The sequence below is a fragment of the Culex quinquefasciatus genome, chromosome 2, assembly GCF_015732765.1.
Source record: "Culex quinquefasciatus strain JHB chromosome 2, VPISU_Cqui_1.0_pri_paternal, whole genome shotgun sequence".
Lineage (NCBI taxonomy): Eukaryota > Metazoa > Arthropoda > Insecta > Diptera > Culicidae > Culex > Culex quinquefasciatus.
The window spans coordinates 45,632,027-45,704,115 of record NC_051862.1 but is presented as its reverse complement, the minus strand read 5'-3'; the positions used below and the strand labels follow the sequence as shown (position 1 = coordinate 45,704,115).

Genomic DNA, 72,089 nt, shown 5'->3' with positions numbered 1-72,089 from the left:
AATCGGGCGTCTAATTTTACATAAAAGTCCGTTTGACACCAAATTTCTATCTCATCACCGTTTCAGGCTGCAAATTATTGAAAAACACCTCTTTTTCGCATGTTCAAAAATGGAAGGGGTCGTACCGCCCCTCCGTCACGAGATATCAAAAAAACGGACCTCGGATTCGTGATCAGAGTCAAAAGTTACCCCTTAGGACAAAGTTTCACGCAAATCGAAGAGGGGTCGGGGCAACTTTTTCCGATTTCGTGTGAGTTAGTAGAGAATTACCCATAGAAAAAACCGTCAGTTTTTGATTTTTGTATTTTTTTAAGAGCAACATTTTTAAATCGGCCTTGATCATGCACACGGTATATGTCTTAAGAGTCTTAATTTCGTAGGTTATGATAAAACATTTTCAGAAAAAATGGTACGCGGAAAAATTTAATTCTTGAAATACGTTTCATTTTATTTCGATTTTTGATATTATTGCGGAGATTAAAAAAAACATACCTTTTGATAAAATTTAGAATAGGACAGAATCTGATACCACAATTTTTTTTTTGTAAAAATAATAAATTATTGTGAAAATATTTATTTATTCATGTTTCAGCGTTTTAAAAATATGTCACTGTATGAAAAATTCTATTTTCAAGAATCGTGAAAATTTCCAGCAAAATTTCTTTTATTGACTTTGTTGAGTCCGATCAACTGATTGCTGATAAACAGACTGTTTAAGTTAATTTTTTTTTGTTTTTTTTTTCTCTATTTCATCTGAAAATTCATCAATTTCAACTCACAATAACTTGGAAGCAATTGATTCGGTTTTCAATGTTTTAAATTGAAACAATTGTGAAATATTATGTTCCTCTTAAAAAAATAGTTCAATATTTTAAAATCTAGCCTAATATTTGAATATGTCCAACAACTTTTTCAACCAACTAAAATTCAAAATTGATTCTAAAATGTAGATTTTTTTTATAGAAACGTGGTGAAAACTTCACAAAAGTTTTTTTACCAATGAAAATAAAAAGAATCAGGTAACGCGAGTTGAAAATTTGGACTAAGATTAGATGAAATCTAAAAAAATATTTATTTGCAAGCTTTATTGCACATTTAAAAAATCATGGTAATTTTAAATCTGGGAAAGAAAAAAAAATTACCTCTGAAAATGTGTAATTTTTCTTTTCTGTACATTTCTGGTGTAGTGCCACTTTTTCAGTCTAAATTGAGGTAAAATTACATCATTATGGAGGTTATATTCAACCTTCCCAATAAACACTATTTTTTAATGTGTGGCATAAACAAAAATATTTAAAAAAATAAATTACAAGTAACATGTAATTCACGCCACTTCAGTTGTTTCGCAATCAAAAGTTTCTAAAATATCGAAATATTGATTGGATGGATTGAGATTGAGATTGAGATTTCCAAAAAAGTGTTTTCATGGTTAATGAATAGTCCAAAAAAATATATTCAAAATGACCTTTTTGACATAGGCAGGGTAACCAGACATGAGCAGGAAAAAATTGGCAAGCCGATTTTCTTAACCTTCTGGGGGAATTGAGTTTGAAATTGGTGTATTTTTACTTTTATAGCTTCACAAAATTAATTTTATTGATTAATTTAACTTGGTCTGGAATAAATAAAGGATTTATTTATTTTTTTTATTAGAGAAAGTGAAACTTGAATGCTTCTAAAACCACAAATAACTTGTTTGAAGTTATCGTATTGATATGCTACAATGTTGGATTTAAAGTTTTTCAAACATTTGAGTACTTTTCATGCAGACACTAATCAAATTTATAAGGGATTTTTCGAAAGGTTATTTTCGTTCAACAACATATCTCAACATTACCCAGCATACAAATAGACAAGAATTGTTTTACTAACAAGATTTTTTCAGAAAGTTTCCTTAAGATGTCCTGAACACAATCGTTGCAACAAATATAAGTTTTCTTAAACAAAATGTGAGAAATTGCTAAAACCTTAAAAAAAAACATTATGACCCACTGACGGTACTGTAGCAATATTCAAACAATGACCAACAAGCATAAACTTCTTTTAATTTCCACACAAATTTTGTTCCAGCAGCACTTTACATTCACTCTGATTGCACACAGTCAGAATTGCCGTTTTGGTTTTGAAATTATTGCTTGCAAAATCTCGAACAAATTTCTCGCTATAAATAAGTTAAGTGTTCCACTCTTCTTGTCCCACCCAACATTCCCATGCAAAACCTTCACCCAAAGCTCGTTTCCGATACATGGCATAAATCCTGTGAAATTTATTCATCCGCAAAAGTGCTTATGCTCTGTACTGTCCGAACGACTTGCTGCCTGCTTTCCTGCGGCCTGCCAGCAGTCTCTAAAACGTACATGGAGAAATTAAACAAAGTACTTGTACAGAATGTCTGTCCCTTGTAGCATGACTTGGCCGGTGAAGGTCTTTGAAAGTCTCCGGAAGGCTCAAAACCGGAATGCAATTCCTTCCGGTTGCTCCCTCATACCTCCTTGGAATTTGTCCGGTGAAAATCGATCGAGAGCTTGGAAATTGCTAATTTTTGGTTGGCGAATAAATTTTATTGATAGAACACTTAAAGTGGGGAAGCCTTTGGTGTGAATATTTCAAAATTGAAATCCTATCGAACACCGGGAGCTGCTCTATTTATGGCCTTCCGGCCTGTGTGCTACGAGCATGGGGGAGGGGGGTACGTACAACAATGTGTTGGCCTTTGGGAGCCGAGCCATGTGCCAGGCTGGAATCTTTTAATAAATATTCCAAAGTTCTTCGTACGTTCGACGGTTCGATTGCTCTCCAAAGAGCCAAGTCACAGCCCAGTGAAGTCACACACACATCAATAGGGACCGACATTTTAAGCTCCCAGTGTCTCGGAGCAAGGAGCCTTTCGTAATTTTCGTTCATTTTCGCCTCATGTCTGGAAAATTGGGTGGAAAGTGGAAGGGCTCCACACAGTGATTGTGCATCGACTTGGTTGCTTTTTGCTTGCTCCATCGAGCGTGTCGGAGGGATCCGGTTTTAAATACCAGGCCACCTTTTCTGCCATAGTTGGGTGGGTGGGGGTGGGATCCTTCCCGGATGGAATGGGGATGCTTGTCCCGGGAAAAATCTGGGAAGCACTTTTGGGAGCACCTCGTGTGGGTGTGTAAGTTTTGCCGAACAAGTGCTTGGCAAATAGCAGGGATATCTCACTATTTGGGCAAGTAATGGATTTTCTACATGTGAAAGCTTGGAAAACTTTACTGAGAGTGTGTAATATGGAGTCTTATTATGCAAAAAATAAATGCAAAATTCGTTTCCGTGTTTTAAAAGTTATATTAGATTCTAACAGTTCAATTTCGTCATGAATTAGAATTAGGAAAACAAAGTTCAAAATACCTTTTCCGATAAATTTTAAAATTTACTAACATGACCTTTCCTCGCCTATTTTCAAACTTGTGATAAACAGACATTGTAAAACAGAAAGAACTTCAGTGCTAGACGGTTATCGCTACTCCGGTGGCGATGTAAGGCAAGAGAAGTAGTGATTTTTAGCCAGAACTGCAACTCGCAGCTAAATGGTAGCACTAACTGCAAGCTATGCAAGTTTGCCTCTTTTCAATGACATAATACTGTTGAGTAAAGAGAAATCATCTGAATTTTCTTCATCGATTCGCACACTTGAGCACAATCAAATCATTCCGGCTAACTTGGCGTTACTTGAAAGCTGAATTAAGAATTAGATAATTCAATTTTGATAAGACTTCAAACAAATAATAAAACTAAAAATAAAAAAAATCAAAATATAAAACCAGTCACGGTTTCAACATATTAATGAAAAAAAAAATTATAAAATGAAAAAAAAAATACACTTCATCCAAAATATCTAAGTATTGATGACTTTTTTTTAGCAAAAGAAATGTTTGCAGTGGAATATCATGAAAGTTCAAAATATGATTAAGCGATCCCAAACATGCTTAATATGATTACAAATGCAGAAAATGCATTTTTGACTATTTTCAGTTTATTAGATAAGATTTCAGATTAGATTTTATTTCCACCCGAAATTTAAAGTTTTTATGATATTTTTTGAGCCCTTATTTTTCAACAAAAAAAATGAAGGGTGTACGCAATAAGCTTTGAAAAATATTTGCATTGGTATAAATAATAAAAAATATATTTTAAAATAACCAAACACCTTGTTTTAATTAACAAATGTTAGACTGGATTCTATTATTCCGAAATATTTTTTATAAAAGTCATTCGTCATTCGGAACAAAGATGAGAGCAATTTGGGCAAAACTAAAAATATCTCTTTTTCTTAATAGGGTAATTCTCTACCAACTCACACGAAATCGGGAAAAGTTGCCCCGACCCCTCTTCGATTTGCGTGAAACTTTGTTCTAAGGGGTAACTTTTGTCCCTGATCACGAATCCGAGGTCCGTTTTCTGATTTCTCGTGACGGAGGGGCGGTACGACCCCTTCCATTTTTGAACATGCGAAAAAAGAGGTGTTTTTCAATAATTTGCAACCTGAAACGGTGATGAGATAGAAATTTGGTGTCAAAGGGACTTTTATGTAAAATTAGACGCCCGATTTGATGGCGTACTCAGAATTCCGAAAAAACGTACTTTAAAAAAGTTTTAAAAATTCTTCCATTTTCCGATACTCGACTGTAAAAATTTTTGGAACATGTCATTTTATGGGAAATTTAATGTACTTTTCGAATCTACATTGACTCAGAAGGGTCATTTTTTCATTTAGAACAAAATTTTTCATTTTAAAATTTCGTGTTTTTTCTAACTTTGCATGGTTATTTTTTAGAGTGTCACAATGTTCTACAAAATTGTACAGCAGACAATTACAAAAATTTGTAAATGTAGACATAAGGGGTTTGCTTATAAACATCACGAGTTATCTCGATTTTACGAAAAAAAGTTTTTAAAAAGTTGGTCATCGTTGATCATGGCCGTTCATGGAAACCCGCGACGACGAAACAAACGACGAAACGGACGACGAAACAAAGAGATACGCAAAAAGTAACTTTTTCAAAACTTTTTTCCGTAAAATCGCGATAACTCGTGATGTTTATAAACAAATCCCTTATATTTGTATATCAATTTTTTTGTTATTGTCTGCTCTACATCTTTGTAGAAAATTGTTACACTCTAAAAAATAACCCTGCAAAGTTAGAAAAAACACGAAATTTTAAAATGAAAATTTTTGTTCTAAATGAAAAAACCCCTTCTGAGTCAATGTAGATTCGAAAAGTACATTCAATTTTCCATAAAATGACATGTTCCAAAATTTTTTACAGTCGAGAAACGGAAAATGGGAGAATTTTTAAAACTTTTTTAATGTTTTTTCGATGAAAAATACGTTTTTTCGGAATTCTGAGTACGCCATCAAATCGGGCGTCTAATTTTACATGAAAGTCTCTTTGACACCAAATTTCTATCTCATCACCGTTTCAGGCTGCAAATTGTTGAAAAACATCTCTTTTTTCGCATGTTCAAAAATGGAAGGGGTCGTACCGCCCCTCCGTCACGAGATATCAAAAACGGACCTCGGATTCGTGATCAGGGACAAAAGTTACCCCATAGGACAAAGTTTCACGCAAATCGAAGAGGGGTCGGGGCAACTTTTCCCGATTTCGTGTGAGTTGGTAGAGAATTACCCAATATTTTTTTTTATTATTTGCCTGGCCATTTCTCGGTGTTGTGCCTATTCTGAAATTTTCTGAAAAGATGGCATTTTATGTCATTTTATTTAAAATAAAAACTATGATTTTCACTGAAATCAACTTTAAGCAAAAAACCTTACTTAATCCACCTTTAGGTGGTTGGTGCCTTCCTCTCATTTATAGAGTAATTCAAACCCCCCTAAAGTGTCCACATTGTTTATGGATCTCCGCTAACGTGATCGAGGTCCTAATAAAAATAAGTGATGAGTAAAACAAAACAGACTACCTACAGACTTTTTGTCAAGATTATACAGACATCGCCTTTGAGGAAAATGGCATCCCTCTACACGGCTTTTTCGAGACGATCAGACCCGACCATTTGAGGTTATGTAAATTCAGACCTTTTTTAAACTGCTTGTAAGTTTTGATAGGTAAGCCAGATCCTGAAAATTCTTAATCCACAAGAAAGGTCATATCATAAGCTTTCTAAAAATATATAATATGACAGGTTTTCATGCAAAAACCACCCTTTTTTGCAAATTGTGAAATTTATATGGAGCAGTTTTTTAAGCATAACTTTTGAAATCTTATAAATTTCAATAGGGGCTTATGGGACCCCAAGACGAATCGAATGAGGCCAATACGGTCAAAATCGGCTCAGTCAGTGACGAGTTATTCCAGTGACATTGATTCGGTACACATTTCTACATACAGCCTACACAGAAAAAAATATGTGAATTTACTCGACACGGAAAAACTGAATCATATGTAAACTCAGTTGATGTAAACTTGAGATTCGATGTAAACGGTTGAATCACTCGTAAAATCATCATTTTACGTATAATTTGTTGCAAATTTACATCAAATTGCATTTGAATTTAAATGTTTAATGACGTGCAAAAGTGTTACATCATAAATGATGTAACAATCAGAAATATTTTTTTGTGTGTAACACATAGACATTTGCTCAGCTGGTGAATCTGAGTCGATATGTATAAATGACGGTAGGTCTAGGAGGTCTAATTAAAAAGTTCATTTTTCGAGTTATTTTATAGCCTTTTCTCAGTAAGGCGAGGAAGACAAAATAAGTTAAAAAATGTGCAATTTTTTTCTGCGCATATTTTTTTTGCAGCGTAGTCTTCATTTGTACTTACAATTTTTTTGAAGTCTATAAATCGTCCAGATTTTAGAATGTTTACATACACAGAAAAAAAATTAATTTTGGAATGTTGAAAATTTGGTAGGTTGAATATTACCTCTTTTTTTGAGTTATATTCATCAAAAACTGATGAAAATTCATCGTTTTCTGGGGTTAAATTAATCATTTTTTTGTGACACAAAATCTGTCACCATTTCCTGATAAATATTACCATTTTTTTTGTGTACCGTAAACCAGGGTTGCATGAATATTATTTAAACTATTTTTTTGATTTTAACTCTGGAGTTTTTTTTTGAAAAGGTCCAATAAACCAAATTTCCAGTTTTTGCTTTTTGGGTGTTTTTGAAACCGCCTTGAGTCAGGGGTATTAAAAAACACCCAAAAAGCAAAAACTGAAAATTTTGTTTATTGGACCTTTTCAAAAAAAACTTCAGAACTGTGCAATACTTTGGTTTTACGTCAAATGTACTTTTTCTTAGGTTATAGTTTAGGAAAAAAGGCAATGTTTTTATTCTAATCTAATCTAATCTAATCGAACACAAGCGCAGCCAGTCCGAAGAAAGCATCCGGGAAGAACTTATGGTTAGATTACGCCTCAAGTTCTTTCTTGTCATTATTAATGATTGCAGTACTTTCGAGAACCCCCGAAATGTATTACACTCACTAAAGCGGCCCGGCCTACTGCGTTGCATTAACCGCAAGAGACAGATTCTATGAACGGAACCCACATTTCATGGAATCATCAGGGGAAGAAGAAGAAGAAGTGAGGACATACCGTACCAACCACTTCGAGTTATTTATAGAATATGGTGTGTAGTGTGTGTAGGGGAATCGTTGGGAAGGGATTGTTGTATTATATAGTAAATGACCTTGTGACATTATTTCACCACTACGGATTAATTCACTAAAAGGGTGTCAACCCCTCGGTGGTCGAGTGGCTAGAGCATCTGACCACCAATCCAAAGGTGTGAGTACGAATCCCACCTGATTCCATGCGTTTTTTTGTTCATATTCAAAGTTCAATTATAGTCGAATAATTTCAAGGAGACCGGTCGGGAATCGAACCCGGAACCTTCCGCTTATGAGGCGGGAGCCGTAGCCATTAAGCCACGGGTCGGTCGAAAAAAGGCAATGTTTTTATTTAGGTAACTTAGTTCTTAGCTTTTAAACAAAATACCCATATTTTTAGGAAAAGTGGTAAAATGAAAGTTGCCTAAACATCGTTAAAACAAGTTTTGTTTATAAAAAAATCGATTTGTATTGAATTTTAAACTTGTTCTGAAAACGGATCAACAGTTTTCACATTATTTTTAATAGCTTAAACTTTTATTAGGGTAATACTTCAATGTAGTTGTGCAATGAAAAGTTGTTTTATTTTGTTCACTTGACAATATTGTTACACATTTTGTTAAGAAATCTGGAAAACTGATAGTATTAGTTTGAAAATTTGTAAGTGTCGTTCAACTATTGACATTGAAGAAGCAGTTGAGAACGTTGCAACAAACCCCCATCAAAATATGTCAAATCTAAAGTGTTGGATTAAGTGAAAAAATTGCACAATTTTCAAACTCAAATAAAAAAGTTTTCCATCCTGATTTCGATTCGATTCGACCTAAGCTTGTAGGGGGGAAAAATAAATAAAACGCTTTTTATTGAAATTGCATTGTATTTCTTTTGTTCCAATTCAAAGGACTCTAACAAAACTTAAAAAAAAAACACATGACGTATTCGAACTATTATCCAGTTACACAGCGATTTCACGCCAAAAACGCGAATCAAATTCAAATCTTTTCCAATTTTTCTTAAATTTAGGCAGGGAGTTATTTGGCCAAAATAACTGGGCCCTTATTTTTTGTTTGGTAATTATCAGGCTGGTCTTTGTCGTGTTAGAGTGGTTAAAAAATGGGCGTTTTTTTAGATCAATTCCAGCTTGCTGAGTTGCAATAAGTGATGCAAACAAAAGTTGGACAAAAGAAATAAATAGAAGTTTAATTATTTGATAAAACAAAAGTTAATATTTTTAAACAGGATTTAGAATGTGATTTACTGAAAAAAAATAAAGATCAAATTTGGTATATTGATCGATTTGTTAAAATTGATCAATAATGTGAAATGTGAAATATGTTATTGGATTAAAGCCCAAAAATCTACGAATACAGCATGAATCGAAAAAAAAAGCTGTCCGATCGGGCTCAAAATTGGCTTTCCCGAAATAATGAGACTCTTATTTCTTTTTAGTTTGGCCCTTAGGGTGACCTGCGCCATGACTCCGCGATTTTGGAGGTCTCTGGACAAAAGAGCCTTTGTTTGAAAATATTTTTAACGGGGTCCTCGAACAATTTTACTCGAACATTTACCAAAATTGTGAAGTTTTGCAAATGTACAATATTTTATTAAAATATAATTTCTCTTCCCCTGTTCACAGGGCACCGAAAGCCTGGACGGATTCGCCCCCAACATCACCAAGTCGTACAAGCTGCCCAAGAGCTGCAGCTTCCGCAACAAAAACAGCGGCGGCAAACACGGCGGCCCCAACCTGGCCAACGTGTACTTCCAGAACAGCCGGAACCGGTACGTGACCGAGTCGGAATCGAGCGTCGGTCAGTCCGGCCTGAGCGACTCCGATCTCGATCCGGACCAGCTGGACGGGGGGCTGGACAACAACGTGATAGAAGGTGCTGCGCGGAGCAAAGTGTCGCGCAGCTCGGCCACGGAATCGATGGGCCTGGCCCGCGGGAGTTCACTGCTGGTGGCCACCGGCGGTCTGCCGGTCCAGATGGTGGCGTACTTGCTGTTTATCATCTTCCTGAACTCGTTCCGGATAGCGACGGTGGCGGAGGTGTAGGGCGGGGGTGGACTTGAGGGGGTGGTCGGTTGAGGAGGTTTCCAAAGTTCTTTTCTTTTTTTTTGTCGCAACTTTTCTACCCTTTTCTTAGGTTTTTTCAGCTTTTTTGCTGAGGAAAGAGTCCAAGACGCGCCCCGGTTGGCGAAGAGGGTAGAAAAGTTTAGAACCATTTATTGCGCATTTTGCACTTTACTAGAGTCTTGCGCAATTATTTTCATCACAGTATTTTTTCATCACAGTGATTTTTCTTCACAGTGATGACGATGATATCCGTTGCTATGGCAGGCTGTTTATTTATTTATTTTTGGAAGTTCAGAAAGCTCGTCCAGCCCAGAGAAAGTGTGTTCCCACTTGTTCCGACTGTGGAATCGCGGTCTTTGGTGCCGGGATGCAGTGGTGTTGCGCCGGCATCTTGGCTTGCGGTGAATCTTTGGAGTCAAATAACGGCTGATGGCTGTTGCTGCTTCGAGCAGGATTCCGTCGAGCGGGTGTTGCTGGGCTTCCGCGCGGCTTGGCGTCTTCTCTCAGTGACGGTATCGGCCAACCCAGCTCCTAGCTGATCTGGTTAAACCGAGCGAGGAACCTCCTCGACGATGATGGCGCGTTCCGCGCCAGAGGTGAAGATGGTCCACGCCAGAGATGAAGATGGTCCGCCAGAGGTGGAGATGTATGGTGGACGTTTTGATGCAGGCAATGGCCCTATGCACTCACAAGCCTGGACCGACTAAAAACCGTGGGTTGCCGAGGTCCTGCGGATTATTGACTTCCGCCGGGGCACTTCCTTTCCGGGATGCAGAGCGTGACCAGTACGAAAACGGGACTGACACTGGGACACTTGACTAACCACACAGACGCCTGAATGGCAAAAGATTCCGATCTTTGCAATCGGTGATAAAATTCCACTTCTCCCTTCTAATCTTTTCCGGAAGGAAACTCCACCATTTTCAATCCAACCCATTTTTGATGCAGTTTCGACGCAGCGCTGTCGAGCCTGTCTTAATTGCAGTGGTACGCAAATACCTTCGCTGCTAGTGTAGTGTGTAGTATTGTAGGTTGAGGAATTATGTTAAAAGTAAAGGTTCGTTCAAGAACTGTGACCAACGGTTACAAGATTGCCGATATAATTATGGCCTCGAGCTTATTAGAAAAAATAACCCGTAAAAAAAACCCAAAAGTGTCAACTACAAGAATCGATCCGAGAACCTTTAACAGACCATCTCAAGACTTAACTGCCACGGCCACCACAGCTTGGTGACTAGATTGGGGTCAGAAGTCGATGCATTGCACTTGTTTTGTTTAGATGGTGTGATAGTAATTCAGTTTGCCAACTGTGATGAAAATAATCCCGCAGCACTCTACTGAGGTGCAAAGTGCGCAAAGTTGACAGTTCTCAGTCCTGCAAAGCAGTGTGATGAAAAAATCTAGGCCTAGCACGATTGACACAAAACTCTAGAAATTGCTGCAAGGCGCAATAACAATAAGTAGGCAACAAATTGCACACTGACTGTGGAGACTGGCAACAACATAAAAGCTCGGAAGAAAAGTTCTGATGAAGCTTTTCGTTTTTTTATTCTGTTCACGGAAAATAAAAGAAGGGAAATGGCCATCATACCCACCCCCCCTACGAAGAGACGGAAGATCGAAATCGTGTAAATAGCAAAAGAAACCCGAAATGGTGGAAGGTGCGAAGTGGAAAGTGGAAACTTATTTTTAAAATGAAGAAAATTTTCCCCTGAAACTTTCCCATTTTGTTGGCTGTTTTTTATTGTGTTTTGTAGAAACGATTTTCACCGAGAAAAAAAAAGAAATCAAGCAAAACAAAAAAGCTAGAGAGTCCATAACCTTACCGGGAAGTTACACCCAAAAAGAAAAAAAAATCAAAAATAAAGGCAGAAAAAAAAAATCATAAAATCGCGTCTGGACTGCAACTTTAAAATGAAGATACTTTTGTAACGGCTCGAAAGTTTTAGGTCGGGTCCGGTACTCGTCGTCGTTGTCGTCGTCCGGAAGTAAAGTGTTCTGTAAATAGTCCGTAATTGTCAACCCCTGGAAGGAAAGGGGGCAAAAAAACAGAGGTAAAACTGAAGAAGCTGTTTGTAAATAGTGTTTTTGTACCGCCCGTTTGCAGAGCCTGGAAGCTGCACTGGTAATTTTTAGGTGTTGAAATCAGAGGAAAACGGGAGTGAAGTTCTACGAAAACTGCTTTTTTTTCATTTTCTGAGCATTTGTAAGCTACATTATTATTATTTTTGCAATTTGACAATTATTTCTGTTTTAATGCCATTTTTTACTCTTTGTTTAGATTTTGGAAAAATAAACATATTCATTTAATATTATTCGAATATTTTAAACACTTTTTTCAGATTGCATTTTGAGGTTATCGATATTTACTGAAGATTTAAATTTCAAATTTTAGTTCATGTATTTGAAAAATATTTATAAACAAATATTAAAGTATTCAGTTTTGATTCTAAAAAACAACCAATATTCTCGATGAAATGAAGAATTCTTTTTGGGTTTTTTTTGTTATTTATTTTTGTTGCAAGTGTTTTCTCTATTGCCAATAATCAAATATTTTCGCATAAATTAAGCAATAAGGCTGGTACAAATTTTATATGAAGTTTTTGTCTCCCCCCATTCAAAATTGGCCCGAAATATCAAAGAGCAAAAATAGTTTTTTTTTTCAAAAAATCAAAATTTCAATGAAAATTGAACTGCAATCAGCTGAATTTAATTTAAAATGCATCATTTGATTTTTTGAAAATTTTCTATGTTTATTTTCGCAAAATGTTCTGATTTTGCAAAAAATTTTGTTTTCGTCATATCATACTTTTTTTTTGACATCTAATGATTGCAAAACAACTGAACTAGTGAAAAATGCATTTTTAAATACTGTTTTATGCAAATGTTGAAACTTTGACTTGTTATTGCAATATTTATATTTTTTTAAGCCTCCCCCCCCTCGACCACGGCCAGAGCCGTGGGACAAAAACTTTGAAAAATATTTGCATCAGCCTAGAGAGCTGAAAATAGAAAATAATGCCCACATTTAAAAGAAAATTACAAGAAATACATGCAAATGATTTAGTAATTTCCTTGATTTTCTTTTTTGAAATATTTTTTTATGTTTGCATTTTTGATAAAATTTGAAACAATTTTAATTTCATAAAAGTTTAAGCACTTTTACAGATTATATAATTACAAAAATTAAGGTAAAATTTTATTTGAAACATACACAATTTGAATGTTTGTATGAAGCGTGCAAATTTTGCTTCGTTTGATACCCATATTGCAAATTTAGAAAATTTGAGTTTTTTCAAAAAATACGGTATTTTGTGAAAAATATCGTATTTAAAAAAATCAATTAAAAAGTAAATAAGCTTTTAAAATTTTGCTTCGTTTGATCTCTGAATTGAAAATTTTAAATACTTTAGTGTTTTCGAAAAATAGGTATTTTGTGAAAATTTTGGGATTAAAACTTAAATAAAGCAAAAAGCATACAAAATTTCGCTCCGTTTGATACTCACATTGAAAATTTTAAAAATATAAGTATTTGAGTAAAATTCGGTATACTGTGAAAAATTTTGTATGTAAAAAAAATCTTACAATGTGTTAAAGCAAATAACATTTCGCTTTGTTTGAAACTTGTATTACGAATAATAAAAACTTAATTATTTAAAAAAATCGTTACTTTGTGAAAATTAAAGTATTTAAAAAAAACTTAATAAAGTAAAAATTATTAAGAAATTTCGCTTCGTTTTTGCAAATTTTTAAAATTTGAGTATTTTCAAAAAGTCTGATATTTTATTAAAATTTTTGTATTTTTCATAAGAACTAAAAAAAGCATACAAAATTTCGCTTCGTTTGACACCAATTATGCAAATATGAGTATGGTCATCAGGGGTGAGATTGGGTCATACAAAAATGCTGAAATTTGTATGACCCAATTTCACCCCAGATCCAATGTCACCCCTGATGACGGTACTTTCCAAAAAACGATATTTTTAGATTTTTTTTTGAGTTTTTATACTTTGAAACTTACTACATTTTCAGACAAAAATATTCTTAGAAAAGAACGATAGAATTATCGAAGTAACGCTATCGATAGATTATCGTTATCGTCCTGACGATAACCATTACCGTTAACGTTAGAGGATAATATTATCGATGATTATTTCGATCGATCGAAATATCGATCGATCGATTATCGATTTGCCACCTTGTTTTACAGGCATTCATCACCTATAAACAATTTAATTTCAAACGTGATATTTGCTTATGTAAGCTATTGTGATTTCAATTCAAAGAAAGTGGCAAAAATACACAAATCTGTTGAGTTTATAATTTAATAACAATTATTTATTTTGTTTGAGCTGCAAAAAAATAGTATTCCTTTGAATTTCATGCTTTCATTATTGCTGTGTTTGTTGAATTCTTCAAATTTTTAAGAAGTTAAATTGATTTAATTGATTAAATTAAATATTTATTTTTTGGCACTTAATTGTTACATAATTTCACAAAAAAGAAATCAGTAAAATAATTCAAAAAAAGCAGTTTTCGCAGAAATTCAAGCCCCAACTAGACTAAGCTAGCGAACCGTACCGTACTTCTAGTCAGTAAAGTGTCAGAAACGAGATAAGCTAAACTGAAATAAAAAGAAAAAAAACTCCTATTTTTGTTATAGCGGCGCAAGTCTACCACTGTACAGCTTGTTTTTGCTCTCTATATATTTTTGAAAGAACGAACAAAAAAGAAAAAAAAAGGCTAAGAGTTTTCCCTTAAACTTTTTCGCCGGCATCCCACGTTGGACGCCATAGGTTTCCACACGTTTTTTAAGCGCTTTGTTCAAGTTTTTGCTTTTCTAGCCAGGGATAGATCAGAGTTAAGAGAGGGGAAAGAAAATTGAACCACCCAACTTTTTCCGCCAAGAATTCGAGGAAGCGCGCTCGAATCAGCGGCGCTCGGTGTCTTTTGGAATCTCGAACCGTTACTGTCACGTTCCCCTCGTAGTTTTCACGGACAAATACAGAAAAAAAAGAAGGAAAAAAACGAATATCTTGTAACCAATATGTTTCCTGGGCCCGCATGCCGTTACCTTAAGCGAGAGACAATCATAAGAGGAAGAATAAAATCACCACAGCAAAAACACAGTCAATAGGAAAAATCGCGGGAAAACTAGAGTGAGAGAAAAAAAAAATCTGCAATTTATGAAGAAAATGAGAAAACTTTACTGGTTTGGATCGGGAGCAGGAAAAACTGAGAACTGTGTCAGCACTTTTCAGCAGCGGGGTCTCCCCACGCTATGAGCTATCGAAAGTGTTGGGGTGACTCCAGCACAATATCGAGGTGCAGGAAGATACCTTCATAATTTGTTCGGTCTTTTGTCCGGAAGGGCATTGAAAGTATATCTTCTGCGAGAAAGAAATTGTTTGTGAGTTATTTGCACGACGAAATAGACAATTTCGCCCTTTTTTGTTTTATTTAGGATTGAAGAAGGCAAATGGAAAACTTCGAGTGATGTATCACTTTTGGGGAAAGGAAATGGAAAGAGGAACATGGCTTTTGGAAATAGAGAATACTTTGCAAATGTTCTACAGCCATTTGAAAATTTATGAAAAAATAAAAGCAGAATGGTGCTTTGAATTATTTTAACATTGAGTTAGTCCGTTGCTAATATTTTTCAAAGTTTATGTCGCCTTAAACCCCCCCAATCGGTTTGGTTCGAAAAATCAGGGGTTCGAAAAATCAGGGGCAAAAAAAATATCAAAAAACTTCAAAATTTCAAAGAAAATAATGTCTATCCAACGGAAAACAATTTACAAATGCAATTCCCTGCGTTTGAAATCATATTTAGCATGCCTGGAATAAAAAATTGCTTTCAATTTTTGTGCAATTCCAATGTACAGCACCGTAAAAAGTTTTTTTTCGGCGATTTTTTTTTCAATACTAAGATATTTTGAAAACTCATGATTGCAAAACAACTAGGAAGGTGTAAAATGCAATTTAAAACACTTTTTTTTATTCAAATTTTGAGACCATGGCTTGTTATTAAAATTTTTATTTTTTTTTTTATTTTTTTAGTCAGAGTATCAAAATGTAAAAAAAATCAATACTACCGTAAACCTGGGTGGCATTGATAGCATTTCAATCAATACTTTTGGAATATTTTCCAACTGTTTAGGTTTTTCTCACGATTATTATTTTTGAACATGTACTGGGATAGGCCACACAAGGTCCATGCACTATCTTTGAAAAAAAGTTTTTTCAATAGAAAATTTTTATTTTGAAATCCGGGGTGACTATCAAAGTCATAGTTTTTCTTGTTAACATCAGATTTAAAGTGTTCAAATTTTATTTCTACGTCAAATTAATCATCGCTAAGGTTGGAAATAAAGTTTTAAAAAAAATCATTTTTTTATTAAGTTATATAAGTTTATAAGCTTTTTAACAGAACACATATAAATTTTAGGTATAATCGTTTAAAAATCTAAATTTTGCCTGAAATTCGTAGAAATTATTTTTTTAATAAAATTATCAATTCATATTGCATTTTCAACTGAATTCGAAGCAAGAATCAAAAGTTTTCAAACTTTATATGAAATTTGTTCTACTGAAAATGCCTGTAAATTCAAAGATTTTTTATAACTATAACTATCAATTTGCCTTTAATTCTTTTGAATGCATTTTGAATTTAGAGAAGTTCTCCCAAGAATGGGCAATTTTATTGCAAATTAAATAAATGTATTATTGATTTCAATAAAACTTTGTGTGTGCCTATTTTATGACCACAGAAAAAATAACTTCAAAGACATTGAAGAAAAAATCAACGGTTGCTGAGAGACAGCCTCTGACAGAAAATAAAAAAAGTTCGTTTTTCGAAATAAAAACCATAATTTTTCATCAAATTTATATTTAAAAAGGACCTTAAACACATTATGTCATTTTTAATAAACATTTAGTTCAGTTTTTGGCCACTTTAAAAATAATATGATTTTCGAATAAAAAAAAATGATGATATTTTTTTCTGAGATATTTAATGCAATTATTACATCTTTTTCTTAGACCCAAATTGATTCGAAAACCGTTCTCAAGATACAAAATTTGAATTATTTTAAAAGCCATTTTTGTAAAGACAGCTGCCAAACATTTGCCATGAAAAAATAAGTGTGAAGCTTAACTTTCAAATTGCTGAAGCAAAAAGAATATTAAAATGCTGAAGACAAAATCTCAGTTATGCTTCTGCTGAAAATTGACACAATTAAGCTAAGTTCATGTTTTTCTTTTTGCCCTCAACATGAATTTTAGTTGATGGATCTGGTTTTGGATGAAAAATAGAAGGAAACTAAATTTCAAATTAAAAGAAACCGGAAAATAATGATAAAATTATCAACAAAATGTTTCTTGTCTTTTTTAATATCTGAAAGTGCCTCATTATATTAAAAATAAATGTTGCTGAATTATTTACAATTCATTGCACAAGATTTTTAAAATAAATATTTGGTGAAGCTTGGGATGAGAATGGGGAAAATATTTTGAAAAATATTTTTTCTTCAAAAACGCTCAAAAATTGCTGACACAATTTCAAAGACTTCAAAAAGAATCAATAAACCAGTAATATCACACCAAACCAAAAGACACCGAGCGGCTTGAAACACCCACAAACCCAAATCAATTCTGAAATAAAAGGGGTGAAGAGAGCTAGGTATTTCCCAGGAATCTCCACCAACAGTCATAAAACAAATGCCGGAAGTAAGTGAAAGCGCAAAAAATCACCCCAAATTGTCGAGGGGTTGGCCAGCGAATAATAACATCAACAAAAAAACAAAACAATTCCTTAAACAACTGGCTTCGATTAACTGGGGTTTGTGACGGCAGGAAAAGGGGGTTTTTCGATTGGACTTGACCTGATGAGAGTTGATGGAAAAAGGGGGAGGAAGCAGAGCAAAAGAGAAAAAAAAACACCTACAGAACTATAAAGTTTATTTTATATGTATTTTCTATATGGAAAGGAAAACGAGAAACACGAAACTATCGTAAAATCATAAAAAAGAAGAAGAGGAAAAACTCACAAAAAGGAGTAAAGAAATATATGCAAATGTGATATCGTAAATTAATCTAAATAAATGAATGAGAAACTAAGTGGATGTAAATACGTTTATAGTGAACTATTGTGTAGAAAACGTGAAAAAATCAAGATAAACATGAGTCATAGGTTTTCACTACAAGAGAAAACGATACAACTGATGAGCAACAAGAAATCCTTAAATCGGTTTTTAAGGGTTAGAATTCAGCAGTTGAAATCATGCAAAAAGCTTAAATTAAACGCTAACAATCGTCCATATTGCTTTGTCTCTATTTTGGTTGCTCGCGCAAAAATGATATGGGTAATTCTCTACCAACTCACACAGCAGTTGCCCCGACCCCTCTTCGATTTGCGTGAAACTTTGTCCTAAGGGGTAACTTTTGTCCCTGATCACGAATCCGTGGTCCGTTTTTTGATATCTCGTGACGGAGGGGCGGTACGACCCCTTCCATTTTTGAACATGTGAAAAAAGAGGTGTTTTTCAATAATTTGCAGCCTGAAACGGTGATGAGATAGAAGTTTGGTGTCAAAGGGACTTTTGTGTAAAATTAGACGCCCGATTTGATGGCGTACTCAGAATTCCAAATAAACGTATTTTTCATCGAAAAAAACACTAAAAAAGTTTTAAAAATTCTCCCATTTTCCGTTACTCAACTGTAACAATTTTTGGAACATGTCATTTTATGGGAAATTTAATGTACTTTTCGAATCTACATTGTCCCAGAAGGGTCATTTTTTCATTTAGAACAAAATTTTTCATTTTAAAATTTCGTGTTTTTTCTAACTTTGCAGGGTTATTTTTTAGAGTGTAACAATGTTCTACAAAGTTGTAGAGCAGACAATTACAAAAATTTTGATATATAGACATAAGGGTTTGCTTATAAACATCACGAGTTATCGCGATTTTACGAAAAAAGTTTTGAAAAAGTTGGTCGTCATCGATCATGGCCATTCATGGTCACCCGCGACAGACACGGACGACGAAACAAAGAGAAACGCAAAAGTAACTTTTTCAAAACTTTTTTCGTAAAATCGCGATAACTCGTGATGTTTATAAGCAAACCCTTATGTCTATATATCAAAATTTTTGTATTGTCTGCTCTACAACTTTGTAGAACATTGTTACACTCTAAAAATAACCCTGCAAAGTTAGAAAAACACGAAATTTTAAAATGAAAAATTTTGTTCTAAATGAAAAATGACCCTTCTGGGACAATGTAGATTTAAAAGTACATTAAATTTCCCATAAAATGACATGTTCCAAAAATTTTACAGTCGAGTAACGGAAAATGGGAGAATTTTAAAACTTTTAGTGTTTTTTCGATGAAAAACGTTTATTCGGAATTCTGAGTACGCCATCAAATCGGGCGTCTAATTTTACATAAAAGTCCCGACACCAAATTTCTATCTCATCACCGTATCAGGCTGCAAATTGTTGAAAAACACCTCTTTTTCGCATGTTCAAAAATGGAAGGGTCCGCCCTCCGTCACGAGATATCAAAAAACGGACCTCGGATTCGTGATCAGGGACAAAAGTTACCCCTTAAGACAAAGTTTCACGCAAATCGAAGAGGGGTCGGGGCAACTTTTCCCGATTTCGTGTGAGTTGGTAGAGAATTACCCATATACGATTTATTTTTCCAAAAATGGTCCCAAAAACCACTCACAGTCAATGGTGCTTTCGTAGAAGTCATTTTTGCACGGGAAACCCGAGTCTCTTGATAAGTTCTCCACAAAATCCTACCTCTTCTAGTGTCTCACACACACAAAAAAAGAACACTCCTAGCTAGGTGCAGAAGAAAACTAAATTTTCCCATCCAGCGTAAGCTCTGTACAATTCCCCTCCTCTCAAAATAATGAAGACGCAAAAAAAAGTTTAAACAAGAACAGAAAAAACGGTAAATCCCCGCGAAGCACAGAATATGCAAAAGAATAAATTTAACAAAAATAGCTAGAGAAGAAAAGCCACTACTAACACTACTACATCCACCATAGCACAATAAAAAGCGGTAAAATATTAGATGAAAAGAACCAAAACATACAGAGAGAGACACACATACGCAGAGCAAAAAACGCAAAGCAAAATAACGAACATGAAAAAAATCAAACAAAACAAAAAACGCTAAATAAAACTAAAACAAGCAGAATCCTTTCACGACAACCGGTTAAAATCCACAGCTTTTGTGTTCCGATTTTTCCCCGGGTTGCGCGGCGAGCCCTTTGTTTGAAAATATAAAAACTGAGGAAAATTTCATTTGAATTTTCACCCAGAGCCAGCGCACTGAAAATTAAATTATATTCAAATGAGTATTCAAACCCAAACACATATTCACACTGACACCCACACCACCCCTAATAAAAAAAAATGCTGCTAGAAATGACGAAAAAACGATTCCATTCTGTGTGAGAGCACGAGAGGACAAACTGGATAAATTCAAATCAGACTAGAAACGCTAAAAAAAAGTCGCTAGAGGAGTTAAGACATTTCCTGGAATGAAAAAAAAAAACAAGCAAAGTAAACAACCAAAAAAAGCACAATTTAGTAAACTTTGAGTTCTTTCCGTACGTTTCAAACCCACCCACACAATTAGCAGTAGCGTAAAACCAGCAGCAATCAAGCAAAAAGAAAAACGTCGTGAAGATTAGAGAAAAAATGTTTTGTCCAGCGAAAAAAAAAAACCGTTAAAAGAAATCAACAGTAGCGAAAAATTTAAAACGAAAAAAAAAGTCCAAAAATAAACACAATGTCGTGAGACGGGCAGATCCACCCGAAAAAAAGCATAGCAAGTAAACAAAACAAAAAAAAAAACAAGAATCAGTAGCAGTTTGTGAGCACATTAGAGCTCCCCCTGGATTAGTGAGGAAGAAATGAAGACGCTGGGTAGATGGTTGTAGAAAAACAAGTAACATAGCACATGAGAGTGAATGCGAATGTGAGGGATGCGATTTTTAAAACATGAGGGTAAGCTAAGGGTTATGAAGAGCGGTGCGAAATGGGAATACGTGTGAAGATGAGCGGAAGAGCGAGAACTACATTAGAGTAAAAAAAAACCAAAAAAGTATATAGTTACTGTAAAACATGAAAAAAACGATGTAAAACTCAAACATTGAATGAAAACAAGTGGAAAAAGCAATACGAAAGTGAAATAAATTTAGATATCAAAATAAAACTGAAAATGTTGGTTTGATTGTAAGATATCCGAAAATTTTAGTTGAAGTGAAAAATGGGGAGGCAAGATCCCCTTTTATATGATTCGCGCAAATTTCTCTCAATTCCATTTAAAAAATATGCGTGATGCTTTGCCTACCAAGAACAATGGATTAATAGTAGTTTATGCAACAAGTTCCAAAAATAGGATTTTTTCAGCACGAATCGTACATTTATCCAACGAGGTTCACCGAGTTGGATAAATACGAAGAGTGCTGAAAAAATCAAGTTTTGCAACGAGTTCCAAACAACATTTTTTGTAATTCTGAAAAACACCCATTGAGTGAAATTGTAAGTTAAATTTTCATGTATTCTGTCAATAAATCAATTAAATCAAAAAAAAAAAATGTTGAAAAGTTTTGCTTTTCAAAATGAGTGCTGAAAAGTTCAACTTTTAAGCCAAAGTTGAACTTTTCAGCATTTATTTTGAAAAGTGTTGCTATTCGATTCTGTTATTTTTGGTACAGAAAAGTAGGCTATTTCGTCGTTCAAGAATGACAGGAAAAGTAAGTAGTTTCACGACGAAATTGCAAAAAGTATTTTGTGGAATTCTTGCAAATGTAAGTAACAAAAAGTTTCAGGAGTTCTGCAAGAGCTCTTCAAGATAGCTACAGCATAGATATTTGGACCGCGGCAGGATAAAACTCTCTAGAAGAACACTTCCAAACTCTACAAGACGTTTTGAAGGGATTTTTTTCCTGCCGCGGTTCAAATTGCTATGCTGTAGCCATCTGAAGAGCTCATGACATATTTTGCTATTTGATATCGAGACATATGTTGTATGAAAATAAGTTCAAATATTGAAATTATATAAAGGGACTTATTTTAGGAATGCTCAAAAAGGCTGTTCTTTCAGAACCAGAATATTGAAAAAATATGTAGGTTTTATTTGAGTAAATAAATTAAGTAGTTATTAAAATGGAAACAATCTTCCAAAAATCAAGGGGTTTCCAGTTCAAGAATAACTGACCAGTCTGAAAATTCAAACCAGGAATACTCAGTTATATGCGACGGATTACTTTAAATTTCTCAGAATTACTTGGAATTACCAAAAATAACAACAAATCAAGCATCCCGTATCGGGATTATAAAGTTTAAGCTAAAAGAATTTTCTTGGAATAAAGCACATATTTTTAAATGTCTTTGTAAGGCCCTCGATGATGTCATTAACTTTTTAAGAAATTACTGTTAAATTGCTTTATATTTATATAATCGCTTAGAAAACGTATCAATTTAATGTGCTACTCAAGATCTTTCTTCTGCGGATAATTTTCGTCTGAAAAACTATTTTGGAGCTATAATGTAGTATCAAACACATTCCATATGACAAAGATATGTACGCGATGGAGTTTAGTGCTGAGCCCGTGGATTTTATGCTAAATTTTTTGAGCTTAAAATTTCAGGTTTCACGGGGATATTCATATCAGATGTACTCATTTTGCAAAATTTTCAAGGTACTCAGAACAAATCATAAAACTAAAAAACTAAAAATTTGAAAGCCTTTTTCGGGTACTGCTTAAAAACTGGAAATGAAATTTTTATTACACGGAATTCAGTTGGCAATCTTTCATTACAATGTTTATTTATAGTCATTTTAAAAAGGTTTTAATTTACAAAATTTATCATTTACTTGTGTGTTTTTAACGTTTTTATTTGACGTCCTAGCCAAATGGTATCTTTTGTAGAGTTGCTTACTTGACAAGGCCTATCTTTTTAAGCTATTAACATACAGAAAGACGACCTTAAATGGTGTCAACCAAATTCTTACTATGTTGGATGAGAAATTTTAATGAAAGTTTGTCTGAAATGCCAAATTTCTAGCTCTTGAACTAATCGAGATAAACGCCATTTTTTGCAAAAATGGTATAAAAGCACCTTTTTTGGCGATAACCCAAGAGGTTAGCATTTTAGAATGCCGTTGGCCATTTAATAATGCCTGATAAAAACGCAAAAGTAAACGATATTGAATGTATATAGCTTACAATCGATTACACTTTTTTTAGTTTTGAACTAAAGAAATCTCAGTCTTTCATTTTCAGGACATTTTTCAATGGGATGAAACAAAAACATTTAATGTAATTTGCATTGGCAAAAGTTCTCTTCGCATTTTGACAAAATTGTTATTTTTAAGCACAACGTGCACAATTGCTGAATTTCCCAATTTTTACACTGAAATCGTGAAAAATTCACTAGCGCTATTTTATTTATTAGCCCTATTTTATTTATTTGTTGATATTTTTTCAATAATTGATAGTTGTTACTTTTTCATATATTTTTGAAAAATTTGCAGACTAAAAAACAAAAATGATCATTTTGGATTACATTTCAGTTTTAATGTTAAGTAAAAAAAAGCTGAATATGTATTTTTCCATTGTTTCACCCTAGTGCTTTGCCAGATTTTATCAAAAAGATAAACCAGTAAATAATAGAATTTCTAAGGGATTACTTCAATGTCATGTTCAGATTACATGTCACCATTTTCAAGATGTGAAAAAATCTTTTAAATTTTAATGAAAACACATTTACATTTAGCTAATATTTTTTTAATCAAATGCCTATAACAATAAAATCAATAATATCGAAATAAATCTGCCATTTTGTGTTTTCTATAAATTAAAATTTACAAAAAAGTAAAAAGAATAACAGAAATAAAAAAACAATTTAGTCAATTTCGCCTACAAGCTCATTTGATCTTAAAATTTGGCCCGGCCTCCAAAAACTTAGAGCACCCCTGTTCTAAACCATTCCTTACGTAGGGGAAATATGCCCATTTTAAGCCTAATAAGCGGTCATGTTTGATGATGCTGGATAATCTGGATTGTTCCTTGAAATTCACTAAAACCAAGTACACCAACGAGTAGAGCAACTTTTTGTGAACATTTCTGTTTATTTTCACTTTTATTAAAGGTTATGCTATTCCTTTCATAAGCAGTAAAAAAAAATATTTCAAAAATGCATTCTAATCAGTCGAGTGCATTGGGCCACGCCTATTTTTCTATTTTCAGCTTATATCTTTTTTTCTTCCAGCGCTCTTTTGGGTCTCCTTAGTGCTGCCAAAATTGATGAAATTTTAAGCGAACACTCACGAAAAGTAGCATTTATAGCGACAGTTTCCTGGCAGCACTTGCTCACTCCAACAGGCGCTGCACCAGCATGTTGGTGGCGTTGGTGGCCACCCTTTGTTCTTTATTTGCCTTCGCTCCTCGCTCGGTTTTCTTCAGCCTTCGATTAGAATTGGTATTCAAAATTGAAACGTCAATAGACTTAGCGCGTTTGTTTTTTTGTTGGTGCTTGCTAATTATTTACATGTTTTGGGATTATTTTTCAAATGAGTGACTAACTAATGGGCAAAAGAACATGTTGCCGATAGTTGGAAGCAATTTTATATCTTAAGCGCTTTGAAATCGTTAGCGCAAGTGTAAAGATATTGATGGCGACTTTCGTTAAGCAGTTAACCTCTCATCTTGCGTGTGGATGTGTGTGCCACCAAAATGATGAGAAATGGTCTCGCAAAATAGAAATTATGATCAAAAGTTCATTAAATTTGATCTTTTTGGCCAGTAAATGGCATAAATTTGCGTGCTTACTCGAGGCGGTGCTGTTGCTGGTAAGTTTATAGCCTAAATAGTATTTTTGGAGCTTAAATCGAGCTTGATGCTCGACTCTCCATATGACGAAGATAGGTGTTTGATAAGAAAGGGTATATTTGCCCTATTTTAATTGTACTCTTCATTTGCGCAAACCTATCAAAGTCACCCTTGGCTATCAAAGTCACCCCATTTAACGGTAATTCTGGATTAGTCTGATACGAAGCTAGATAACCCATTGTGAAAAACTATATAAACTATATGAAAAAATCAGGGTTGTTCCAGTGACTCAAAAAATATTATGATAATGTCACCCAATGCACAGTTTAAGACAACCTCAGTAAAATTCAGAGGAACTATAAAATTAGTTTCAATTTGTAACAGTTATCAAGATTATAAACCATTTTTTTTCAACATTCTGAACACTTTATTAATTTTAATCTGACACTGTGCACATTAAGTTTCAGTCTATTTCACACAACTTTTTTTTTAAATGTATAAACACTGACGAGTGCCGCGACCGTGGTGTAGGGGTAAGCGTGATTGCCTTTCACCCAGTCGGCCTGGGTTCGATCCCAGAAGGTCCCGGTGGCAAATTTTGAGACGAGATTTGTCTGATCACGCCTTCCGTCGGACGGGAAGTAAATGTTGGCCCGGGATTAACCTAAAAAAAAAGGTTAGGTCGTTAGCTCAGTCCAGGTGTAGGAGTCGTCTCCCTGGGTCCTGTCCTGATGGAGTCGCTGGTAGACAGTTGGACTCACAATCCAAAGGTTGTCAGTTCGAATCCCTGGGTGGATGGAAACTAAGGTGTAAAAAGAGGTTTGCAATTGCCTCAACAATCAAGCCTTCGGACACCTAAATTCGAGTTGGAATCTCGCAATCGAGAACGCCAAGGCAATGCTGTAGAGCGAATAATTTGAAACACTGACGAGATTTAGGCTAGGGTTCAAGTCTTTCTTCTCTCCGTTACACTGAAACAAAAATAATACGAACGAAATTCCTATATTCTAGGAATGTTGCCTCCTTTTCTTATTTAGTAATTCTAAAAACCCAATTACTAAACAAGGAAAGGAGGCAAAATTCCTGGGGTAAAGGATTTTAGTGCTATTATTTTTTTCAGTGAATATATCTCTAAATGTCATGTTTCTTATATTGTTGAGCTATTTTTAAAGTTTTTGCTACGCAAAGTGTCAAAAATTGATATACTTCAGCATTTCAAGTTAAAAAAGAAGCTTTATTACTATGACCAGCACTGTTCACCACCAAACACTAACCAAACCTTACGTAACATCCACTCCGCTTTAAGCCCAGATTAATTAGAAGCCGCTCGCGTCAAAAGATTACCGTGTTAGGGCAAAACCAACTCCCAGCTGCTGCTGTTACTATGCCTAAGCCCTTCTTTAGAGCCTGCTAATCCGAAGAGTTCGTGATCCCTTTTCGCGCACAATTCGCTCCAACCATAACCATTATCCCCAGGTTGGCGGAGGAGAACCATAAAATTCGTCCAGGAAAACACTTCAAGAGGTGCGCCGAATGAGAGCTGTTGAGGCTTTCTTGAGCGGTAGACACAGTAGCGCCAACTCCGAGTGCAATGCCAGCCGGTGAGTTAGGAAACCCCTTTAAGGGTTGAAACAAACAGCAGCAGCAGTACCTGGTAGGTGAGTTTAAGCCGCCGATATTTGCACATTTCACAAACTACCGGTATCGGCAATAGCTCAAGTAGTAGCAGTTACTTATAATTCCACGGTGGTCCTCGGTGTACGAAGCGTGAACAAAATGTCGTAATCCAAGAAAAACCTTCGGGGATGTTCGTCAATGGAGTATCCGTTGCAAACCATGCGGCAACCTAAGGCCGATGTAAAGCTTGGTTTGTAACAACCGTTATTAACGGGTGCAGTCGTTTGTTTAGTAGGAAATTTTATGGCAGAAAATTGATGTGATTAGGAATTGAGTAATCACATGGCACGAAAACGATGGAATGCTGCGTCAGTGAGAATTACATTTATAAAATATGTGTAGCTTTTAGAAATCTTGTGTTTTTTTAGAAATTTGAAGTATCCTGTATTTTTGATGGATATTTGAGCTTGAGTAGTGTTCAAAATTTCCGCAATGTTTTATATTTAATTGACTGACTGAGTCTTTTCTATCGATTGAAGTTCCCACAGCCCTTTTTCCCAGGAAAAGTAGGATTGGAAGACAGTTCCCTTCCCTCTAGCCAAAGCAAGCAATTTTCATTTCAAGTGGAAAAAGGTCACCCATCTTTCTATCAGTTAGTGATCGTCATTCGTCCAGTACCAGCCGCAAACCAGCAGCACTCAGAGTCAGTCAGTATCCCTTCTGGTAGCGAAGTAAACTAATTTAAATTTTCAATTAAAACTTTATCAATCAACTTCCTTCCAGAACTCCAGTCCGATTGCGAGCAGCAGTAAACCCTTGCCCATTCCCATTGTCAAAGCACAGCTTTCTGGAGCCCGCGTACGACCACAACAAACGACGAACCCCCTTTCTCCTTGCGATGGAGGGGAAACCAAACCAGAAGGAAAATTTATTCTGACCTTCTTTTTCCTGCTGGAGATCCTCCTCCATTTTCCCCGAAAGGCACTCCGACTTTGACCCTTGTGCATCGACGAAGCCGTGGTCAGAAGTGGTACTGATTTCGAAATCAATTGAAATTCTAATAAATTTTCACTCCCCGGGAATTGCACCGAGGCCCCTCCTGGTGGTATATATCATTGTCGGGAAAGTTTTGCACCCGGGTATAGAGCCTGGCCCTGCACACCGCACAAGTCGTAGAGTATAAATTATTCAGTTTGATGCACCTCGGGCTCGCTCCCGGTCGCTCCCGTCGTACAGACAGCAGCCGGACAGACATTGTTTGAACCCCGTGCAAGTTTGGGGTGAAACGGCTTATTTTCGTCCCACTGACCAATTTTCATCCCATCGAAAGGTTATCGGAGAGCCGAAAATGCGGTTTTCTCAGATTTTTTTTTTTTGAAATTTAAATTACTCAAATTGAGTTTGAATGTGCAAAAATTAAAGTTTCTCAAATAGGTCCAAAATAGGAACATTTCCAGGCTTGCGATCGGCCGAAAGTGTATAATTTTCCTTTCAGCGATTCGCTCACATAAGTGATAGATAGAGAAGGTGGGTCTCGGTGACGATGGCCACTGGTGGTCGATGGGTTGTGTTGTTTTGTTATGGATTTTATGCAACGAAGGGTAAGTTTTTATGCAAAATGAGGTTAAACTGCTTTGGAAGTCGGCGAGCAGGTTAAGTGACTAGATATCTGTGCAAAAGATCAAGTACGTCATTTGCTGGAGATGATTCAGAAGCAAAGTTTGGGGAGAATTCTAAAATTTTAATCAGTTGGGAATTGATTTTAAAATATTTTCTCATTTTGAATTTTTCTGGTGAAGCCGTCAATAATTCTCAAAGAAAATTGAGCATCACTCTCAAATGCTCTTTATTCATTAAAATTTTACGAATGTCTGCACCTAAATGAATCAGTTTATGCCGGTTGTACCCATCTAAAATGCACTGAAGGATGCATTGATCTAAATCAGCGGTTCTTTTTCTTGGCCAGGTAGGGGAAATATGCTAATTTTAAGCCTAATAAGTGGGCAGGTTTAAATGATGCTGGATAATCTAGATTGTTCATTGAAATTCACTAAAACCAAATACACCAACGATTAGAGCAACTTTTTGTGAACATTTCTGTTTATTTTCACTTTTATTAAAAGTTATGCTTTTCCATTTGCAAGCATTTAAAAAAAATATTTCAAAAATGCATTCTAATCAGTCGAGTGCATTGGGCCACGCCCATTTGTCTATTTTCAGCTTAGTTCTTTTTTTCTTCCAGCGCTCTTTTGGGTCTGTTTAGTGCTGCCAAAATTGATGAAATTTTAAGCGAACACTCACGAAAAGTAGCATTTACAGCGAAAGTTTCCTGGCAGCACTTGCTCACTCCAACAGGCGCTGCACCAGCATGTTGGTGGTGTTGGTGGCCACCCTTTGTTCTTTATTTGCCTTCGCTCCTCGCTCGGTTCGCTTCAGCCTTCGATTGGAATGGGTATTCAAAATTGAAACGTCAAACAACTTGGTGCGTTTGTTTTTTTGATGGTGCTTGCTCATTATTTACATGTTTTGGGATTATTTTTCAAGTGAGTGACTAACTGATGGGCAAAAGAACATGTTGCCGGTATTTGGAAGCAATTTTATATCTTAAGCGCTTTGAAATCGTTAGCGCAAGTGAAAAGATATTGATGGCGGCTTTCGTTAAGCAGTTAACCTCTGATCTTGCGTGTGGATGTGTGTGCCACCAAAATGATGAGAAATGGTCTCGCAAAATAGAAATTATGATCAAAAGTGCATTAATTTTGATCTTTTTGGCCAGTAATTGGCATAAATTTGCGTGCTTACTTGAGGCGGTGCTGTTGCTGGTATGTTTATAGCCCAAATAGTATTTTTGGAGCTTTAATCGAGCATCAAACTCTCCATATGACAAAAATAGGTGTTTGATTAGGAAGGGTATATTTCCCTACTCCTTTTCGTTTTACTCAAGCTGCTGAAACCTCTGAGCACAGACTGTACTGCCCATGTTCACATAAATGTCTTATATGCAAAAACAGCAAACTGAGAAAATCGCAAGGCAAGTTTGCTTCACACTTAAGGCTACGAGTTAAATTTTCGCTAAAAAACTGAATTTCCTCTTGATTTCTAGAACGAAGTACTGGATGTTGTAGGCTCTTTTGAAAGTGCACAAAAATTTGAACCAAACTGCATCAATTGCTCAAAAAAGATGTAATTGCGAATGGGACATTTATGCGATCAGGGGCAGTGTATGTGCCTTTAGTGTTCATACATGATTTTTCGTCTACTAAGTTTTATTTTTGGTATTATAAATCATGGATTTTTTATCACTAAACATTTAAATTTGAAAAAGTTTGTTTAATGTTCTGTTACCGTTATCCAGGTGACATAAATAAAATATGAATTAAAATATTGTTTAATATAACATTTGAAAATCATTGTTTCATGTCTACATGATGAAACTTTTTCAGAAAAAAAAACAGATTTAACTGCCTACATAACTTACATTAAAGCAAGATGAAATAAAAAATTCATTTAATTAGAAATTTGAACTGGAAATTCCAAACAAGCCTGTCTTTTTTAATTTCTTGTACTGGACTTAAAGTGTTCGGCTGATGATTGCACTGCTATGCACGTTTGTGTTTGTTTTTTGTTAGATTTGATTAGGATGTGTTCAAATATTACGTCCAAAGATTTTCGTGTTTTTAGAATGGCCGAAATAGCAAAAAAAGTTTTTTTTTCAAATATTTTTATTTTCAAAGGCACTGTATCTTTATAAATATTCAACTTTGAAAAATGGTCAATACTTTTGTGTACAATTGAAAATTTTTACGTTTAGAACACTTTAAAAAAACAGTTCTAGAAAATGATTTTTGTATTTTTCTAGGAGATTTCCTCCATCCTGCAGTTTTCGTGAATCTTTTTGTAACATCTTAGGCTATCACCACAAAATTTTGAATGAAAAAAAAAAATCGTGGGCTCTCGATTAAATTTGAATTATAATATTAATGTTCGAAAAATCTCATAGAAGTGGCATGTTTCATTTTTCATTAATTTTTTTATTTCTTTTCGAAAAGCCCGAAAAATTTCCTACAAGTTTGTCTCTGACCACTTTTTGATGTTATGCAACGTATCGAGATACAGCATTATTTAAGTTACGAAATACAAAAAAAATATTGAAATCTTTACTGTCTTATATAAACATAGGAAAACATGTCTACAAATTTTAATTGATATCGGATAGGGTAGGGTAAAAAAAAATCCAAAAAGGAATGTTTTGAGCTGGAATTGCTCTTATACAAAAATTCATTATACAAAAATATGAGTAAATCTCACTACACTGTTGTTTGAGTGTTTCACATTTTAAATAAGATCCAAGATTTCATCAATTAAAAAATTGGGATTAAATGATTGAAAGACTAAAAAATGTTTCGTAAGTTTATTTTTTCGGCAAAATTTATATTTCAGCAATTCAAGGTCAGAAAAACAATTTTTAAAATAGAAATCATTTGAAACGCTAACTTTTTGTTTTTTTTAAAGAGGTACTTTATACAAATTTAAAACGAAAAATTATAGGAAAAATATAAAACTTAATTTTTTGTATTGAGGCACTTGCAAGTATATTTTTTTAAGTTTCTCACCAATGTCGAGGGGGCGAAAAAATAAAAAAGTTTAGAAATTGAATTTCCGAGCCATGGTGATAACATTTTAATGAAAAAAGTGTTTAAAAATGCATTATAAACCTTTTTAGTTGTTTTGCAATCATTAGTTTCCAAAATACTTAAGTATTGATGATTTTATTTTTTTTTTTGCATAAAAAGAGATTTAGCGGTGTTGTACATTGGAACATCATAAAAATTCAAAATATTTTATAGCCAGCCCAAACATGCTAAATATGATTATCTATGCAGAAAATGCGTTTTAGATTGTATTCAGTTGATTTGACTTCTATTTTCATTAAACAGAATGGAAGTTTTTTGAAAAAAATATATGTTTTGACCCATGATTTTTCGGACCAGTTTTTTGTCCAAAATCTGATCGTTTTAAAAGTCTTTTTTAATTTTTTTTTCAAATATCCGCCATTACAGGGTATATTTTCTGGTACCTCCTAAGACCACTCGTGGAACCCCCAGGGGTACGTGTACCCCAAGTTGAGAGCCACTGATCTAAATCAAATGGGCCTCAACATTTATAAAATTTTGTGATGACATCATTGACCTTTTGGTTGACAATCAGATTTTTGAATTTGATTACTGGAGTCTCGAGTTGTAACTGAAAATGTTTACGGTAGTCGGCCCGTTCCAGTGTCAAACGCGTTCTGACCTGGAATCCATTTGTCCAATTTTCGCACACTTAGGAGCCCAGGGCGGCGAAGTCCTTGTAGTTTAACTAGTGGTGGACACTAGTGGTTGGTACTAGCAATAGTGGGCGACAGCTGTATAGTCAGTCAACTTCGTTTTTTTTCCTAAAAAGTATAAATAATGCCAAAGTTTATCATAAAAAAAAAACAATTGATTTTTGGTGGTAGTTCGAAAGTTAAAATTACTTGCCTCCAAATTTTTAAACACCCTTGGATAAGAGAAGCCAAATCATTTTAAAACCCTGGTTTTTAATTTTTTAAGCTGTGATTGCAAGTTTTTAAGATGAATGAACTCTCAAACTTAGTGATCGTGTCGTCAATTACAAATATTGAGATTTTTTACAAGTTTTATTTTAAACAATCCTAATCGATTCTCTCCCCTAATGTGCCATATTCAAAAATTCACTCCAAATTACACGCACATTGAAATAAAAAAAATCGGCTCAAAATGGCGGCAGTTAAACTGTCTGTTAAACTCGTGCTCGACCAAAAGCTGGAACCATTCTACCGTGCTCCACACAAGACGAACTTTTCATAGAGTTCGAGTCGCTCACAAAAAAGTGCATTTTGGATGGTGTGGCAACATATAAAGTACCTATGTACGACTGGAAGTTTACTGCCATTTTTGGGAATGTGCTGTTCGAAAAATCGAATGGAATTGGATTTTATTGCACTGAATCTAAAGAGCAATGGGCAAAATTGCCGAGAGAGCTTTTATGATTTCTAGCTGTGTTTGCTGGTGTTCAGCGTTTTTGATCATTTTCGCTACAAAAGCAAATCGCAAATGATGCGGATTATGGAGTCGTCAAGATATGATTGCAGAGATTAGTTTCTGAATGTGGTTTCGGTTAGTTGAGCATCGGATTAATTTTTTTTTTTTTTGATAAAAATTTATTTCAATTCTTTGTATTTTTTTTCGAAAATTTACTGTAAATGATTTTTGTAACTAGGCGCAACAAAAATAAATGTTTAAATTTTTATTTATATTATAGTTCCAGGGAGTGCTCGTTGAATTTGGTGTTTTTCAGGATGTCACCCATCATAGTGTTCAACGGCAATATCCCGTTCCGCAGGATGGCATCGATTCCACCCATAAACCCCCTCCCCTCCTACCTTCTCCTTCAATCCCCCAGATGATTCACCACCAAGTAGCGCACTAATTAAAATATAAACCCAAGATCGCCGTCATCGTTGTCACTGCACGAGTGACAGTCATGTGGCCGGTTTTTCGTTATCGGGTTGGACAAGCGCAAAAACAAAACCACAGGCCACCACCGTTCCGTTCCGTTCGAATCAAACCGACCGACCTCAGCGGGAACCGATAAAACGATGTCAGCGTAAATGATTGAAGTAATCAATCAACGGATACTACGCTGTGCTCGCGAGGGGCACTGTGGGATTTTGTGGTGGTCAAAATAGAAATAGATTAATTGATTTGTTTCTTTAGCTATCTAAAATATTTCAAGATTTTGTTTTGAAACTTAAATTATTTTTAAACAAGCAAAATCATGACAATCAAACAACGCATTTTTCCCATAGTGCCCACAGCTGACCAATTTCCAGGCTGGACGAGACGTCCAAACCGGACCAATATCAATGTTATGACACCGAGTCCACAACCTCTCCCGGGGCAGGCCGCGCCATCTATCCCCCGAGAACACCAAGATCGCCACGATTGATGATGATAACTCGCCTGGACCTGGACCTGGTTATCCAGTTTCCTTCCCCGGTTACGACAACCGTGCGTGGACTGTCTCTCTCGGTGATCAACCAAGACCGACCTGCTGACTCAAAATAATGGCATATCAGATTTCCTTCCTTTCTTGGGGACTCTTGGGGACAGAGGGGCTTCGGAGGCCAAGATTTATTATTTAATGGAGTGGTAACGAGAGCAGGTTTTTAGCGTTGTGAATCTTGAAGATAGTTTGGGGAAGATTATAGGACGGTGGTGTAAGTGTTTCCAGCGTGACAGAGTCACCTGAAAGGAATTGGCATCAGTCAGTGGATAGTCGTATCGCTGAGCCCAAGTTCAATTGCTCGTCAGTGGTTGACAATTCGATTTCGATTAAAATTTAAATTTAAAGAAAACCCAAAGACATACATTTAAAACAGATTAGCAAACACAGAAAACACCTGAATTACGTAAACCGTTGCAGGTATATTTGTTTAATTGTTTTTAATAAGGTCAGACCATATTGCGCAGGAGATAGACAAATAAAAGACTTTCTTCTTGTTCAAATATTAATCAACTGAGATATAAATAGAGCCAGTTCCTTCTAATTTTTAAAAAGCTTATTGATGTTGCTATTCTTGCTTTGTTTTAATATAAAAAAAATATTATTTTAATATAATTATTTGAAACCTATAACAATCCGTACTTTCTGTGAATATTAATTGACATAAAAACAACTTGGGCACGATTGAGATTTAAAGGTGAAAATTTTTCAAAATCAATATAAAATAAATGATTTTGCTCGCCATTTTCTAACCTTATTTGATCATTTTTTTTTGTTCAGACTTTGGAGTCCACTTGAAATAAAAAAAAAAACTTTTTAGTGAAAACTTTGAACAATTACAGAACCTGCACTGCAAATAAAATTAATCAATCTGCAGTGCTCCCAACTCTACCTTAGAACATCATTTTGACGCAAAAAGCCAGACTCCACCAATTTCCACTACATCACGAGATTCGGAATGAATTGTCGTCTCCCAGTATTCCTCCTCCCTCAATCTAATCCTCCTTTGAGTAACGTTTTCCATTTCCAGCCAAATTTGTAACTCTGTTGCAGTTTTTTTCCCTCAATCCCCCAGCTCCGGCTTAACATTTCCCACTTGGGACCAGAAATGCCACCTGGAGAATCATCAATCAAGCTGCCGGGTTCGAAGTGACTTTCGCTGTTTTCAAGTTTTCCCAACTTTTGTCATCCAAATGGACTTCTTCGCCGCCGACAAAGCCACAACTCGGCAAGTGTGCGAAAATGTGTGATTTGTTAATTCATCAAAGTGTCAACCCTCCCCCCACAGCGCTTCCACACCTCCAGAAAAAGCGCCCCGCCCCCTTTTTTGAAACCACTTGTCGCAAAAGTTTTCGCGAAGTGAGAAATTGTCGCGACCTGACGGCACAACGGTGTTTACGATTTGGCTGCAGTAGTTTTTGGTTCGAAAGGTTGTAAATCCCAGCATTGACGACGACGACTGCACTTTCAGGTCGCTACAACTCATTGAAAGCAAGCTAGAAATCTACTTTTAAAAAATATTTAAGAACATTCGATCTGACTTTGGCAACCGCATGAAATTGACAAGTTGTTCAATTCGTCTTTTTTTATCCACAACTGATGCTTGTTATATGTTTACAAACAACCTCTGGAATTTCGAGACGATTTCATTGACGCTGTGAGATGGTTATGCCCTACTTGTGAGCTCAGCGTGATCAAACATAACAGATTTTTTGAAATTATGTTGGCACATTGTAATCAGAAGTTTGGCCAGCCCAACTGAGCAATTATCCACCAAACCCGGAAATAGATGATAATGAGGATGATGGCAGCTATTCATTGCAAGAATAATTACATGAAATTTTTCACAAAAATAAGTGTTTTTCCTGAATTTTGAAAATGCCATGTTTCTAAAAAAAATATTCAAATTATTTTTATTGCAAAATGGGCATCAAATAATTGGATTTTTCATACATTTCGAATTTAAAATCAACAGTTTTGAAAATACTCAAAATATTCGCAGAACCACGTATTTTCGAAAAAATACTCAAAATTATAGTTTTTTACAATATGGGTATCACACGATCGGAATTTTGTCAAAACTTGTTTTCGTAAAATCGCGATAACTCGTGATGCTTATAAGAAAACCCCTTATGTCTACATATCAAAATTTTTGTAATTGTTTATTCTACAACTTTGTAGAACATTGTTACACTCTAAAAAATAACCCTGCAAAGTTAGAAAAAACACGAAATTTTAAAATGAAAAATTTTGTTCTAAATGAAAAAATGACCCTTCTGGGACAATGTAGATTCGAAAAGTGTATTAAATTTCCCATAAAATGACATGTTCCAAAATTTTTTACAGTCGAGTAATGGAAAATGGGAGAATTTTTAAAACTTTTTTAGTGTTTTTTTTTCGATGAAAAATACGTTTATTCGGAATTCTGAGTACGCCATCAAATCGGGCGTCTAATTTTACACAAAAGTCCCTTTGACACCAAATTTCTATCTCATTACCATTTCAGGCTGCAAATTGTTGAAAAACATCTCTTTTTTCACATGTTCAAAAATGTAAGGGGTCGTACCGCCCCTTCGTCACAAGATATCAAAAAACGGACCTCGGATTCGTGATCAGGGACAAAAGTTATCCCTTAGGACAAAGTATCACGCAAATCGAAGAGGGGTCGGGGCAACTGCTGTGTGAGTTGGCGGAGAATTACCCGTGTATTAACAACATTTTTGAAAATACTCCAAATTGCCACAAATTACATATTTTCGAAAATAATAGTCCAAATTGCAGTTTTTCATAATATGGGTCAAAATTGATTTTTTTTTTTCAAAAAAACTCATTTTTTTTCAAAAAAATACGTGATTTAAAAAAAAACTCAATATTTCAGTTTTTAACAATGAGCCATTCTCTACGAAAACGGTCTTTTTTTCAATTTAAATTTTGTGTATTTTTTGATCCAGCTGAAACTTTTTTGGTGCCTTCGGTATGCCCAAAGAAGCCATTTTGCATTATTAGTTTGTCCTTATATTTTTTTGCAAATTTGGCAGCTGCTTTTTTGACCGATTTGGTGTCTTGGGCAAAGTTGGAGGTATGGATATGAATTAAACTGAAAAAATGATATACGGCAAAAAAATTCGTGATTTTTAATTTCACTTCACTATCAGAAGGGCGTAATATTGAATGTTTGTTCTTTTTGAGATGTAAGTCTTGATTTAAAATTTATGAAAATATATTTTTGGAAAAGATCGGAAAATTTCACGAATGTTTCATATTTTAACATTGTAAATCGGACCATTAGTTGCTGAGATAACAACATTAGAAAATGATGGGTTGTTTGGGTGAGACTTAGAAAACATCACTTTTCCTGTTTTTAAACCTTTGCATGGCCATATCTCAGCAACTAAGGGTCGTTTCAACAAAGTCCGAAAAAGCAAAATATAGAAAATTTTCTCAGCTTTTCGAAAATATTTTTTTCAAGTGTGTGCAAACATGGGCACTATTTTAAAATCAATAACTGCGACTATTTTGAAAAAAGTTACATAAAAATAGCTATAACTTGAAAACGGTGCACTTTATCAAAATTTCACTAAAGTACTTTTTGATTGCAAGTTCTATTTTACATCGAAAATGAAATTTAAAAAAATTTGCGAGCAATATTTGGATTTGTTGAAAACAGGGCTGTGGAGTCGGAGTCGGAGTCGGAGCCGGAGTCGGTGGAGTCGGGTCTTTTTGGGTACCTGGAGTCGGAGTTGGAGTCGGAGTCGTCAAAACTCGAACAGCTGGAGTCGGAGCCGGAGTCGTAGTCGGCTAAATTTTACGAGATGGAGTCGAAGTCGGAGTCGGAGCCGAAAATTCCTGATAACCCGGAGTCGGAGTCGGAGTTATCTAAAATTCAACAAAAATTATCTTTTTTTTTATTGTTTAGTATTTGTTAGAATGCAGGTTAATTCATAAAACTTTTTATTTTTTAATTCTTTTTAAAGTCGCATGCATTGCGTTGCCATTTTTTTCTTTTTTTTTAAATAGATTTATCAGATGAGCAATTCTCTATGAAATCGGCCGATTTCAACCTTCTTTATTTTTTTTTTTTTTTGCTATTTGACTCAAACTTTATGGGGGCCTTCCCACAAGAAGCCATTTTGTGTCAATGATTCACTCATAGTTATCTCAATACAATTTTGGCAGAAGTTCATATAAAAATGGTACGTAAATATTCGAAAATCTGTAATTTAACTTTTCAAGAATTTTTTTTGTTTGTTTTGGTGTCTTCGGCAAAGTTGTAGATATTGTAGAAAACTATTGAAAACAGGTTCACGGACAAAATATCAAGCCATCCTGATGTATGAACCAAAACTTTGCCGACGAGTCATGATTTTTTTTTTAAATAGTGATTTATGTAAAAATTGAAAACTTGTACTTAACATTTTCTGACCTAATTATTGATGTAAAATTGAATTTGCCATCGAAAAGTATTTTACACATTTTTTGAGTAAGTACACCGTTTTAAAAATATATCCAATCCATTCAAAGCAAAATAGTGTCCATGATTGTCCATTTCTTAAAATATTGAATGTTTGGCCCTATTAAAATGTTAGTATTTATTAAAAAAAATTTTCCTGAAAGATCGGAAAATTTCACGAATGTTTCATTTTTCAATATTGAAAATCGGACTGCTGAAATATAGACATTAGAAAATGGAGGGTTGTTTGGGTTAGACTTAAAAAAAAATCAATTTTCCTGTTTCTTTTATCCGCTGTATCTCAGCAACAAGTGGTCAAATCTTCTTAGACGAAATAGAAGGAAATTTTCTGAACTTTTCGATAAAGATATTTTCAGGAATGAACAATCATGGACACTATTTTCGAAAATAAAAAAAAACCGGAATTTTTCGGACAATATTTAATTTTGAATACTATATTTTTAAAACGGTACACTTAATAAAAAAAAACTGTAAAGTACTTTTCGATTACAAATTCGATTGTATGCGAAAAATGAGGTCGAAAATTTTTAAATACGTGATTTATTTTTTTACAAAAATCACTATTTTTTAAAAATCATAAATCGTCGGCAAAATTTTGGTCCATACTTCTGAATTGGTCTTCTAAAATCCCTTAAAAACTGGAGATATTTTTTGATTTCTGTTTCAATTACGTTTAAAACTTGTTACCTGGAAAGTTTTTTTTTCACTTTTGTGATTCGAACTTATTTTCCTTGAGAAAAACATAACAATTAGAGAGTATGTAAGTAATCCTATTCAACAATGTTTTCATAATAATAGTCAACTAACTTTTGAAATTTTTCAAAATATGTGGAGTCGGAGTCGGAGTCGGAGTCGGCTAGAGTTTGTAGGCCGGAGTTGGAGTCGGAGTCGGAGTTGGTTCGAGCTGAAAGCCGGAGCCGGAGTCGGAATCGGAGTCGGCTTATCTCAGAAAGCTGGAGTCGGAGTCGGAGTCGGAGTCGTTTGAAACATGACCCGACTCCGCAGCCCTGGTTGAAAAAATGTATTGATCCAAAAAATCATAACACGGTCATTCTGGTTTAAAAAATACAGAAAATAATCGAATGACCAAAATCTCAGAGAATTGCTCTCATGTAAAATAACTTACTCCTCAGTTATTTTTGGTCAAATTTCGTCAAACGAAGCTAAACTTACTTGTTTTGATTTTGTTCAATTTTGTTTAGTTTTACGGGAAAATTAAAAATGATAATCTATTTTTTATGAAAGATTAAATTAAAAACGTTACGGCTTTACCAATATAAGTCTTATCTTATTTACAGCTACACGCAGCTCCGAAATGAGTTATTGATGATGATCACGAATACAAATTTGCTGTAAAATTTGGATTAAACTTAATTCTAAACGAGCTATATTGAACGAGCGCTTATCAGAACTTTAACGCTCATGCAAAACAATGCACTTCTAATTCTTTATCTTTACATGAATTACGCCAGCACAGAGTCAAACCTATATATTTCGAAAAACTAATTTATTTTAAAAAGTTCTACAAAATCTTACTCAAATTTGGGTGAATTTAATCCATGATTTATTCAAAGTATTCCGACTCTGACTCAAAAATAAGATGACTTCTATTAGCGTGTAGGAATTGTGCAGCAAAATTTTGACATTAAATTATCAGAAAACGTACTGTTTTAGACAAGCGTGTGCCCCAAAATTCCGAGTCGAGAGAATCGTTCCTTCAAAATTCATTGAGGGCTGAGCGCCAAAATCGAGAGAATAATGCTACCAACTCACATCACCATAACGCATGAGTTCATTCATCATACATCAACATCTAACCACTCCTTGTTCACCAAGCTGTGGTTGCCTAGGCAGTTAAGTCATTGCGTTTGTATGTCAAAGGTCTCTGGGTCGATTCCCGTAGTTGACAATTTTATTTTTGTTTTTGTTTTGACAGATGAACTTTTTGTTTGCAAATGAACCTCGAGAGAATAATTCTCTCGCCCATCTCGAGCTGTGTTCTCTGTGTCCGTGAATGGAACCACTATTCTCTCGTCTCGAGGCCATTATTCTCTCGAAGTAGCGCTGCCCAGTTTTGGGTGCAGATTTGTGATCTGTTTACAAAATTTGACATTTTTTTTTTTTTTTTTTACAGCTCCCTCCGTGTACGCACGAGAGCATGCAGCTAGTGCTCAGTGCTCCATCGTTTTTTCGATTTTTTTCGCCGTAATTGATTGTGGTTACCCGCGAGTTTGCTTCTCCAGCATGCCAAAGGCCGGCCGTGGCCGTGGCAGTTCGAGTGCGGCCTCGAAAACCCGCGAAGTTCGTCTACCGGCCGTGTGCAAAAGGTAAACAAACCAACGCCGTGTCGGCCGCCATCGCGCAGGGGAGCGTCAGCGCTGAAGGCATCGACAAAAAGTTACTACATCCTGGATATGTCCCAAGATCACCAGTGCGAACCCGTTCCGGTACTTCCGGTGCCACGACCAGTGGCACATCAACATCCGCCAACATCCCCATCAGGAACGAGTTCCAGATGCTGAGCGACGACGAAGAAAATAACAACTCTGACGGTAGCAGCACTACCGACGACGACGACGACGATGATGGTCGTGCACGGAAAAAAGTGCCGACTTCAAAAAAGAACAACTCTCCAGCGGAACGTAGACCACCTCCAATTTTTGTTTTGGACACGTTAGCGGACGATGTTGACGAGTTGCTGGAAGGCCTCGGATATTGTCTGAAAATTGGTAAGTCGGCAGTGCAAGTGATCACACTGACCAAAAAGAATTTCGACCTGGTGTTTGAAGAATTGAAGCGTAGCAACTTCAACTTCTACACATTCAACCCCGAGAAGCCCCCTGTTAAGGTCGTCTTACAGGGTTATCAAGACCGTCCGATCTCCGACCTGAAGGGTCACCTTTCGGACGCCGGAATAAAACCGCGGGAGATTAAAGTGCTCTCGCGCAAGATAACGGTAACAGGTACACACACACTGTACCTGTTGTACTTCGACCGCGGCACCGTCAAGATCCAAGACCTGCGGCGGACTAAAACGTTGGACGGTTTTTGGGTAAACTGGCGGTTTTACACCAAGAACCCGACGGACGTAGCGCAATGCCACCGTTGCCAGAAATTCGGCCACGGCTCGCGGAACTGCAACCTCCGGCCCCGCTGCGTGAAGTGCGGTGAGTCACACCTCTCGGAGGCGTGCGCACTGCCACGAAAGGCGGACTTGGGGGACAAGGCAGAACAAACCAAGCCGCGCGTAAAGTGCGCGAACTGTGACGGCAACCATACCGGCAATTACCGCGGATGCGTCGCGCGCAAGGTCTACCTCGAGGAGCAGGAAAAGAGAAAAAAGAAAGCGTCCCTCCCTCCTCAGCGAAGTACGAGCGCAGCCGTTCCTGCAGCTGGACAGCGTACGGTTCCAGCGGAAAACTCAGCGTTCCCTCCTGGTTGGGGGCGTTCGTTCGCCAGCGTGGTCGCTGCCGGTAGCGGCAGTACGGCCCAGCAAGAAGTCACCGGGAAGATCTCTTCACCCTGCCGGAGTTCTTTGCTCTCGCGGGAGATGATGACGCGGTTTCGGAGCTGCCGGAACAAGGCAGAACAATTCCTGGCCCTTGGGGAACTGATGATCAAACACATCTACAAAGGATAAATTTTCTGTGATCTAGTATTAAGCTTTCTCTTCCTCTATCCCATTTCCTTTGCAATTTCTGTAAGTTTTTTTTTATAGTTTTTTCTTACTCTTGCTAGTGCCTTAGTTAAAGAAATAATTGTTCCTAGATGGATTATGATGCAACACACAGCTGTAAGGAACTCCAAAACTCTGTTATGCACTTCAAAATAACTCATTGTATCTTGATTATTCACCAATAAAACCGAATTGAAATTGAATTGACATTTTCATGCTTGCTTAAAAATAGAAAACAAACAAAAAAAAATACACTCAACATTATCTCAACATTTAGCTTTTAGCCGAAAAAATGTGTGAAATTGAATCAAATTTGTGAATAATAACACAGAAATTTTATATTGTTGACGGATCACTTTTCTGGTACAGGATGATTTTGAGTCAGATTTTGACAGCATATTTTCCACACGCTCATTAAAATCGACTCATTTAGAGCCAGACCCAGAGTAAAAAAGTGCAAGGTTTTCAGCAAGAGGGATGTTTATTTTTTTAAATGAACAATGATTTTGTGAATAAATAGTGTTTTTTGGAAAGTATGGAAAATGCACGCAAATAAAAAAAAAATAATGTGAAATTCATAATTCTGGTAATTAAAAAAAAATGTCTATTTTAAATGGATGGTCCAGGTTCATGTTTTTTTTTCTTCATACATTTTTGCATTTTTTCCAAAAAAAAAAACTTCAGCGATCTATAGTGACCCCTAAAACTTAACCGATTTGGCTCAACATTGGCACAGTTACTTATTTTTGCAAATAAATCGAGTCAGGAGGTCGATTTTTTTATTGTTACCCTAGTGTTCAATCATTTCTATTCTCAGGAAACGCTTACCGGGGTTGACCGGGATTGAACCCATCCCATCTGCGGCTAGAGATCTACGTCAAAAGATCAAATAGGGTTGGACATCTTTTAAATCAAATTTATTAATTTTTGACTAAGGCGATACAGGATTGGTATACGAAATATTTCAATTTTTACAATAGTTTTTAGCATTTCACGTTAACTTTCTCGCAAATGGTTGCACGAGCCACATCACATCCTCTGTCATTCCAAGTCGTTCCACCGGAGAACCCAACTTCGATGCAGTTTTCGTTGCCTCCGTAGTTGTTGGGCTCTCCGGGGGCGTAGTTTGTGAATCCCGTTTTGTGACCGAGTGGTTTTCCGTTGGTGATCCACACAAAGTTTCCCTCCTTGCCGAGATCCGTTCCACCGATCCACCACGGTCCCTTGGCTTTACGATCAGCCCGAATAAGAGCCACCGCCAGTTCAGCGTCATCCTCGACGGAATTGACCGTTGCCATTCGGAGTCCGAGCGAGGCACAGTACTGCCAAGCCTGGAAAAAGTCTACGACCTTGTCGTTGAACACGTGGTAGCGCTGGTTGGAATCCAGCGCATCCGATCGAGCTAGCACTTCTTCAGTTGCGTTGAAGTCCGGAGAGGCGAGGCTTGAAGAAACCATCGCAATGGTAAGGACCAGGACTGCTGATAATGCTTTGGAGATCATCTTGTTGATACTGAAGATTCCTAGGCTAGAAGCACCATTTATATGATTACGAGATTTTGAAATTTGGCTAGGCAACAGTTGTGCGATATTTGCATTATTAGAAAGTCTTAATATTCTTGGAACTTGCGTCATGCCAAGTGACCCTGAAACAAACTTGAGTAAACATCCGATCAAAATGTGCAATATCTAATACATTGGAACAAAAAATTTTCGGGTCTTCTTAGTTTTGATAAAACAGTTAAAACTCGCATAGTGTGCAGGCGTTACGCTTTTTATTTCGTCGATTTCTCTTAAACCATACATTATTTTTACAAGCTTCAAAAAGTGTTTTGTAGATCTGAATAAAACCTACAATAGTAGTTTATGCAACAAGTTGCAAAAAGAGGATTTTTTCAGCACGAGTCGTACATTTATCCAACGAGGTCCACCGAGTTGGATAAATACGAAAAGTGCTGAAAAAATCAAGTTTTGCAACGAGTTCCATACAACATTTTTTGCAATTCCGAAAAACAATCAATCAATCAATCTCAATAAATCGTTTAAATCAAAAAAATGTTGAAAAGTGTTACTTTTCAAAACAAATGCTGAAAAGTGCAACTTTTCAGCACCCATTTCAGTGCTGAAAAGTTGAACTTTTCAGCATTTATTTTGGAAAGTGTTGCTATTCGATTCTGTTATTTTTGGTACAGAAAAGTAGGCTATTTCGTTGTTCAAGAATGACAGGAAAAGTAAGTAGTTTCACGATGGAATTGCAAAAATTGCATTTAAAAGATTGCATAAAATTTGCGTCGTTCCAGAGAAATCGACAAATTAGAAAAAAAACGTAATGCACCGCGTAAAAGTGGTTTATCTGTAAAATGTTGTTCTAGAGTATTCGAAGAAACACAAATCGTTACGCCTGCGCACTATGCGGGGTTTAACTGTATTATTTTTTTTAATAGTTGGGATGAAGTATTTCGAAGCTTTTAAATTCTAATTTTAATAAAAATTTCTTATGAAAATATGTCCAGCCTGTCATTCAATTACAAAATAATTTGATGAGATGATCAAACTATTTAAAATTGTAGATGCATTTACCAACAGTTGAACGAGAACATGTCTGAAAAAAAAAATCTTGGAAATCTTGGAATAAAAAATCTCCAGTATTGTTATATCACATTTTGATCGGATGTTTACTCAAGTTTGTTTCAGGGTCACTTGGCATGACGCAAGTTCCAAGAATACGACTCTCTAATAATGCAAATATTAAACAACTGTTGCGTGAAAAAATTTCAAAATTTCGGAATCATATAAATGATGCCTCTAGCCTAGGAATCTTCAGTATCAACAAGATGATCTCCAAAGCATTATCAGCAGTCCTGGTCCTTACCATTGCGATGGTTTCTTCAAGCCTCGCCTCTCCGGACTTCAACGCAACTGAAGAAGTGCTAGCTCGATCGGATGCGCTGGATTCCAACCTGCGCTACCACGTGTTCAACGACAAGGTCGTAGACTTCTTCCAGGCTTGGCAGTACTGTGCCTCGCTCGGACTCCGAATGGCAACGGTCAATTCCGTCGAGGATGACGCTGAACTGGCGGTGGCTCTTATTCGGGCTGATCGTAAAGCCAAGGGACCGTGGTGGATCGGTGGAACGGATCTCGGCAAGGAGGGAAACTTTGTGTGGATCACCAACGGAAAACCACTCGGTCACAAAACGGGATTCACAAACTACGCCCCCGGAGAGCCCAACAACTATGGAGGTAACGAAAACTGTATCGAAGTTGGTTTCTTCGGTGGAACGACTTGGAATGACAGAGGATGTGATGTGGCTCGTGCAACCATTTGCGAGAAAGTTAACGTGAAATGTTGAAATTAAGTTTTTGTTTTAAACCTTCTAAAATCGAAGATATTTGTTTTCCGTTCACGTAAACAACAATAAATAAAATCTATTAAATTGAATTCCAATTATGTATCTATTCATCAAGTAAATCCTAAAATCTCATTCAAATCTGCATCTTGATCAGCCAATTTCCATTTTCAATTTCGATACCAATCAACTCCGCCCCGAAATTCCCAATCAGTGCAAATTAAAAGCAAAATCCGCAGTCGCATTGTTGTGGCTTCCGAGCATTTCAAACTTATTCCCTTCGGAAGCAAGAGCATTAAAGGACCTGGTAGGTCCAGCTAAGGAAACCGACAAAGAAAGTGTCACAAAAATTACAACGGCCTCCTCCACACCACCACCACTTGTGGGTGATATTAATCTACTTTATAGGAAAAGTTTTAAAAAGCATATTGCTTCGCGGCGCTTTTCTTTCGTCGCTTTCATTGAGTGAAAGTTTTCCGCAAGCTTTTTATTGTGCGGCTTTTTTTCCCTCGGCGAGATTGTTACGGCTTTTGGTCGATGGAAATCGCCGGCCCTTTGTAATTGGTTGTGGATATTCTACTTAAGGAACTTCTAATTGGGTTGCGGTTGTAAGAGAACTTTGATATTGCGTTTTGTTTGTATGTTTTACAAATATTTAAAGATAACTGTAGTAGCAAGATAATTTTTGTTTGCAAAGATTTTTTATTTCATCTACAAAAGAAATAATAAACTTGAACGTTAATTTTAGCTTTTCAAATGTGTGGAAGATATACTTAATTGAAAAAAGAAATTGTTTTTGTGTGATTTTCTTAGTTATTTTTTTTTTTTGGATTTGCATATGCCGTAATTCATGGATTTTCAAGCTTCTTCAAGGCTGGTAACCTCTCCCAGGTAATTCAAGCACTCTTAAAAAAATCCATACCAATAAGGGTTGTAAATATTCGATAATGTGAGGGTATCTTGGGACGAGAATTTCCAATACACATCATAAAAAAATACCAATTTAATAAAACAACTTTTCTCCTCGAAACAGCAATTCACACAAACTGTATGTTGAAAAGTTTAATCTCCTGTACATAGCTTTAATTTATTTTTTTTTTATCGAAATTTTCCGAACAATATTTTTTTATATTTTGTTTATTCAAATTATATTTTTTCCATAATTATCTTCATTATTATCTTCAAATTTTCTCAACACACTAAATCGTCATTTCCCAAGGTACAAAATTTCGAATATTTACATACCATATTTGTATAGGGGTCATTTTCGGAGCAACTTCTTTCGATTTCGTTAGAGTTGGGAGATAATATTCCATATAGTGTAAGGTAAGTAAAACACTTTTTTACATACTGTATATAATTTAGAGATTTTTTCTGTTTTCAATAAAAACAGATTTGGAATATTTGCATTAGTAGATTCTGAAGGTATTAAACTTTTTATAATTTGCGTCATACCGAATGACCTGGAAAATTCAGTTAATCATATAACTAAACTCAACATATTTAATTTTAGAAAAAAACGATATTAAAAATAAAAACGCAAAATGTTTCAAAGAAAAAATATTTGAAGAATATTTTTAAAGGAAAAAAAGAAATGGGAAGAGGAAAAAATGATACTATAGTCGAATCAAAATTGATACGATAACTTAAAAAAATAAGGAGAACAGAAAACTACAATAATTTCAAGCTGAGAGTACATAAAAAATCATAAAATTCAAAAAAGTTGATTTATAAAATCGAAAAAACGAACGAAGGTGACTTTATAGATGTCGGCCATCATTGGGCTTCTAAGTGTATGAAAGTATGGCACAGAGTGACGGCACCAAATACCCATATTTACAAAAAGAATTTAGAGCACCCGCCGCGGGAATCGAACCGGCGACCCTTGGATTGTGAGTCCAGTGCGCGGTCCGATTGATCCACACGGGCGGGGATAATTTATTTTTTATTTTTTTTTTATGATTTATTAAATCTATCAACTAAATATTGATACATATGGTTCACATATGGTACTGCACAAATGTTTTGTATTTTAATACAACATTTTTCAAGTATCTTCAAGATGTTCCTGAAGACATTTTTCACAGTCATGGATCTGCGACGTATGCTCCCAGAAACAATTCAATGAATGAAATTTAAGCAAATTGTTTCAAATTTTGATGTTTTAGTGCAGTTCAATCGGCAATCAATAATTTTTCGTTTCAGTTGTTGTTTGCTCCAAAATTTGGTTCAATTCGGAGGAGTTCAAAAGTGTACAATTTTGCTTTGGATATTCTTTTGCGTAATAATTCGGAGCGTTTGGTACGGTATGTCCACGCATCCTTCCTCCCCTAATGATTCTGTGGAATGTGACTCGTTCACAGAATCTGTCTCTGCGGTTAATGCAACGCAGTAGGCCTGGCCGCTTTAATTTTTGCTATACATTTTCGGGGTAACTTTTATGTACCGCAATTATTAATACTGACAAGGAAGGACTTGGGGCGTAATCTAACCGCAAGTTCTTCCAGGATGCTTTCTTCGGACTGGCTGCGCTTGTGTTCGATTAGATTAGATTAGATTAGATAATCTTTTGCGTAATAAAATTCACATTTTTGTAGATTCCGAGCTTAACGTTTTGATTTATTTTTATTGGCCCACATACTCCAACAATGCCTTCAGCACCCCAGTGGCAGTGGCTCACGTGCTTCACAGATGAATCGCCGCTTCACGTCACAGTTCTTGTCGTTCCAGAACGTTCCATTGGGGTGGCCAACCTCCACGCAGTGCTCCGTTCCGTTCAGATTGTTGGGCTCCCCGGGTCCAAAGTTCCTGTAGCCGGTCTGGTACCCAATCGGCTTCCCCGTAGTGAGCCACACAAAGTGTCCTTCCAGGCCCAGATCCGTTCCGGCGACCCACCACGGTCCCACCTGCTTGGGGTCAGCCTCCTCGATGGCCATCTTGAGCTGGACGTCCTCCGAGGGGGACTTCACTGTGGCCAGCTCGAATCCGTACGATTCACAGAGGTGCCATGCCTTGAAGAAGGACACTTCCACGTGGTTGAAGACAATGAAGCGCTTGGGGAAGCACTGCACCGAGTCGTTGGAGAAAGCTCCGGCTGCGTACGGTACAGCTTCGTCGAGAGTTGGTTCTTCCAGGGAGGAATTGGCGCTGGCAAATGCCACCACGAAAATTAGCGATGCTAGTTTGGCCAACATCTTGACGGAACTGAAGGTTTGTTTACGAAATTGGCCCAATTTAAGGTGGTGCGAAATTTTCAAGGTTTCGCCATCGCGATAAAAGAACATTCGCTGATAATGTTTTGGGAGTGCACCCTAATGGAGGCTGCATGTTTTTGTTGTTTGGCAAGATTAAACAATATAAGCCAAAAATAGTCATGGGACGGTGATTCCCGGATTTTGTAGAATGAAAAGTTTGTTGGGAATTTCCGGAGGAACTCGGCCATGCCAACAGCTTGTTTCAGCAGATAGATAGAACTTCGTTTTCAATTATTAAAATTTTAATTTCATCAGATTTGCGACAAGTTGCAGTTGTGTCAAAATAATCGAAAAAAATGTAAGGTTGATGAAGTCTAGCATTTCAGAAGAGTTGAAGCAGGAGTTGTTACGATGCAAAAGTGTGGCTCTCCCATCGCATTCGTGTTGACAAAGAAGACATGCAACCAGCATTAGACGACATTCGTGAGATTTCTATCAGCGTTCATTGATATCAAATTCGCCCAATTTAAAGCTCCTTAAATTGAGCAGCACCTTGAACTTGAATTTCAGTCCGCTCAAAATGTTCGCCAAGGCTGCCACACTCGTGCTCGCCGCAACTTTTGTTGCAGCGACCTCGAACCCCTCAACCTTGGAATGCCAACCGAAGCGTTACATCGTCTTCAACTACGCCGAAGTTCCGTTCTTTGCCGCTTGGCGGCTGTGCGAATCGTACGGATTTCAGCTGGCCACGGTCCGGAACCCCTCCGAGGATGCCCAACTGCAGCGAACGCTGAAGAACACGGACCCCACCCTGCTGGGACCGTGGTGGATCGCCGGAACGGACCTGGGCAACGAGGGCCAGTTCGTGTGGCTGCCCAGCGGGAAGGCGGTCGAGTACCAGACCGGCTACCGGAACTTTGCCCCGGGACAGCCGGACAACCGGAACGGCGCGGAGCACTGCCTGGAGGTGGGCTGGGCGACTGGAACGACGCACTGGACCGATAAGAACTGCGACGAGAAGAAGCGCTTCATTTGTGAGGCACGTGGCCCGCTGACTTGTTGATAAGAAAGTTTGAATAAAACTTGAGATATTGATTGCATTACTGAGTGGGTGAAATTCGTTGCATCACGATAATTTCACAAATGTTTGCAATTTTGTACTATTTCTTCAATTATATTTCAAAAGTTATGTTTTTTTATTTCACTCACTTTTTAATATATGTTTTTTTTACCAACCATTTTCCACCATCGATTCGATCACAATGATTTCATCTATTTATTCCATCGGTAGCTGAAAGCGGCAGCCTTCACTTGTTTGAACTTTTGACATTCTGCGAACGAAGGAGCAATGCGCTAGATGCAAAAGTGCATCTCTTTTGATAAATCATCAAAAGAGATGATTAGATTTGCACTGGTGGTTGCACTTTGCGTTATAAAATCGGTCATAGGAGAGAGTTGTAAGATTTTTTTTGTAGATTATTGCACCTAATAAATGAACAACAAATGTCTCTAGCTGGATATTATTCACAATAGGAATGACCCGTTTTTTAGAAATAATGGAACCTGTTTTTTTTATAAAAAAGTAGGTTCAAATTTAAAAAAAATGTACTGAATTCAATAACTCATTCCCAATAATTTTAAAATGTTATAGCCACATTTTTGCTCAATACCGTAATTAGGTCTTAAATCTTAACAAGAGAAATACTACACCCAGAACTGGGCATCGGCATACGAGAGGATAAAGAGCACGATTCGGTAGTAAAATGGTACTTTGTGCGGACGGAGAGGATAAATCCCGTAATAACCGAGAGTACATTACTCATGGGTGACTAAGTGGTGGTCCTTTGTCCATATAAGCCAATCATTGGGATGAACTGTTCCAATGAACGAATGAACACGCGAGAGGACTATACTCTCGCAAAATAGCACTTTTCTCACGTTTCTTTTCGTGAGGATTATGCCCTCGTTCTTTAACTTTGGGTGCATGATATGATTTAAAAAAATTAGTTTATATTTGACCACTTTTCAAAATAGCTCGATCTTTTGATTATTTATGCAAGTTTATTTACTTTCCAATGAACTATACTGAAAAAATACAGTTTTCACTAACGAGCAACGTTATTTGAGCCCAAACTTCCAATTGAAATGCTGTCAAAGGCAAACTTATGGGAAATTGGGCGAGCTTTCCGGTGAAAATATTTTAAAGACTAAAACATTGCCAGAAAATGACCAAAACCTCTGTTTTTTCAACAATTTCATTTATAGCCCCGCTGTATCTTCACAAGGATTGGACTTAGACAATGGTCAATAGAGTCATTGGAGACTGTAAAATTGTCTGAAGAATCGATTCACGCACTTGGATTTTTAAAATTTTGACTTTTCAAAAAGCAGTTTTAGTAAATGATTTTCTTTTTTGGAAGAGTTGCTCCATCCTATATTTTTTGTGAGTTTTTTTTGTAACATATAAGGCTATTTTCAATAAAGTTCACAAAAATTTCCCACGAGTTTGTCTTTGACCACTTTTTTATATGATGCAACGGTTTCGAGATAAAACAATATTTAAAATACAAAATACAAAAATATTCAAAGCATTTACGTCCATCTCAAATATTAGCGTAGGATAACATGTCTTCAAAGTTTCATTGCAATCGGAGAGGGTCGAGGAAAACAAATACCTTTAAAAAATCCTGTTTTGCTTTGTTCAGTGATTCGACAAAAATAGTATTTTTTCTATTTTTTAAATAGTCTACCTTTGAAAAAGTATATTCGAAAAAGTGGCAAAAAATCTCTTCAATTTGCTTTTTAAGACAATATTGAGAAATGGCTTTGCTAAGAATGAAAATTACCAAAAATCTGTTTTTTGAAGTTCTACTCAATTGACCCTCAATTTTCCATCGATGATATCATGGAAACCATGGATCAGATTTTCAATGGCTTAAATCATCTTATCATATTCAGCGATGGAATAATCATCATCAAAATAAAATCACTGGACGTTCATCAAGAGAAAAAAAAAATCCGAAGAGAGCATGGCTCTCCTCTCTCACGCATGAAAGATTGGTAAAAGGAATCTAAAAAAATCATCATCTTGATTATTCAGCGGAACACCTTTTTCACTACTGCACTTGCAAGTGTAACGTTACACGTCGAAAAATGTCCTGTCAAAGTAAAGTGAGTAAACAAAGTGAAATAAATATTTTTAAGTGGAAATTCACAAAAAACATCAGCAGATTGATTTTTTTTTGAGACTTTCGTGAGCGATTTTCTTTTGCGTTATTTTCCTCCTCTCTCTTTCGCAAGTGAATAAAGTTCGCACGTGAAATTTTTTTTTTTTGCGATTATTCCATCCTTGATAATATTATTGAAAGTACAAAAAATCATAAGTTTGACATGTCAGAAGGTCGTATGTTGCGTTTTTTTTTAAACCTGAACAGTTCTTGAAAATGTTGCATGAGAGTTTATTCAATTCAAAGATATTTCAATGTTCTTTACCAGACAAAAAAAGAAAATAGGATGACAAAAGACTAGACAAAAGTTCAAAACTGAAAATGATGTCAAATGGACAAATTCTTGAAAAGATTTTTTTCAGGTTTAAATATATTTTTCAGAATGCTGTTCAGCAAAAGCATTGGAAAATAGTAAATCGTCACCGTCGTGCTAACTTGACGTACGTTCATTTTGGGCCAAAATGAGTTAAGAACGCCGATCCCCAACATTCGATTTCAATCCTGAGATATTCAATGAAAATCAAAAAAACTTCGTGCATTTTTGTCACTTTTCATATAAAAGAAGTTTCAGTCTTGTCGTGCTATTTTGACACAGCCTTAAAATTGATGTAAATGCGACAATTGGCCAAAGGCATTCCAGATCAGGACGCGTTTGACACAGGGACAATCTCGAAAACTGTAAACGTTTTCAATTATAACTAGGGACTGCGGCTTCTAAATTCAACCAAACTTCGGGGCAATCCACAAAATGGTTAACCAAACAAAACGTGTTTGTTATTGTTTACATTGCGTGCTCTTGATTTGTTTATTCAAGGTCAAATATTAGAACGCGTTTTTCTTTGAACGTCTAAAAGCGACGTACGACGAGATAGCACGACTGCGTCGAAATGTAAAGATTCTTATCTAAAATTGACTAGGAAAGATGCTTTCAAACTTTGTATTCTTTTACACCCTGAGATATTTTATGAAATTAGTTTTTTTTAATATTGTGTTTTTTACAAGAATCTTAACATTTTTTCATGAGGCAATTTGTCGCTTTTTTGTTTCTAAAAACAAAAAAGAGAGCAAATTGTACACAGTTTCGTTTGTTTTAAACACATGAAAATGTTAGTCGAGAGCGTAAATGTCACCTTTTTTTTATTTGAAAGAAAAAAAATCAGATCGGATCATATCAATTGCTGTTTTGATCTAGCTCAAAATAATTGAACTCAAGATTAAGCTCTTTTTGAATTGAAAATACTCACAATCAGCTTTTTTAATTCGTAACCTATTAATATTCTAAAAAAATTGTTTTAAGTATTTTCTTAGGATGATTTTTGATATCTTTGTTTTAAAAAGTTTATAACACTATTTATATCGCATTCATCCCGAGTAGGGGTAAATAACACGGGAATACCAAATTTTGGTATTACTTGGGCAAATAACAGCGACCAAAATGTGCCCTTGGTTGCCCAGTAATAGATGGTAAAATACCATGAAATCATACCAAAATCTTGTATGTGTAAGGGCACAACAATACCAAACCATGTTATTCCAAGGGTAAAATAATACCTCAAAATAAAACCATTTCAATACCAAGTTGAGGTCTTCTGGATTTTTGAACATTGCTTGAATACCAAAACTTTTTAGGTATTCCCGCGCCCTTGGAAAATCATATTTTGGTATTTCTGTGGTCTTTCACATACATGATTTTGGTATGATTTCATGGTATTTTACCATCTACTACTGGGCAACCAAGAGCACATTTTGGTCGCTGTTCTTTGCCCAAGTAATACCAATATTTGGTATTTTCATACCATTTTTAGTGCAGTAGTTGCAGTTAGAGAAAAAAACGGAAATTATTCATATGCAACAGCCAAATCTACTCAACTGATGATTCCATGTTGTTATTAGTGATATTCTTCACCACACCGAATGCATTTGTCATTGATGAACGGCCTGTGCTTGAAGTTCTTGAAGCTTCTGAAAAATAACAAGATTGAAAAATAAGTATTATTAAAATGAAAATGAATTGAAATTCACCAAAATTCATTAATCTGTCGATTGACTCGTTTTTAAAAGTATTTGGTTATCCCGACTTAGAGATATTTCAACGTTTTTGAAAAAAATATTAGTGGGTATATCACACTAATTTTTAAAATCATCTTTAACATTTTTGGGTTTCAAGTCATTTTAGCGCAAAATTAATTAACTCGTAAATTTTTTTTAACAAATTTCCCATAGTTTCAGAGAAAATTGATGAAACCTTTCAATATTCAAATTATACCAAAATGTGCCATCCTGACTTAGAAATTTTTTCACAATTTCAAGGGGTATATCAAAAATGTTTAAAATCAAGTTTAAAATTTCCGGTTTTGAATGAAAGCATTCGCTTTGAGACATCATTTAAGCGCAACATTAATTATTTTGTCAAAATTGGTCAAAATTTTCCCATAGTTTCAGAGGAATTTGATAAAACACTTAAATACCAAAATAACACCAAAATGTGCCATCCTGACTTAGAAAATTTTCCACAATTTCAAGTCATTTCTATACGGAGTATATCAAAAATGTTTAAAATCAAGTTTGAAATTTCCGGTTTTGTTTGAAAGCATTCGCTTTGAGACATCATTTTAGCGCAAAATTAATGATTTTGTCAAAATTGGTCAAAATTTTCCCATAGTTTCAGAGGAATTTGATAATACACTTAAAAACCAAAATAATACCAAAATGTGTCATCCTGACTTAGAATATTTTCCACAATTTCAAGTCATTTCTATAGGGGGTATATCAAAAATGTTTAAAATAAAGTTTGAAATTTCCGGTTTTGAATGAAAGCATTCGCTTTGAGACATCATTTTAGCGCAAAATTTATTATTTTGTCAAAATTGGTCAAAATTTTCCCATAGTTTCAGAGAAATTTGATAAAATACTGTAATACCAAAAGAATACCAAAATGTGGTGTTCGATCATTGACAAATTCTGCAATTTTGCAATTTCAAAACAATACCTTAAATTGGTATGATACCACATTTTGCTCTTGCATAATCCTTAAGACAAATTTTAAAGGGTCCAGGAATACCAAAATTTGGTATTGATACCAGAGAAAGGTATTATTACGCATTTCCCTTGTTATTTACCCATGCTCGGGATTTAATGGAAAAAGGTAGTTTGTTGTTGATACATTTTATAATTTCATGAACTTTTGAAACAAGATTTGTCTCCCACCACCTAATTTATTTTTGTTTTATTTTCTGAATGAAAATAATTTTATTTTTCCAGTGTCCAACGTAATTTCCGAGTGGAAAATCAAACCCAACCAGGGAACACAAATGAAAATGCGGGCCCACCGCTTGCATTTTGGAATAATCAAAGCGCATAATTCACTGACTGATGATGGTGCACTTCTTTTCAACTGCACCAGCACCATAGCTATCGGATGGAAAAACCAATCTTCAATCGAAGAAAAACCATCTCAAATTTGCTCCACAAATGATGCACAGCTGAAGGGAGAACACAGAGCTCTGATTGTGATTTGAATAACCATTTCGATTATGATAAGTCGATGAAGATGGCAAAGATGATGATTGGAGGTTGGTGGATATAATGATTGAACTTTATGATTCGAACTTATAAGAACTAATAGATTTGATCAAAATAAATTACAAAGAATGCAGCAAAGTTTAAAATCAAACTCATTTGAAGAATTCAATATTTACAGAGACTGCACACCCAAATATACATCTTAATATCTGCTCATTGCCTTAACTTTTTATCAATCTCACTAATTCCGAAAGATATCTCCAATAAATTCCCAGCTTAACGGTATCGTCCCCAACCGGTTCATCTGGGGAACGATAACAACAAAGTGCACCCAGTTGCTCCGCGGAACGAGAACCTCAAAAGACTGTCAAAATCCCGGTTCCCAGCCAAAATGTGCTTTAAATTTCATCCCACGCACACGACAATCGTCGTCAGCCAGTGTAGTAAACTGTGGCACGAGATAATCCACTGCAATTTGCATTTCCTGACCCTGATGGAACGCGGGTTTGAACCCCATCACCAGCGTTCTCCTCCTCAATGGAACTCACCGTCGTGGGCGATAACGACAATCTTGAGCCGCGGATGCGTTGCAGCGCGCCAAAATTAAGATGTGCTGCTGCTCCTCTTCAGGTTGTGAGCTCAAGTCACAACCGGCACTCCTCCAGCGGCTGTCAGAGGTGTGAATCCAGTGGAAGCCAGCCCGGCAGCAGACATCAGCACAAAGGTGGATTCAGGAAAAAAATAAACAGCGAAATTGCCAATGTAAAATTATCATGTTAATGGGTTTTATTGATCCATTGAATATTCTTTGATTCATCGTTCCATCTGGGACGTGACACCTTGATACTGTGCGGCGAGTGAGATCATCACGGAGAAGTTTTAGTGGCGTCTCAGGTTGATATTGGCTTTCGATGTTTCAGGAAGTTTGTGCGGCGGCATCACACTTCCATTTTCCAAAAGCACATCGATTTATGAGCACTATGTTTTAGGAACGCGGGGCTTGTTCGCCTACCGCTTGGAATAAAACAGATAACGTCATGATTCGAATTCCCGGACGCTTCGAAACCCGGACACTTCATCTTGTTTTATCAATTATTTGGATATAAGTTCGCATTATGAATGTCAAAACTGTGTTATTTGATGAACTCCAACATCAACTTTCATTTAAAGTTTGTTTGAACGCTGTAGTTAATGCCAAAACAATTAAATACAATAAAATTATAAGTTTACTAAAAATGCGAAACATTTCACTTGAAATATTTCATAGGCGTTCGAAGCACCGGGAAGGCAAAGCAGAAATTTATGGTTTCGATTTCCTTAAATTCTAGTTAATTTTCATATAAACTATCGATTGTTTTGATGTTAACAGCTTATTTGAGACCTAAAGAATGCCATTCTCTAACATTTCAGTCCAAATTTGTGCGATTCATAAGTAAAATCGAGTGTCCGGAATTCGAAGCAAAAGTGTCCGGATTTCGAATCAACTTTTATCAGTGTCCGGAATTCGAAGCACAACAAGTCATTTTAATTTTAAAATTCTGATGAAAAATTGTTAGAAAAGACATATTTTGCATGCATTTTCTTGAAAATGACTGTTTATACTACATCCTTATGATATTTCTACATGTCCAACTTATTACATGATTTTTTGCCAGCTATAACAAAAATGATATGCTACTAAGTGTCCGGATTTCGAATCATGACGTTATTTGTGTGCTGGAATGTTGGTTTTCAGGAACGAAAAAAAAAACTTAACATGCTCTTTTCTCGTGTAGCTCCAAAATTGAAACTGTTTCGCAGTTCCAGAATTAGTCACAGCATTAACTTGCCTTATATTACCACTCAAACACCCATGCTCGCGAAAAAGTCGGAAGTGAGCAACTCTCTACGAAATCGGCCGATTTCGACCATTTTTATTTTTTGTATGACCAAATAAGCTATTTTGCGTCATTGGTTCACCCATACAAGTCTCCATAAAATTTTGGCAGCTGTCCATACAAAAATTGTATGTAAATATTCAAACAGCTGTAACTTTTGAGTGAATTTTCTGATCAATTTGGTGTCTTCGGCAAAGTTATAGGTATTGTTGAGGACTTTTAAGAAAAAAATAGGTACACGGAAAAAAAATTGCAGATTTTTTTAATCAATTTTTTTTTCACTAAAACTCAATTTCCCAAAATACGTATTTTTTGATTTTCGAGATTTATTGATATGTTTTAGGGAACAAAAATCCGCAACTTTTGAGCCATAGAGAAACATGGTCATGAAAAAGTGATTTATGAAAAAAACGAAGTTTCATGCAAAAACAAGTTTCACATTATTTTTTAATGCAAAATTGAATTTGCAATCGAAAAGTACTTTACAGATTTTTTGATAAAGGGCTCCGTTTTCAAGATATAGCCACCGAAAGTTTGATTTTAGCGAAATATTTGCAGTTTTTCAATTTTTAAAAATAGTGACCATGAGTGACCATTTCTAAAAATATTTTTTTGAAAAGTTCAGAAAATTTGCTATACAATTGTCTAAGAGACATTGAAGATTGGACTTCGGGTTGCTGAGATAGAGCCGCTTTAAGAAAAAGAAACACAAAAATTGGAGTTTTCTGAGTCTCACCAAAATAACCCATCATTTTCTAATGACGATATATCAGCAACTAATGGTCCAATAATCAATGTTAGTACATGAAACATTCGTGAAATTTTCCGATCTTTTCGAAAAAAATATTTTGAAAACTTTTAAATCAAGACTTACATTTTAAAAGGGCCAAACATTGAAAATTACGCCCATTTAAAATGAAAGTCTTGATTTTAAATTTTGAAAACTATTTTTTTCGAAAAGATCGAAAAATTTCACGAATGTTTCACACATTAACATTGTAAATCGGACCTATAGTTGCTGAGATATCGACATTAGAAAATGGTGGGTTGTTTGGGTGAGACTTAGAAAACATCAATTTTCCTGTTTTTTAACCTTTGCTGGGCAATATCTCAGCAACTAAAGGTCGTATCAACAAAGTCCGAAAAATATAGAGAATTTTCTCAGCTTTTCAAAAATATTTTTTTCAAAGGTTGGCAAACATGGGCACCAATTTTAAAAAATGAAAAACTGCGACTATTTTCAAAACTGTTACCTAAAACTGGCTTTAACTTGAAAACGGTGCACTTTATCAAAAATTCACTAAAGAACTTTTTTATTTCAAATTCCATTTGACATCGAAAAATGAAGTTGAAAAATTTTTGCGACCAATATTTCGATTTTTTGAAAAAATCTGTATTGATTCAAAAAATCATAACTCGGTCAAAGATTTTTTGCCCATTATGGAAATTTCTGAAAAGTTGGCATTTTATGTCCTCTAAAACAAATAAAAAAATAAAAATAATGTTTTTTTTGCAAATCAAGTTTTAGTGACAAAAAAAGAAATTAAAAATCAACATTTTTTTTACCGTGTATCATTTTTTTCAGTGTAGTCTATATCCATACCTACAACTTTGCCGAAGACACCAAATCGATCAGAAAATTCCATACAGAAGATACATAATTTTGAATTTTTACATATAATTTTTGTATGGACAGCTGCCAAATTTGTATGAAAAATTATATGGACAAACTAATGATGCAAAATGGCTTCTTTGGGCACACCGAAGGCACGAAAAAAGTTTCAGCCGGATTAAAAAATTCAAAAAAATCGAATGACCGAAATTTCAGAGAATTGCTCAAGGCCTTCGGATCAGTATGTTCAATTGTAAATGAGCCCTTAATTTAAAAAAAAGTAGGGAATTAAAAGAAAACTGTGCAATGGTAGATCTCATGGAGTTTTTTAGATTTCTAATTCTATAATCGAATTTTCGCCCTACGTCAAACAGAAAAAATATCATCATAAAAGATATCTTACAAATCACAAACCTCACAAAAGTAATATAAGCATTTATTTTTTCAACATATAGAGAAACACGATTTTTTAATACAATTCTCATCTTGTAAATTGTAATTGCTCATAAGTTATTTGAATGTTCACCCACCTCATGAAGATTCCACAGTTGACCCATCGATAAATAAAAAAAATTTCAATCAATTCTTCCACATTCAGCAACGCTGCAATCTTGATTTAAATGGCAAAACCGGTAGTTACTCGGATTAATTTAATATAAACCAAAAAGAAATATTAAACTCGCGACCACCTTTTCGCTTCCATCTTCAACGCCTCGAAGAAGCACGTGAATTCTTCTCCTTTTCTCTCCAGCGCTTCTCAATTTCGCTTCGTTAGCTCTCTTTTTTTTTGCGCTAATCCTCGCGAAATGATAGTTTGCTGATGTGCATGTGTGTGTGTTCTCCCAAATCCGGCTTATTTGAAAGTGGTCCCCTCAAAGCTGGTGACGTGCTGCGGCTGCTGCTGAAATGAATATGATCATGAACAAAAACACAAAAACGCAAAGAAAACAACAAAAAAATAACGAGATTCAACAACAAACGAGAAGATTTAAGCTTCCAAATCGATATGACAGTAATATATTCTAAATTTATTAATGCTATCAATATGAGAAAGGAGAATTTGGCCCCAAAAGAAGAGAGGGGGGGGGGGGATTATTATTGGTTTGCTTTCCTTTTGATTTGCTTATCCTCTTTATTTTTAGGGGACTTTGGTTTCGTGGAGGGTGGGTATTGTGTGTGTGTTTGTGCATCATTCGTCGACATATCTTTTGTGTTTGCATTTTATTAGTCCAGTGTTGTCAAAAAATGTGTTGCTGCTGTCTTGTTTTGTTTACTCATTTTGATTTTGTATGCTGAAAATAAACAGGTTCAAAAATGCAAGACATCGATTTTTTATAAGAATTTTTAATTATTATTATTGAAGTTAACTTAGTGACAGTTTTTAAATGAATTAATCTGTCAGACTTATTAATTACTTTAACTTTGATAAACTAAAATTTGTTCAAAAAATCCTTTCAAATAATACATCTCTATGATATTTTTCATACGTACGTATTATTAATATGTAAAGTGTACATATCTGTAAATTTGTAATAAAAAAATGCAAAAAATTGCAATTTAACTTAAATTAAACATGTTTTGAGAAAAAAATATATAATGCTTTAACAAAACTTCAAATGTCTCAACAATATTATACTACTTTTCAAGTGCCTTGATTGCCTCATACATCATTGTCTCTCACGTGCCTCATCTTTTAAGTACACAGCTAAAAAAGTAGTAATCCAGCTGCGTGTAAAAGGCCAGGGTGTAAAATAAATATTGCATTATTTTATGCAATTTTATGTGATTTTACACCCTGAAATATGTAGCCCATCAGTATGGGAAACCTACTTGACCGAAATGACAAGCTCATATATGCGTTTATCCTTCCAGCTTTCTATCGGTCTGATGGCCGAGTGGGCTAAGGCGTCAGTCCTTACTGATGGTGCTGGGTCTGAATCCCGTCGGTTGCAACTTTTTTTGTGTTTGAAAAAATTGTACATGCAGTGTGTAATATTAAGTGTTTATTTTGACGAAGGTGATGTGCATGCTTTTGCATGCGATTTTACCATCGGATTTTTTGCTGTGTATCAATTGTTTCAAGAACCTACTCATTTGATGATATCCGGTTATCTGGGAATCTTTTTTTACTGTTTGAGAAGAACGCCTAGTATCTACAGCTTTATCACATAACAAATCAAGTATCTTATCAATTTATCATAAGTGCTTTCAATTGGAGATATCCGGTTCGAACAAGAACTAATTTTGATATCAAGTGCTTCGGATATCTCAAGTTTATTTGTTTACTTGATACAGTTTCAATAAACCCCTTGAAAATGAAGTCGAGCTTTCCAATCACTATAAAATGGATCCATTGATTGTAAATTCATTACAATCTTCAATATGTCGTTCAAAGCAGTAGCCTTTGTACTAGCAGTAGCTCTGATGTCAACCAGTTCAGTTTCTCCCCTTGCAAATCCTACACCTGCTAAAAACTCATCCTTGGACATCTCAGCCCGCGCCGGCTTCGCCAACTCCTACCAGCGGTACTTTGTCTACAACGACGAAGAGCTGACCTTCTTCGAGGCCTGGCACAAGTGCCGAGCGCACGGACTCCGGCTGGCCTCGGTCCACTCGGCCCTGGATGACGCGAAGCTGAAGGTGGCACTCGCCCAGAAGGACATCAACCAGCGGGGACCGTGGTGGATCGCCGGGACGGATCTCGGCAAGTCGGGAAGCTTCGTGTGGATCACCGATGACAAGCGGATTGACGGGCGGACAGGTTATACGAACTTTGCCCCGGGAGAACCGAATAACGCGGGTGGTAACGAGCACTGTTTGGAGGTGGGAGGTGGGCCCAAGGGAACGCTGTGGAACGATTGCGCTTGTGACCTGAAAAAGAGGTACATCTGCGAGTTGGATAGTTGTGACTGTTGACTGAGTTAGGAATAAAAATATTTTATAGAATTGCAGTTTGTTTAATATTTGAACTGATAGCGAGTTTCACCAAAAGCACCATAAAAAATGAAATCTAACTCCTTGTGAAAGGGCAAACACAGAATCGACATCCGGAAACCAGCAGTCGAACAATCGTGGGACGTAACGTATCGTGACGTAACCCACTGGTCCACTTTTAAAATTTATGCTAAGATGTTGCTGAACGCTGATTTAAAAATGGACAAGGAATTATAATCCACTAATGACCTATATGGCCTCTGGTCAGTGGTGCTTGTGACTAACCGTCCTCAAAGCCGGTAATCGAGTGGAATATTAACATTGATCTAAAGATGGCTATTTTTGTTTTTGCAGATTTTGTGGAATTTTGATATAAAATTCTCATCGAAATTAAAACTAATTTGCTAAAGACAGAGACTTAATGGACTGTTATCCGTAAATTTGCGTAAATTCCGTAAATTTCCGTAAGCGAATCACTAAATATACTATTAAAAGGAAAGTATCTTTGAGAAGTGACAGTTGATTGTTATTATTTTATGAAATTATATGTTGTAGTAATAGGTCGAGTTAAGTGATTGAACCGCATGAAAATTTCATTCATTCATAGTTAATGAAACAAGATGCAAAATGATCCTTTTTTCAGCACTAGTCCAACGAGGATCTGCCGAATTGGATAAATATGCCGAGCGCTGAAAAAATCGAGTTTGCATGCAACACTTTTTGCTATTTTGAAAACACTTTTGAATTGGAATTTTCAGTAAAATGTTGTTGCTCGCTTTTGCGTTGGCGTCCGTTTGTTAGGTCGACTCAATAATCAATCCCGAGCAGGGGTTATTAACACGGGAATAACAAATTTTGGTATTACTTGGGCAAAGAACAGGGACCAAAATGTGCCCTTGGTTGCCCAGTAATAGATGGTAATTTTACCATAAAATCATACCAAAGTCTTGTGTGTGAAAGGGTACAAAAATGCCAAACCATGTTATTCCAAGGGTAAAATGATACCACAAAATAAAACCATTTCAATACCAAGTTGAGGTCTTCTGGATTTTTGAACACTGCTTGAATACCAAAACTTATTACCATGGTTTTTTTTAAGGTATTTCCGCGCCCTTGGAAAATCAGATTTCGGTATTCCTGTGGTCTTCCACACACATGATTTTGGTATGATTTTATGGTATTTTACCATCTATTACAGGGCAACCAAGGGCACATTTTGGTCGCTGTTCTTTGCCCAAGTAATACCAATATTTGGTATTTTCATGCCATTTTTAGTGCAGCAGATGCAGTTAGTGAAAAAACGAAAATAATCCATATGCAACAGCCAAATCTACTCACCTGATGATTCCATGTTGTTCTTAGTGATATTCTTCACCACATCGAATACATTTGTCATTGATGAACGGCTTATGCTTGAAGTTCTTGAAGTTTCTGAGAAATAACAAGATTGGAAAATAAATGTTATTATAATTAAATTGGATTGGAATTCTGCCGATTGACTCGTTTTTTTTTTTTTTTTCAAAGTATTTGGTTATCCTGACTTAGAGAAATTTCAACAATTTAAAAAAATTTCTTAGTGGGTACATCAGCTTAACATTTTTTGTTTCCATGTCATTTGAGTGCAAAATTGATTATTTTGTCAAAATTGGTAAAAAATTTCAAATAGTTTCAGAGGAATTTAAAAAATCACTTTGAGACCAAAATGTGGTATCGTGACTATTCTACAATTTCAACTCATTTCTTTAGGGGGTATATCAATAATGTTTAAAATCAAGTTTGAAATTTTTGGGTTTCAATGAAAGCATTCGCTTCATCATTTTAGCGCAAAATTTATTATTTGTTAAAGTTGGTCAACATTTTCCCATAGTGAGGAATTTGATAAAATATTTTAATACCAAAAGAATACCAAAATGTGGGATCCGACCATTGACAAATTCTGCAATTTTGCAATACCAAAACAATACCTTAAATTGGTATGATACCAAAATTTGCTGTTGCATAATGCTTAAGACAAATTTTTTAAGGGTCCAGGAATATCAAAAGATGGTTTTGATACCAGAGAAAGGTTTCCCGCAATTCCCTTGTTATTTACCCATGCTCGTGAAAGAGTGCCAAAAAGTATTGCCTACTTCTCAAAACAAGTACTGAAATGTTGAACTGAAATGAGTACTATGATGCATGTTCAGCTTCTTTTTTTATTTGATATAACTTTACTTTGATTTTAAACTAAGCTATACTTTTCAAATGGTCGCAATTTCACAAAAGTTTATTTTTTTAACATTGAAAGTTGAAAATTTAAAACTTCATGGCTAATTAGGTGACACTTGAAAAATATAATTTTCATCAATTCGAATTCTTTGTTAGGCTGAGTCTCAGAAAGCAATAGCCCAAATTTCAAAGTAGCTTTTCAAAAATATTTCTATCAGGGATGCTTTCAAAAAGTAATTTTAAAAGGCAAAAAACGTAATTCAATCGAAAATGTGTACCTTAAAGAAGCTATAACTTTAAAACGGTAAATTTTGTCATAGAATTGTGATTACAAATTCGATTAAGCTTTAAAAATGAATTTGATATTTTTTGTGCAGTTTTCGATATTTTCCAAAAACTAAATTTATTCGAAAAACGTAATGTGCCATTACGCACTATGGCTTAGAGGATGTCTTTTTTGGTGGTAAAATTTCAATTTAAAAAAATCGGAAATTGTAATTTTTACGTGTACCTTTTTACGAAAAGTCTTAGGAAAAATTATAGGTTATGATTAGGATCTATAACTTAGCCCAAGACACAAAATCTTCCGAAAAATCCCTTCTCAAGATACAGTATTTCATAAATTTACATACCCATTTTGTATCTTCAAAAAATGTATAAAACTTGTATGGAAAAACGAATGACGCAAAATGTCTTTGCGACATTGGGTTTTTAAGTTTGATTTAATTTTTTTTACTTTGGTTTGCATTTTCTTTTATAATTTTTTAAAGGGCATTTCTGTTGATGTTATTTTCGAAATTAGTTTTTTTTGTGTGTTAAATCAGATTGTCTGATCAACTGAATCATAGACGGTGAGAGGAAAGAATTACCGACTCTTGCACAAATAACTTGCATTTTCCCTTGAGAATAATAAAAAGTTCACAGGTGCAGTCACCTCAAATTGTTTCCCGCTGCTGCTTCCAAGCCAAGGTGGCTCAACTTGGCAAGGAAATCAATGAGCTTAAATGAGATTGTGGTTTCGGTCGCGTGAGTTTTACTGTATTGCTCTGAGAATTTGTGTTTTGCACTTTTGAAGGACAAGTAGTGTAGAAGTACTTTTAAAAAAGGGCTAAATTCTAAAAAAAAATTTTTTCTACAAAAACATAAACAAATTATTTTTGAAACATGCTTTTCTTAAATAAAGGATTTTTTTTTAGTTAAATCCAGCTGGAATTATTCCCCACAAAAATTACACTAAATAAGAGTAAAAAGAGGGTAGCAGCGTAATTTCTTGATTGCACATTGTGGTCAAATAAATTAGTATTTCCTCAGACCCCTCAAACTTTGGCCCTTTGGATTGAGACCCCCAATCCAAAGCTGCTCCCATTAGTGGTTATGTTCCACGTCGTCATCGTAAATAAATCACACTGACTGGACAAAGGAGCAGCAACGAAAGAAAAAAAGAGAAGCTGGCAGAGGTTTCACAATTCATTCTCCAACCTCCTTCGCGCCACCACCACCTGAAATCGATTCCCAATTAATTGCCCGGCGGTCTCACAAATTAACGAAAAACATACATTTTGGCAGCTCATCGATTGTGCAATACTGTTCGAAGGGGGGCTACTGTGAAAAATTGGTGAAATTTTAACATAAATTTAAATTAAAAGCATTCAAAAGTTTAGATAAAAATTGTTTAAAAAAGTGCAAAGCAATTTTGGGAAAAAATCAAAAAAAATAAATACCTACAGATTTTATAATGTGTCCGGCTCGGTAGCCCCAAAAGAGAGAGGATTAATTTCGTGGTGATTTATTCATTAAGACCCCCGGATTTTTTTTTGTTCAACGTTCACCCTTCCACCCGGCAGCAAAGCCGATCATCGGCACAAAAGTAACCAGGTCACACCGAATTAAGGCCCCCGCGCTGCAAAATAGAGAGTGTAGAGAAAAAGTACTTATACTGCCTTAATAACCGTTAAAGATCATCATTAATGCCGTGCGTAATTGGTTGTGCAGTGAGCGAGTGAAGAAAAGGAGCAAAAAAACATTTGGGTGTTTTGGGTGCTGGTGGAGAGTGATCTCGGGGTGGAAATTCATCCACCAATTAATTAATTGCCTGCATCGATCGCTGGCCCGGCTGGATGACTAATTGGGGAAGATGATTTTTTTTTTGGACGTGGAGGCTTACCGCGTGTTACGCGTGTAGGAGAAAAAAAGATACAGCAGCATGGTTATGTGAGGCAGTATTGCGTTGGAGAGTACGAAGTTGCTGAAGAGGGTTAGATAATGTCAATGTTTTTGTCAATGTTATCAATTGCATTTTTACACTGTCTTTTGTTATAGCTTAAATGGTCAAAACGTGAGATACCACTGATTGTAAATTTGAAAAGTCTGAAAGATCGAATGTTTTCAGGAATCTTCAATTATTATTCAATAAATCAAGTGAATCTGTGAAATGAAAACCTAGGCAAAACATTATTCTCGAAATACAATAAACATGTAATGCTAAAAAGATTTTCAATTTTTTTTCTAAGTGTTATAATTTCTCAACTTACAATAACGTAAATCTTTGATATAAATAAGGATTATTGAACCTTTCATAACAATGTTGTAGGGACAGCTCTCAACATTGTAAGGAGACTTGCATGAATGAAATAATTATGAAAATTACATGTTTGGAAATTGAATATGTGAATTTAATGTTCACCTCTTAAGTACTTGTGAACACATTTTTTGATCTAACTTGCGGAAAATTGACAATTTGACCACAACCAAATACTACATTTCGTCGTCGTCGTGCTTACTTGTCGCACGTGAATTTTGGGCTAAATTGAGTTAAGAACACCATTTGATGATCGAAGCAATCTGTGCCCGTGTTCGGACGCGTTTTTTGAGCGCTGTCATTTTTTTCCATTTAATCGTCTTTAAAAGTGTAAAATTTCTTAAAATACGGAGATCTCTTTATAATTTTCGGTTCAAGACATTTGTAGTTGAAGTGATGGAAGTGAAAGGTAGACTTTTTCGGTGATATTTTTGAAATACGACTTTCTCGACTCGGCAGAGTTGCTCCACCGGGAGGAGATGTCAGCAACAACAAGTAGATCAGGACCTGGGTAACTTCACGAAGTGGCCATCAGCTAGAGCGTTGCCAGTGGTTCCAGTTCGACAACATAAATTCCAGAATGGCGACGTCGTTTTTCAAGAATTGTCGAAGCAGATGTGGGTGGTGATCATCATTCATCCTCATTAAAGTGGGTCGCTTGCAGTTAATCGTGCGGTATCAGGATTGCTGCCGGAAGCTCTGCTGATTAAGACAGGGATTCAAGAAAAGTCAAGATTCATGTGACATGTGGCGAAACGATCGGAAATGAGCTGGTTTCGAAGATTCTTCGTATTTGGTGAGAGCTTTTCATTTTTATTTTCAATTGACACTTCCATCCACTCTAACATCCATACATTTCACTAAAGACCAACCACGCCAATCTTACTATATACGCGGTAGGGTGTTCCCTTGGTCGTTCGCTGTGAGTTGTGGATTGCCTGCTTCTCTAATGAAGGTTCGACTGAGGGGGCATGCTTATTAATTTCTCGTCGCTCCATACCCTCAGTGACGTGATGGGAGCAAGGGCGTCTATGCAAAGTGTCCCTACACCTGCTACAAATTTCCGGCGCTTGGGGTGGGAAGAGGGAAACCATTGTATTTTATGCGCTGGTATTTGTAGCATAAAAATTCGTGCAAAAAAACTTATGCACGTGGGTGTACAGATTACGGAGTAAAAGATGATCGAATTGTTCACCTAGCGCTCACATGTGTTCCAGGACCAAGTTGCCTGCGGGTATGGGGATCATACATACATACATACATACACAATTGAGTTAAGAACACCATTTTGTGCATCTCACAATGCCACATCTTTTGACCTTCACAGATCCCCGAAATTCGATTTCAATCCTAAGATATTCAATGAAAACCAAAAAAGCTCCGAAAATTTTTGTCACTTTTTATATAAAAGAAGTTTCAATCTTGTCGTGCTATCTTGTCACTCCCTGAAAATTGATGTAAGTGCGTCAAAAAGCCAAAGGGATTTCAGGTCAGGAGGCGTTTGTCGCACGTACAAGCTAGACTACCGTAAACATTTGTAATTATAACTCGGGACTCCAGCAACCAACTTCAACCAAACTTCGGGACAATGCACAGAATGGTCAGCCAAACAAAACGTGTTAGTTATTGTTTACATTGCGTGCTCTTGTTTTTGTTTATTCAAGGTCAAACATTCAAACGCGTTTTTCTCGGAACGTCAAAATGGCGGGTGCGACAAGATAGCACGACGACGTCGATTTGTTGTCCAATTTTGTGTTTATTTGGAACATTTATTTCGCTTTAAAAATAAAATAAATAAATTAGATTTCAAGCCTGATTTTTTTTATTTCGTAACAAAAAAATTTACAAAATGCTTTCTCAATTATTACAGTTAAATCACAAAAAAATGCAAACTGTCAATGAATCTATGAAAATATTTTGTTCAAAAATAAACAGCAAGTTCTTTTGAAAAGATCAAAAACTGAAAAAAAGTTTTCCAATCGGACTGCAAATTTTATTGGGATAATTATACTTGTTTTTTTCAGTTATTAGTGTGACCTACGCCTAGGGTGGTCTCAAAAATGGCAATTTTCGTAAAGTTTAGCAAAAAGCACATTTTTAAAATAACCATAACTCAGCGCGATTTCAACCGATTTTAACTGTCTGGGACTCAAATGACAAGTGATTAGTTGATCTTTCAAAGAAAAAGTGTTTAAGTTTCAAACATTTGGCCAAACATTTGAAAAGTTCGTTTGAAACATCAATATGCCGTTTTGACGGTGTCTGGACCAAAGACACCGTCAAAACGGCATATTTAATTTTCAAGAAATCATATCTCGAAAGCCTGGTAATGAACTAATATGTCACGTAAAATTTCCCTAGGAATCCGATATATATCCGGCTTCGAAATACAGAAATATTTAAATTCCGAATTACAAAAATATTTAAAACACTTACGCCCTTCTCAAATGTCATTATCGAGTGGAACTGGCTCCATATACACAAAAATGGCTTATATAAGCGAAGGATAACATGTCTACAAAGTTTCATTGAAATCAGAGAGGGTCGGGTACAACCGATTCCCTATTTGGCATGGAATTGCTCTAAAAATATTTTCAGACATATCTCTTTGGTCAAGACACCGTAAATATAAAGATTCATTCGACCTTTTCAACTGTTAGGCTAGATTTTTGAAACTTCAAACTATTTTTTCACGAAATGCCATCTAGTCATCATTCATTTGCGTTCATGATAGCTTAATACGGTTGAAATGACGCGTAGTAATGATTTAAAAAAAAAGTTTTATCTGAAAATCGATGAAAATTGCCATATATGGGACCACCCTAAAACGAAGTTGGTCATCAAAAATCAAATTATTCGCTCTACAGCATTGCCTTGGCGTTCTCGGTTGCGAGATTCCTACTCGAAACTAAGTGTCCGAAAGCTTGATTGTTGAGGCAAGTTGGTCATCCTAATGACCATTTTTTCCGGATTATGCTCTTTTCAAATGAAATTGCTGAAAATGCGCTTATTTCATTTTAAAAAAATCATAAATGTATTCAAAATAGATAAGAGCGAAAACTTACTTTTTTGCAATTCCGTCGTAAAACTACTTACTTTTCCTGTCATTCTTGAACGACGAAATAGCCTACTTTTCTGTACCAAAAATAACAGAATCGAATAGCAACACTTTTCAAAATAAATGCTGAAAAGTTCTACTTTTCAGCACTCAAATGGGTGCTGAAAAGTTGAACTTTTCAGCACTTGTTTCGAAAAGTAACACTTTTCAACATTTTTTGATTGAAACGATTTATTGACAAAATACATGAAAACTTGACATAAAATTTCACTCAGTGTGTGTTTTTTGGAATTGCAAAAAATGTTGTATGGAACTCGTTGCAAAACTTGATTTTTTGAGCACTCTTCGTATTTATCCAACTCGGTGAACCTCGTTGGATGTACGACTCGTGCAGAAAAAATCCTCTTTTTGCAACTTGTTGCATAAACTACTAGTAAGCAACTCGTTGCAAAACTTGATTTTTTCAGCACTCATCGTATTTTTCCAACTTGGTAAACCACGTTGGATAAATGTACGACTCGTGCTGAAAAAATCTTGTTTTCACAACTTGTTGCATAAACTACTATTATTAGGTACTTTTTGGTGCTGGGATTTGTTAAAAATCGTGTCGGCTGCCGTAATTACATTTTTCTCATATTCAAATAGCAATTTTCGAGGATTTTCAGAATCTAGGGTTAGTGGAGAAGCTGATTACACGCGTAGTAACAAGCCTTCAATAATATCAGTCTGCTGAATCAAAGCATGGGTTTATCTGGAGTTGTTTTTTGTAGTTTTTGTCTGTGCTCCACACTCCACACTACAGATATTGACTGTATGGATGTCAAAATCTTCACTTTCCAATTTGTTTTTTTCACTTAATTATTTACAAGTTTTATAGTTAAAGTATGGAATTTTAATTTTAAACTTAACCACAAGAAGGTCTAGTTAAATGCCACAGAAATAGTTGTTCTTTTCTCAACGCGGTTATACGTAATTGCTCCTACCCGAGACGACCAATCGATCCATTTCTCACGCTCGGGCGCGTCCTCGGTGACAAAACCACTTCCAGGTGAAGGACACACCGAGATGACCAAGACACGACGCTTAATGACCGTTCGACATGGACTTACGGAGACAGTGGAAAGATGCATGGGACCCTGCCATAATGAGGGTTCTCAAAAGAGTGTGTGTCCCATACGGTGGTGGCGGCGGCGACGCGACAGTCATATTAGCGGAATTATCGCAAAGTACTACCCGCGAACCTGGGAACAGGGAACTTGACGCACCCCACCGGATCGATCAACGTGGACGACCGGTTGTTCAGGAAAGTGATAGGTATAACTGATTTGTCGTTTCGTGCGTTCGAGCGGCTCAGAGTGGCAGCAGGTTGGTTCAAATTCGGTTTGAAGACCGGTCATGGGATTTCAGCAGCGGCCTCAACTTGAACCAGCCTAGTGCGTGTGCAAGACCCCACCACGACGACGAGAGGCCCCAATCAGCTTCCGTGCCACTGTCATTTGCATAACACTAAATATTGGGCTTCGGCCACGCATGCCAACCCCGCGGACCGTCCAGCGAGAATAATCTTTTTCAATTTGTTTCGCCCAGGGTCCCTGCGTCTTCCTAGAGGGTAGGGGACATGGTGACGACGGCCCCGGACGGGGGGCTTATTACAGGGGGCCAACGCGGCGGAGAAATGCTCGATCGACGACGACGAGACGGTCTCAATCTGCAGTTTTGTATTTTTTTTCCCTCAATTTTTCATCATTTTCTTCTTCTTTTTGCGAGTTGGCTGTTGTTTTGACTAATGTGAAGCGTCATTAAGAAATTGGCCGCGAGCTACGTGATTCGCAGCGAGTGATCTTTGTATGGAAGAGGCTGGTGCACTCATGAATGATCGACCTGATGATCACCGGAGTTGATGCTGGCTGTGTCTCGTTGATGATAGAAATTAAGATCACATTTTTGGGGTCGCATGAAAGGGGCCATGTCCTCGGGCGATGCGCGATTAAGGGCAACAAGATCGGGGCAGCATCATTAGGATGTCTGATGACGGGATGAGTTTTGAGACGATCGTTTGATAATGTATGTTATATTTGCATTTAATGTTTTGATAGGAATTTATAAACAGGCATCATCGCTTGAATAACAATTATTTTAAAGTTACATAATCATCTAGTGAACTTCATTATATCACGTCTCAAGTATGACATGGTTTTCAACTTTACTCATTGAAAGTGTTTCGATTGGTTGCATCAGTTCGATGTACTACAACGATGTACTAGGTCAATACTTAGTAGAGTTTCATGTGAATGTACTGTAAAAAGGCTTTAATTTCTCTGAGATATTCAGTATTCTCACAATGTCTTTCATAGCAGCCTTTGTACTAGCAGCAGCTCTGATATCAACGAGTTCAGCTTTTCCCCAGAAAAAGCCAGAACCTGCCAAGAACTCCACCTCGGGCATCTCTTCCCGAGCCGGATTCCCCAACTCCTACCAGCGCTATTTTGTCTACAACGACGAAGAGTTGACCTTCATCGAGGCCTGTCAGAAGTGCCGAGCGCACGGACTCCGGCTGGCCTCGGTCCACTCGGCCCTGGATGTCGTGAAGCTAGAGGCGGCACTCGCTCAGGAGGACATCAGCCAGCGGGGACCGTGGTGGATCGCCGGGACAGATACGGGCATGTCTGGAAGCTTCGAGTTGATCACCGGAAATCAACGGTTTGGCGCACGATCCGGGTACACAAATTTTGGCCCGGGAGAACCGAATAACTTGGGTGGCGACGAGCACTGTATGGAGGTGGAAGGTGGCTCCTGGGGAACGCTGTGGAACGTTGCGCTGTGTGACCAAAAAAAGAGATACATCTGCGAGCTGGATAGTTCCCTGAAAACATTTTAGGTTTTAAGAAGGCTGTTGATAAACGGGAATAGAATAAAAAAACATTTTTTATTGGATGAATCGCTATTCCTATGATCAGATAACGCTTATTTTAAGTTCATGATATTCGTACAAATTACTCTGTAACGACACTGGATTATTAAGGCTCGTATTTCATCACGCCAGAAGATTAAGCGAATCTTAATTGCTATTTACTACGCTTGATTCGATCATACAAAAAAAAAGAAGCAAAAATGCCAGTGGAAAGCTAAATTGTATCATTCCAATTCCCACCA

General features: G+C 36.0%; 7 protein-coding genes across 10 annotated transcripts in view; 5 read left to right on the top strand and 2 right to left on the bottom strand.

Moving 5' to 3' along the window:
• LOC6038744 (MOXD1 homolog 2) overlaps positions 1-10,362 on the top strand; it is a 335,053-nt gene extending 324,691 nt beyond the window's left edge. For all 4 annotated transcript variants that reach the window (XM_038255978.1, XM_038255976.1, XM_038255977.1 and 1 more), the window contains one exon: positions 9,248-10,362. In XM_038255978.1, the coding sequence (XP_038111906.1) occupies positions 9,248-9,667 (420 nt within the window). In that variant the 3' untranslated portion in view covers positions 9,668-10,362. The remainder of the gene's footprint in view (positions 1-9,247) is intronic.
• Positions 10,363-42,360: 31,998 nt separating this feature from the next.
• Positions 42,361-42,879, bottom strand: LOC6038743 (pulmonary surfactant-associated protein D). The gene has a single exon (XM_001848430.2). The coding sequence runs from the start codon at positions 42,877-42,879 to the stop codon at positions 42,361-42,363; it is 519 nt and encodes a 172-aa protein (XP_001848482.2).
• A 1,331-nt stretch (positions 42,880-44,210) lies between these two features.
• Positions 44,211-44,729, top strand: LOC6038742 (pulmonary surfactant-associated protein D). Its single transcript, XM_001848429.2, has one exon. It carries the CDS (start codon positions 44,211-44,213, stop codon positions 44,727-44,729), a length of 519 nt encoding a protein of 172 aa, XP_001848481.2.
• A 2,591-nt stretch (positions 44,730-47,320) lies between these two features.
• On the bottom strand, positions 47,321-47,952 carry LOC6038741 (pulmonary surfactant-associated protein D). The gene has a single exon (XM_001848428.2). It carries the CDS (start codon positions 47,918-47,920, stop codon positions 47,381-47,383), a length of 540 nt encoding a protein of 179 aa, XP_001848480.2. The 5' UTR covers positions 47,921-47,952; the 3' UTR covers positions 47,321-47,380.
• Positions 47,953-48,461: 509 nt separating this feature from the next.
• LOC119767286 (pulmonary surfactant-associated protein D-like) lies at positions 48,462-49,023 on the top strand. Its single transcript, XM_038255562.1, has one exon. It carries the CDS (start codon positions 48,501-48,503, stop codon positions 48,981-48,983), a length of 483 nt encoding a protein of 160 aa, XP_038111490.1. The 5' UTR covers positions 48,462-48,500; the 3' UTR covers positions 48,984-49,023.
• Positions 49,024-54,697: 5,674 nt separating this feature from the next.
• On the top strand, positions 54,698-61,074 carry LOC6038739 (perlucin). Its single transcript, XM_001848426.2, has 2 exons — positions 54,698-54,719; positions 60,653-61,074. Exons 1-2 carry the CDS (start codon positions 54,698-54,700, stop codon positions 61,072-61,074), a joined length of 444 nt encoding a protein of 147 aa, XP_001848478.2.
• A 10,203-nt stretch (positions 61,075-71,277) lies between these two features.
• LOC6038737 (perlucin) lies at positions 71,278-71,814 on the top strand. The gene has a single exon (XM_001848424.2). The coding sequence runs from the start codon at positions 71,278-71,280 to the stop codon at positions 71,812-71,814; it is 537 nt and encodes a 178-aa protein (XP_001848476.2).
• The last annotated feature ends 275 nt before the right edge of the window (positions 71,815-72,089 follow it).

Excerpts from the sequence above, each read along its gene's own strand:
- LOC6038743 (XM_001848430.2), bottom strand. The coding sequence starts at position 42,879 with ATGATCTCCAAAGCATTATCAGCAGTCCTGGTCCTTACCATTGCGATG.
- LOC6038742 (XM_001848429.2), top strand. The coding sequence starts at position 44,211 with ATGATCTCCAAAGCATTATCAGCAGTCCTGGTCCTTACCATTGCGATG.
- LOC6038741 (XM_001848428.2), bottom strand. The coding sequence starts at position 47,920 with ATGTTGGCCAAACTAGCATCGCTAATTTTCGTGGTGGCATTTGCCAGC.
- LOC119767286 (XM_038255562.1), top strand. The coding sequence starts at position 48,501 with ATGTTCGCCAAGGCTGCCACACTCGTGCTCGCCGCAACTTTTGTTGCA.
- LOC6038739 (XM_001848426.2), top strand. The coding sequence starts at position 54,698 with ATGGCAAAGATGATGATTGGAG. Across the intron at positions 54,720-60,652 it reads GGCAAAGATGATGATTGGAG|CCCGCGCCGGCTTCGCCAAC; the intron begins GTTGGTGGATAT and ends TGGACATCTCAG.
- LOC6038737 (XM_001848424.2), top strand. The coding sequence starts at position 71,278 with ATGTCTTTCATAGCAGCCTTTGTACTAGCAGCAGCTCTGATATCAACG.